The sequence below is a fragment of the Monodelphis domestica genome, chromosome 3 (genome assembly GCF_027887165.1).
Source record: "Monodelphis domestica isolate mMonDom1 chromosome 3, mMonDom1.pri, whole genome shotgun sequence".
Taxonomy (NCBI): domain Eukaryota; kingdom Metazoa; phylum Chordata; class Mammalia; order Didelphimorphia; family Didelphidae; genus Monodelphis; species Monodelphis domestica.
In genome coordinates, this window is record NC_077229.1 from 76,429,210 (window position 1) to 76,499,631 (window position 70,422).

General features: G+C 48.5%; 1 protein-coding gene and 1 long non-coding RNA gene across 2 annotated transcripts; one reads left to right on the top strand and one right to left on the bottom strand.

Moving 5' to 3' along the window:
• Nucleotides 1–1,456: 1,456 nt before the first annotated feature.
• Nucleotides 1,457–36,674, bottom strand: MKNK2 (MAPK interacting serine/threonine kinase 2). The gene is made up of 14 exons (XM_056820691.1): nucleotides 36,506–36,674; nucleotides 35,553–35,617; nucleotides 26,585–26,672; nucleotides 25,924–26,025; nucleotides 25,621–25,718; nucleotides 21,447–21,526; nucleotides 21,020–21,093; nucleotides 18,390–18,494; nucleotides 18,008–18,063; nucleotides 16,896–16,991; nucleotides 13,348–13,542; nucleotides 12,621–12,785; nucleotides 6,456–6,499; nucleotides 1,457–4,839 (listed from the first exon to the last, which is right to left on the bottom strand). Exons 2-14 carry the CDS (start codon nucleotides 35,601–35,603, stop codon nucleotides 4,584–4,586), a joined length of 1,410 nt encoding a protein of 469 aa, XP_056676669.1. The 5' UTR covers nucleotides 35,604–35,617; nucleotides 36,506–36,674; the 3' UTR covers nucleotides 1,457–4,583.
• Nucleotides 36,606–43,759, top strand: LOC103093315 (uncharacterized). The gene is made up of 3 exons (XR_001629342.2): nucleotides 36,606–37,975; nucleotides 41,248–41,375; nucleotides 41,737–43,759. It is a non-coding gene; the product is annotated as an uncharacterized LOC103093315 (long non-coding RNA).
• The last annotated feature ends 26,663 nt before the right edge of the window (nucleotides 43,760–70,422 follow it).

Consider the following 70,422-nt stretch of genomic DNA (forward strand, 5'->3'; position numbering starts at 1 on the left):
CAAGTGACTTGCCCAGGGTTACACAGCTGGGAAGTGTCTGAGGCCAGATTTGAACCCAGGACCTCCCCTCTCTAGGCCTGGCTCTCAATCCACTGAGCCACCCAGCTGTCCCCCTCTCTGTATTTTTTGACCCAGCAATACCACTACTACTTTGGGATATCCCAAAAATATAAGGGAAAAGGGCCAACTTGTATAAAAATATTTGCAGCTGCTCTTTCTGTAGTGGAAAAGAATTGGAAACTGAGTCTCTATCCATTGAGGAATGTCCGTACAAATTGTGGGTTGTAACAGAATATGGTGGTGCCATAAGAAATGACAAAAGGGGTTCAGAAAAACCTAGAAAGACAGAAACAGAGGCAAAGCGAGGGGAGCAGAACGAGCGCAAAGCATAAGTCACCAAACTATTGTACGATGATGCGCTGTGAAGGACTAAACCATTCACAGCAAAGCAAGTCTCTAAGAAAACCCAAAGGATTGTGGGTGAAAAATGCCATCTGCAGCCAAAAAAGGGACGGTGGGTCTGATTGCAGATCAAAGTGCGTCATGTTTCTCTACTTCCTTGAGGAGTTTTTTTAATTGTATACGTGATCGGTGTCTTCTTTCACATGAATATGAAAAAATATATGGCATAACCTATATCACATGATCACATTGGGGCGGTGGAAGAGGGAGGGAAGGAGGGACGGATCAAGAGAATCTGAACTCCATGATGTCAGGTAACAATTGTCAAAAATCGTTTCTACGAGGGGGCAGCTGGGTAGCTCAGTGGATGGAGAGTCAGGCCTAGAGAGGGGAGGTCCTACTCAGACATTTCCCCGCTGTGTGACCCTGGGCAAGTCACTTAACCCCCACGGCCTAGTCCTGAGCACTCTTCTGCCTTGGAGTCAATACATAGTACTGATTCCAAGATGGAAGGTGAGGATTAAAAAAAAAATCATTTCTACAAGTGAAAAAAATAACCAAAGTTCAAAAGAGGCCATTCAGCCTTCCCTTGAATTTCTCCTGTGATATGGAATCTGTCTAAACTTGCTCATTGATACATGTAAAACCCAGTGGAATTGACGGCTATGGGAGGGGAGGGGGAAGAATACGGATCATGTAAACAAGGAAAAGTATTCTAAATTAATTAAATACAATTTTTCAATCAAAAAAATAAATTTTTAAAATTCCCAGCAAATGAGGAATAAATACAAATAAACTCATTCATGGGAAGAAAACCCAAAAAAAGTCAGTCATTTCCATTTCCCTACAAATCCTCGATTGTGCGTGCATCCCCTTCCCCACAAGAGCGTCTGGAAGCCCTTCAAGACTGGGGACCTCCAGCCCCTCTGCCTTGTCCTAGGGTACCTGCCCCCAGCACCCCCAAGGCTCTGACCGCACAAGGCGTGCGAGGGTCCGAGCCCAACAGGCCCAGCCCACCGCCGAGGGGGAAGACCACACAATCTGGGACAGTCAATAGGTTGCAATGCTTTTATTAAATTCTTACAAAACAGAATACAAAATTCTGGCATTTGATCGTTGTTATAAAGGAAAACTCTCGAGCTGTATCAGTTTACCTGGTACCCCATAGTTAAAGTGCTTTTTTCCCCTCCTTTTCTTTCGGTCGGGTTGGCGTCTGTTGGTCGGTTTTACCCTTTTTCAGCAGTTTCTACTCTGACATGCCCTCTCTCGTGGGGGGCGGGGGGGCCAGTCTTGGATACCAGCAGTGCAGTGTGTGACATCATTGCGGCCACTTTCGAGAATGGCCTACCCCAGGTTGGGGGGAGGAGGGGGAGGGGGGCCTCTCTTATGAGCCTTGAAAAAGTCAGGTTCACAGTAACATTTCCAACCAGTTCCAAGTTGAATTAATTGGCTGAAGGGGGACTGGGGTGGGAAGAATCGGGCAGGGAGTGGACAGTGAACCTAAATTTCAGAGACAAAAACAAAGTCAGTCATCAGTATCCGATCCCTTCTGATTACTAGGGAAAATAGCCATTTGAGTCTCCGAGGTTTTCCGCTGTCTGTTTGGGGGTTTGGGGGGAGGGGGCTAAAAGAAAACCTCCCAGGAGACTCCCAGCTGGAAAGAGCCACTACTGATGTCCCTTTTAAACTTCAGATACTGCAGACAGTGTCTTTGGAAAGGAGTCGGAAGTGTGGCCCATGAAGGGGGCCGGAGGTCGGAGGTCGGAGGCCGCTGGCCGCCTCTCCATCTTCCTCCTCGGTCATGGCCCGCCCCACAACACTCAGGAGGTCCGTAGGGGAGGACACGTCCATCCTCCAGGCCCTGCCCTGGCCTGCCAGGTATGTCCAAAGAAGATTGGGGGAGGGGAGGGGTCAAGGCATCCGGAGGGGGGGTAACAGGAGGAGGGAGGCGTTTTCTGTAAAAGCTGTTCCCCCTCCTCCAGGTGTGACCAGGATTCCAGGTGTCGTGTGGGGATAGCCCGACCCCGACATACACCATTCAAGTATTCTTAATATAAGACAAATACCCGTTGGGTAGGGTTTGGGGGGAAGGGGGGAGCGCAGGGGGAGGAGGGGCAGGGCGAAATCTACAAGTGAGAATAAAAACAAAATTGCTCCAAAAATCCCTATAAAAACACAATGTACAATCAAAGCCCGTGGACTCTGAAGAAGCCCGACTACGGTTTCCCCCAAATCCCCGGCAGGCTGGGGGCGTTCTCTCCTCGAGGGAGCGGGGACCGGAAGGAGACTTCCAGAGCCCAGGAGGAGGCCGGAGAGGCCGAGAACAATGCTCTGGGAGGCTGCGGGGAACTGCCTAAAGAAAACCTGAGGACTTCTCTCCAAACGTGTCCCAGCGTCCTCCTCTCCCTGGCTGGGAAAGAAGAGGCTCTCTCTACGACACACGCAGGTATATGTATATCTGGACATACATAAGACGGCACCGGTATTGCATAGTAGATCGCTGCCAGGATCCAAGGGGGGTGTGGGGCTGGGAAGAAAGCCCCCCCCACTGGAGAGGATCCCGGGTGGAGTGTCGCGTCAGAGCCAACTAGAGCCTTCGTCCCCCCTTGGGTCCGCCGAACCCCAAGATCCCAGACGCTCCAAGCTTTCTTCCTGAACGCGGTTGGCGAAGGAAATGCCGCCCTGAGGGGCTGGAGGGGGAAGAGCAGGGACTTCTTTCCATTCTCTCCCCACCTCCGGGCACCGTCACTGCCCCACTCATCCTGAACCCCGAAAACGGCCATGGTTGGGCTCTGATGCGAGTAAGCATGAGGTACCTGAGCAGCCTGTTCCAGCCAGCGAAGGGGACATGGAGCCTCCCCTCGGTGCCCCGCACACTCTCTCCTGCCTGTCTCCCCCAAGGTTGGCACAAGTTTGACTGGGGCATGGGGGGGCACCCAGCTTTCCTTCCTCCCTGCCTGGGACACGGCAATCACCCGTATTTAATGACCAGACCAGCACCTTCCAGCAGTGTCTCGTCCCCATCACTAGGAGGCAGGTAGGTTTGCTTCCCCCGGGGAGGCCAATACCTCATAGGGCCCCAGGAGAAAAAAATAAAAATAAAAATAGAGGAAATTTAAAGAAGACCCAGATTGTCTGCCCCAGGAGCTGGGGGCGGGGGGAGAGGAGGGAGAGGAGGAAGAGGAAGGAGTTTTGCCTGTGGGGGCCGAGAAAGGAGGAAAGCCAGCCCCCACCCTGCTCTTCGATTACATTCTGGCCAGTCAGGGATGGGGAAGACGAGGGGAGAGGGGGAGCCCGGAGGAGCGGCCCGACCGGGTGTGGGTTCTACCTTCCCTGCACAGAATCGTCCTCTTGGGTCCTGCTGCCCCAACGGGGCCAGGCGTGCTCGTCTTCTCCTCCAAGCAAGCCCCCAACAGGAGAGCTTGGGGGTCAGGGAGGGAAGAACAGTACAAGAGAAGGAGAGCTCTTCTCTCTGGGGGGGCCCCCATGTGCCCCCGAGCCTAGAGAGAGAGACCGAGCGCTCCCTTCTCAGCACGGCACACAGGACAGGTGGGAAAAACCCCCCTTAAATACTGAGAACTTCCCACGGGCAGAGGAAGGCGAAATGAACTTCATGTATACGTATGGATGTAAAATCTATACGCATATATAAAATACGCCCATCCGTGGGGGGACGTCCCTCTCTGCGTCCCCCCCCACTTTGCCACCCCATCGCCGGATCTGGAAGACGTGAGATTGTTTACACTCCATCTGGGGGGGAATGAGGGCAAACTGAGAGCTGGGAGATGGGGTACGGGGTGCAGAGCCATGCGACTTTTCACACATCTGACTGGCCATCTTTCACAGTATGGGCTGAGCTGAGCTTACGGCGCATCCTTTGGTGTGGGAAGGGAGGAAACCCTCAACGACAAAAAGGACCCACAAATGTCAGTGTGCCGCACGCCCTTCGATGCGTGCCGCATTCTTCTTTGTTGGTAAATACCATTAGACCATTTAAAAAATGTTTATAAAAAAAACGACTCCCAAGATCAGCTGAACTCCCTGGAAACCAGCCAGAGGAGGGAGTGATCGCCGGCTGGCAACAGCTTAAAAAAAAAAAACAAAAAACCCACGACCCCCTCCCCCCAAACCTCGACGGGATGAATGCGCAGGAGGGGCTGGAGGGGGACCCGGTGGGGCTGTTACATGTGGTCGCTGACCAGGACCAAGGGGCTGACCAGGTGCTGGGGGGCCGGCGGGGCCTTGGACAGGCTGGCCTTCTGCCGCCGCTGGGCCAGCTTGGACTTGGATGGTGGCGACAGCTGCATGGAACGCGAGGTAGCTTTGATGACGATTGGTCGGTTCTCCTCCTCTTCATCTTCTTCACGCTGGGCCAGCTGGCGGTTCACGGCGATTGCCTCTGCCGCGAAGGAGGTGAGTTCTTTGGCACTGCTGTTTCTAGGAGATGAAAGGAAGAGGGGGGAAGAGTTGAGGCCGATTTGATAACCACTATTTTTCTTTATTTATTGAATTAATTCATTTAGAATATTTTTCCATGATTCCATGACTCGTGTTCTTCCCCTCCCCCTCCCTCCCTCCCCCCGTAGTCAATGCGCAATTCCACTGGGTTTTACGTGTGTCATTGATCAAATCTATTTCCATATTATTAATATTTGCAACTGCCTGCCATGTCTAACCCTCCTCACGACTCGCAGAGGTCGCACGTCCCCAAAACGATGAGAACTGGCGAGAGATGGGACGGCGGGAAGAACGTCAGAAACCACCTATACTTTCTCAAAACCCACAGAAGAAGGGGCAGCTGGGGGACAGCGGATGGAGAACCAGGCCCAGAGAGGGAAGGTTCTGGGTTCCAATCTGGCCTCGGACACTTCCTCGCTGTGTGACCCTGGGCAAGTCTCTTCACCCCCATTGCCTAGGCCTTCCCCCTCTTCTGCCTTAAATTGTATTATACATTATATATACAAGTGTATATTGTATATAACATCAGTGTATTGATTCTAAGAGGGAAGGGAAGGGTTTAAAAAAAGACCCATAGTCTTGATCAGTGATACACGTAAAGCCCAGTGGAACTGCTTGTTGGCTATGGGAGGGGGGAAGGGGAGGGGAAGTAAAGAACATGAATCATGGAATCATGAAAAAAAACCCTAAATTGATTAATTAAATAAAAAATGTAGAGGAGGAGGAGGACTGGAGGGGGAAAAAAGACCTACAGAACACATCAAAAAAGGAACTGGAGGGACGTCCGTCCATTGGGGAAGGGCTGAACAAACTGTGACGCTGATGGAATACTCTTGGGCTGTAAGGAATGATGAGGATTTCAGAAAGAGCTGGAGAGACCTCCAGGAACTGACGCGGAGCGAAATAAGCAGAACCCGGGGAGCATTCTCTGCAGTAACAGCAGTACTGTGGAATGAACAACTGGGACACACTCTATCACAGCAATACAAGGGTCTGGGACAGCTGTGAGGGACAAAGAAGAGCTGGGGGAGATGGAAGGCAGATTGAAGCGTGTGGTTTCTCACATCCGTTTATTGGCGTTGAGAAGATTACTGGAAATGCTCTGCATCATATTGCTTGCCAGCTCGGGGAGGGAGACTATGGATTGTGCAGCTTCAGAACATGTATGTAGAAAGGTGTTATCACATATAATTGGGAAATAAATCAATAAATTACAGAAATAAAAATAAAAGCTCAAAGGGTTATTAAGGGGGGGAAAAAGGAGCTGGGCCCTGGGGCCTAGATCTGTGTCCAAAAAACAAGGTGAACTCCACAATCCTAGGCAAGTGCCCTCCAAACTGTTACTTCAAGGCGCTGACCGCTGGGCTGAACTGGCAAAAAGGAGTTGCCGCCCCCAGACAAGTCAGAAGGCTCAAAACCTCAAGCCGAGGCCCGAGCGCCTCAATCCCAACCAGGACAGACTCCCGCTGGGTGACCAGGCATCATCTTTGGCCCCCAAACGGGTGGGGAGAGCCAGCCTTCCAGGACCGGCCTCGGGTCCTTGCCCGTGCCAGAACCATCAGCCCCTCTCCAGAGGGCGGTGGGCACCGACTCACCTCTGCAGGATGATTGGAGTGGGGAAAGTGTTATCCGGTGCACACTGCAATGAGAACAAAGGACCGTGGTTAGGTAGGTGCTGGGCTGCTTCTGCATCCTCGTGCCCTCCCTGGGTGGGTCGCCCCATATAATTTATGTGCATGTTTATATATGATTTATATTATATATAATATAAAAGGGGGGTCCAGGAATCCATGCATTGTAGAGTCAACAAACTTGAATGGAAAAATAAAACAATCTTTATGTCGATACCATTAGTTTCCTTGGCAATCCTACATATTTTATGTATTTAAGAACATTATTCGGAGAAGGGATTCATAGGTTTTTTCCCCTAGATTGCCCAAGGGCCCAGGACACAAAGAGTTAAGAGCCCCTGGTTTGGATAGCTTATAGACTAGTCTTTGATGGTTCTATATCTTCTTCCCCTCCCCCTGAAGTCTCGGTTTCTCCAAGGCTTTCTTTCTCAACCATTCCTTTAACCATGGGAGTAAAAATCCAGAAGGAAACATACCCTTTATTACTTGTTTATATGAGTATAGGATTGAGGGTTTTAGAATACTATTACAAAGATGAATAATGTGGAAATAGGATTTGAGTGATAACATATGTAAAACCCAGTGAAATGGCTTGTCACCTCCAGGAGGGGAGAGACAAGAAAAATCATGTAACCATAGGAAAAAATATTTCTTAATTAATTTAATTTAATTTAAATTTTAAAAAAAATTAACTATTCCTGAAGCAATTTCATTTTCTCTCACAGTTTTGATCATTACCTCTACAGAAATGACTCTCTGATCTCTCTTCTCCCCATTCCTCTTCCAAACTCTGACTTACATCTCCAGGGATGGAGAAGATGCGGTCATCATCCCCAAACTCAGCATATATCCCCCAAACAAACTCTTTCCCCTTAAGCCTGCTCTTCCTCCGCAGCGCTGCTGTCCGAGGCCCCATTCCCCTCTAGGAGGTTCTCCCGAATGTTCTCTGCTCTCCATTCCCACGCTAACACCCCGGTAGAAGCCTTCATTAACACTCACCTACACACGGCTGCAATAGCCTCCGAACAGGTCTTGCCACCTTTCCTCCCAACCCCGCTCCAATCCAGGCCTTCATTCTGCTGTTAAATCCTTGCTCTTGAGCTGTCCGAGTCATACTCCTCCCAGAAACCCTTCTGGGGTTCAGGGAAAGTTCAAAGTCCTCAAGCTGGCTTTCAATCTGGAGCCACCCTACCTTTCCAGCTCTATCTCCTATTTATTATTCCTCCTTCATGTCCTCTAAGCGCCATCCAAATTCAATTCTTCTCTGCCCATCCCTGCCTCTGCTGGCACTCTTCTGCCTAGACTGTAAGTTTCTAGACTGCTCAATAGACTTGTATTCCTCCTTTAAAGTCCAAGGACTCCGATCTGTGCTATTTAACATTTTTATCAGGCCTTCCAAAAGGAAAATAAAAGGTTTCTTTGTCAAATAAATAAATTTTAAAAAATTAATTAATTTTAAAATAAAAAAAAAATAAAAATAAAAGGTTCCCCTGTCTCTTCCCGTAGATGGGAGAGAAAAGCTACTGTACAGTCATGATATAGAATGAAGGGCAAGAATCGGGACCCAAAAAGGTCTCAACTGACCAGAACGCTGGGTCGAATGCTTAAATAGGAAATAAATGTTCCATTTTACACTTGGTTTAAAAAAAAATGACCTCACTACTACAAGAGGGAAGGGGAATCTAGATGGCTGTTCATCTGAAAAAATCTCTGGGGGTCTGCTGGTGTTGTAAATCGATGGGAGATCATCATGAGATGGGGGAGCCCCCAAATTCTGGCAATCTTTGATGGCGGGAGGGGGGAAGTGCGACAGATCTTTGCACTCTGCCTTGGTGAAACCAGGCCTTAGGTTCTAGGTGCCATCGCTGAGGAGCACAGCCATAAATTGGAGCGTCCAGAAGACAAGGATGAAGAGAACAGAAGGCACTGAGATAATTAATGCTCTAGGAAAAGAAACAAGAGACCAGCATGTAGGGAGCAGAGAACTAGGAGATCCTGGCTCAAATCTGGCCTCAGACACTTTCTGGTTCTGTGACCCTGGACAAGTCACTTAATCCTGTTTACCTAGATCTTTGGTCTTAGAGTTGTTCATAAGGCAGAAGGTAAGGCATTTTTTTCTTCTTTTCTTTTGTTTTTAAAAGAGAAACTGGTGGGGCCAGCTGGATGGCTCAGTGGATGGAGAACCAGGTCTAGAGACAGGAGCTCCTGGGTTCAAATATGGCCTTAGACACTTCCCAGCTGTGTGACCCTGGGCAAGTCACTTGACCCCCATGGCCTAGCCCTTACCTCTCTTCTACCTTAATCAATACACAACATTGATTCCAAGACAGAGAGAGAGAGAGAGAGAGAGAGAGAAACTGGAGACAGGGAGAAGGCAGGCTAAGAAGATGGGGGTGCCAGAGCTGCTTAGGGCAGCCATCTGCAAACTTTTGAAGGGTGCAGAAGAGGGATTCACCTGGTTCTGCTTAGACCCAGAAGGAAGCACTAGAAGCCACGGCGGTGGGGAGGATGCCAAGAGGCAGCCTGAAGCATAACAACTTCCAGATTATTGTGGTTACCCCAAAGTGGGAGGGCGTCCATGGGAAGTTTCATGAGCCAAGTCTGGAGGACTTTCCAGAGGGAATGCTTGACCAGGTATGGACCAGCCTACGCATCTTGGACACCATGAAACCCCCCCCAAGAAGCCTTCCCCACCCTGTCCTCTACGGGGACTTCGTGTCTGTGTCGGTCTTAAAAACACAACCATGACACGAGACAGTCTTTCGTGGCTCTGCTGTTTCTCTGCACCCTGAAACCCCCACAAAGGCTCAATTCAGTCCATCCACCAGCATTTCCTGAGTGCTTCCCATGTGCCAGGCACCGTGCTAAGCACTGGGAAATCAGAGGAAGGCAAAGCAACAATCCCTGCTCTCAAGAAGCCCAAGGTCTCAAGAGAAAAACAATGTACAAAAAACCATGGACAGATTCCATGAGAAGAGCCTCTGCGGAACCCCCAAATTCAAACCCCCAACAAAAAACCAAGCACTATCTGATGAATTAAACAGAGCAATCCCAAACTCTCTACTCCAGGAAAGACTTTGGTCAAGTCACCTCAATGGGCCTCAGTTTCCTAATCTGTAAAAATAAGGATATGGATGGCCTCTTTAAGGTCCCTTTCTCCTTTAAGAATTAGTACATGGAGCAGCTTGGTGGAACAGAGGATAGAGCATCAGGTCTATAGTCCTGGGTTCAAATCTGGCCTGACACCTCCTAACTGTGTGACACTGGACAAGTCACTTGACCCCCCACTGCTGAGCCCTTACTGCTCTTCTGCCTTAGAACCAATACACAGTATTTATTCCAAGACATAAGGTAAGAGTTAAAAAAAAAAAGTTGGCACTGAATAGTGGAAAAAACACTGGACCTGGGAGTCAGAAGACATGCACTGAGGTCTCAGCCTCACACTCAATGCTTTTTTGACCACAGGACAGGAGTCTCAAGTTTCCTCATCTGTAAAACAGGGACATTTATACTATCTACTTTACAGGGAATGCTATAGAAATGTGAAGAATTATCATTACTCATTCCCAAGTCTGACTAGTTTATGGTTCCCAATTATTCTGATTTTCCTAAGGTTTACCATCAGTCACCAAATCACAGTGAAACTCTGGTTCAGTCTTCACCTGAAAAGTTCCAACTCTTCTAGTTCTAATATTCCATAATCTGGTCCTGGAAAGTTCCAACTCTTCTAGTTCTAATATTCCATAATCTGGTCCTGGAAAGTTCCAACTGTTCTCGTTCTGATATTCCATAATTTGGTCCTGGAAAGTTCCAACTGTTCTCGTTCTGATATTCCATAATCTGGTCCTGGAAAGTTCTAACTCTTCTAGTTCTAATATTCCATAATCTGGTCCTGGAAAGTTCCAACTCTTCTAGTTCTAATAGTCCATAATTTGGTCCTGGAAAGTTCCAATTCTTCTAGTGCTAATAGTCCATAATTTGGTCCTGGAAAGTTCCAACTCTTCTAGTTCTAATATTCCATAATCTGGTCCTGGAAAGTTCCAACTGTTCTCGTTCTGATATTCCATAATCTGGTCCTGGAAAGTTCCAACTCTTCTAGTTCTAATATTCCATAATCTGGTCCTGGAAAGTTCCAACTCTTCTAGTTCTAATATTCCATAATCTGGTCCTGGAAAGTTCCAACTCTTCTAGTTCTAATATTCCATAATCTGGTCCTGGAAAGTTCCAACTGTTCTCGTTCTGATATTCCATAATTTGGTCCTGGAAAGTTCCAACTGTTCTCGTTCTGATATTCCATAATCTGGTCCTGGAAAGTTCTAACTCTTCTAGTTCTAATATTCCATAATCTGGTCCTGGAAAGTTCCAACTCTTCTAGTTCTAATAGTCCATAATTTGGTCCTGGAAAGTTCCAACTCTTCTAGTTCTAATATTCCATAATCTGGTCCTGGAAAGTTCTAACTCTTCAAGTTCTAATATTCCATAATTTGGTCCTGGAAAGTTCCAACTGTTCTCGTTCTGATATTCTATAATTTGGTCCTGGAAAGTTCCAACTCTTCTAGTTCTAATATTCCATAATTTGGTCCTGGAAAGTTCTAACTCTTCTAGTTCTAATATTCCATAATCTGGTCCTGGAAAGTTCCAACTCTTCTAGTTCTAATAGTCCATAATTTGGTCCTGGAAAGTTCTAACTCTTCAAGTTCTAATATTCCATAATCTGGTCCTGGAAAGTTCTAACTCTTCTAGTTCTAATATTCCATAATCTGGTCCTGGAAAGTTCCAACTCTTCTAGTTCTAATAGTCCATAATCTGGTCCTGGAAAGTTCTAACTCTTCAAGTTCTAATATTCCATAATCTGGTCCTGGAAAGTTCTAACTCTTCTAGTTCTAATATTCCATAATTTGGTTCTGGAAAGTTCCAACTCTTTTAGTTCTAATATTCCATAATCTGGTCCTGGAAAGTTCTAACTCTTCTAGTTCTAATATTCCATAATTTGGTCCTGGAAAGTTCCAACTCTTCTAGTTCTAATATTCCATAATTTGGTTCTGGAAAGTTCCAACTCTTCTAGTTCTAATATTCCATAATTTGGTCCTGGAAAGTTCTAACTCTTCTAGTTCTAATATTCCATAATTTGGTCCTGGAAAGTTCCAACTCTTCTAGTTCTAATATTCCATAATTTGGTTCTGGAAAGTTCCAACTCTTCTAGTTCTAATAGTCCATAATCTGGTCCTGGAAAGTTCTAACTCTTCAAGTTCTAATATTCCATAATCTGGTCCTGGAAAGTTCTAACTCTTCTAGTTCTAATATTCCATAATTTGGTTCTGGAAAGTTCCAACTCTTTTAGTTCTAATATTCCATAATCTGGTCCTGGAAAGTTCTAACTCTTCTAGTTCTAATATTCCATAATTTGGTCCTGGAAAGTTCCAACTCTTCTAGTTCTAATATTCCATAATTTGGTTCTGGAAAGTTCCAACTCTTTTAGTTCTAATATTCCATAATCTGGTCCTGGAAAGTTCTAACTCTCCTAGTTCTAATATTCCATAATTTGGTCCTGGAAAGTTCCAACTCTTCTAGTTCTAATATTCCATAATTTCGTTCTGGAAAGTTCCAACTCTTCTAGTTCTAATATTCCATAATTTGGTCCTGGAAAGTTCTAACTCTTCTAGTTCTAATATTCCATAATTTGGTCCTGGAAAGTTCCAACTGTTCTCGTTCTGATATTCCATAATTTGGTCCTAGAAAGTTCTAACTCTTTTAGTTCTAATATTCCATAATTTGGTCCTGGAAAGTTCCAACTCTTCTAGTTCTAATATTCCATAATCTGGTCCTGGAAAGTTCTAACTCTTCTAGTTCTAATATTCCATAATTTGGTCCTGGAAAGTTCCAACTCTTCTAGTTCTAATATTCCATAATTTGGTCCTGGAAAGTTCTAACTCTTCTAGTTCTAATATTCCATAATTTGGTGACACCTCTTAGAATACAAAGACACGGTGGGAACCTTGGGCAAAACTCACTGTTGGGAACTCACGGTGTCCCCTTTAGGATTACAAGGGTGGGAGACTCTTCCCTCTCCTTCCCCAAGCTCAAACACACCTGAAACCCAAAGAGCAGAAAGGGGCCCCAGTCACTCACCCCCTGCACCCAGGGGTGCTGCAGGACCTGAGCCGCACTCAGCCGCTTCTTGGCATCCCGGACGAGCAGCTTGGAGATGAGGTCTTTGGCTCCAAAGGAGATATGGGCCCAGTCCTTGTCAGGGAACTCGTACTTGCCTGCTTGGATACTCTCAAAAAGCATGTTCTGGGAGAGAGAGAAGATACCAAGATAAAAAGTTTTTTAAAAAAAGTAAACTTATTTTAATAAATTTCCACATAAGTTTTCCAAAGTTATAGAGTCCATATCAACTCCCTCCCTTCTCTTGATAAGGCTACTTGAGAAAGAACCTCCTGTGCCCCCCACGGCCGAGACCCCCAGGACTGGACACCGCGTGTCTCACTGGGAACAGCAAAGGGGGCTGGTGATGTTGAACCTGCAGAAGGGAAAACTTTGGGGAGGGAATGAGGGATACGATCCCTCTCTCTGCTGCCCCTTGTGTGTGTCCCTCCTGGTATTGACATTCTACTAGCTGGGGATTTGACAGGGACTAAAGAATCTATTTCTGCTTGGTCCAAAGGACCAAACTTGGACAAGAGGGACGGGAAAAGCAAAGTCCCTGAAAGTCAATTCTGGCTCCCCAATGGGTGAATTTCTCAAAGACCAAAATCCAGGACAATCAGAGGGGAGAAGCCATGACTGAGCAGTCGAGCCGCCTGGCAAGCGCCCGAGGAATGCCAGGAGGGCATCGTCAGCGCAGGACCCTCACCTGGCAGGTGTGACAAGCTTCGCCCCGGTCCCAGCCACAGTCGCTGCCACAGTGGCCTACAAAGGGTGGGTAGCCGCTGAGCAGAATGTAGAGGATGACCCCAAGGCTCCACAGGTCACAACGTTTGTCATAGATGGTGGCCTCCTCGTTGAAAGCTTCCACCACCTCGGGGGCCATGTACTCCGCCGAGCCACACTGGGAGGGGAAAGAGAAGGAGTGGGGTGAGAGGCACCGCCGGAAGGGACCACAAACACCTAATGCAGCTCCGTGGAGTGCAGGGCACTGTGCTAGGCACGGGGGACATGGACAGCATCGAAGAACTTGGAGCTAGAAGGAGATCAGTTCTTTGTTATTTGAGAGGACCGACTTGGGCCAATACTGACATCAGACAACAGAAACGAGGTTTGAACCCTCCTGCATGCTCCGATTTTGTATTTCCCAGGAAAAGAGTTAAATTAATAGTATAATAGTGTAAGAGTTAAATTAATATCCAATACTTCAAGTAGTCTTTTTATAGTTTATCATCTGACAAATTTAACTCTTACAATAGCTCTTGTCCCAGAAGGGTCCACGTTCTAGCTGGGAAGAAGAAAGGGTGAATGGGGAGAGAAGGGAGGACCCCCAGGCTCAGACTTTGGGGGCTAGAGGCACAGGGACTGGCATGGTCTGTGCTTTAGGAGGGCACCTAGAGCTGTAGAGGAGTCAGGGAAGACTTTTCCGAGGAGATGGTCATTAAAGATAATTAAAGAGAAACAGAGAGAAAAAGGGAGGAGGAGATGAAGAAGTACAAAGGCTGAGACAATTCACTGGAAGACTGATCTGGCTGCCCTGCAGGGTAAAGTCCAGGCTGGGCAAAGCTTCAAATGCCAAGCCAAGGGTGAGAGAAGTCTGAGTGTTCCCAGGGAAAGAGGACTTGGGGGACCACTGAGTCATTCTTCCCCCAACGCCTCAGTTTCCTCATCTGGGAAGACCTTAGACGTCCTCTCTAATCCAACTCCTTGGTTTTATGGTTATAATTATGATGACAGCTTCAAGGGCTACCCAACACTTTGCCCACACCATCTCCTTTTATTGCCCTAACATAATAGGGAGGTGCTGTTGTTATCCCTATTTACAGGAAACAAAGTAGCCAGAAGTTGAGTGGCGTGCCCACGGTCACACATCTACTAAGTATCTGAGACACAATTTGAACCCAAGTCTTTCAAATTAGTAAATGTTTTGTGGACTGACTCAATGATTAAGCCTCAATTTCCTCTTTTTTTTTTTAATAGCAAAAACTGTTTAATGATGAGGTTAAACAGAAGCAAGACAAAAAATACGAAACTCAAACATTAGGTACATCTGCTTTGAATGTCTTGACATTTTTCTAATTTAAAAAAAAATCAGTCCCACATTTACCATACACAAGCATAAAATGGCTTAAATTAAGGCCTAGACTAATTGGCTGACGCAGATTTCAACTCAGGTTTCTCCCTGGCATAGGAGCTCATGTCTATCAAATGGTCAAGAAGCTCAGCAGACAGAGAGCCAGGCCTAGAGACGGGAAGTTCTGGGTTCCAACCTAGCCTCAGATACTTCCTAGCTGTGTGATCCTGGGCAAGTCACTTAACCCCCATTCTTCTGTCTTGAAACCCACACATAGTACTGATTCTAAGACTAAGACTAAGACTAAGATTCTAAGGTAAGGGTTAAAAAAAAAAAGTGACGGTAACAGGATGGTTGTGAGCTCCAGAGTGCCTCAGTTTCCCACTCTGTCCAGTAGGAGGGACTGGATGCCATGGCCTCCAAGGTCCCTTCCAACTGTCCTGTGGTGGTGGCATCTCCCCTCTTCTCCATCCCACACCTGTCCAGGTCTTCAGAGTCAGGACTCTTGCCAGAGAAGGGTAGGATGTGGCCTCCTTCCAAAATGGAAGAGGAGGAGGAGGAGGAGGAGGAGGAGGAGGCGGCCAAGTTGGTTTCACGTGAGTTTGGCTACAGATCTGTAGCTCTAACTCCCAAATGTGAAGGCTATTTCACGTGATTATTAATAAACTTTATAAAATTAATACTTGGAGTTGCTGGGTATTAATTGAAGTCCTACAGGTAAATGGGCAACTTCTCCGTGCCGCTCATTAAAGATCTGACTGAGCCCATCCCATGTGGGTCAGCATGACTCTCCCACCAAGCTGTCTGTCCCTGGGGTACCAGTCCTTGCTGGGAGCCTGCTCATGGCCTCCTTCAGGGCCAGAAGAGGCTGTGTTGGCTAGACTTGGGAGACCCCAGATGTGGGATCACGTCTCCATTCTGCCCGCCCCCCCCCATGGCTTGAGACAACTACTATGGCCAGGAACTAATGTGCCAAGCCCTGGAGACCCTAAAAAGGGCAGCACCATCACTCTAACCATCCCACCATGGAGTGTTCCAACTTCCCCCTTGAAGCTTCTAGAGACCATTCCCAGTGTTGAGGATTGCAAAGGGCACAAGAGGAAGTCTGACTCCCACCTCTTCTTTCCTTCTTCTCCCCCTCCTCCTCCTCCGCCCTCCAAGGCTCCCTCTCTCCCCCTTCCCCTCCAAAGTGCCCAAGCTGGTCAGGGTGTTGAGAGCCTATAGGCTGGCTCCCAGCACTGTTCTATACATTGGAGGATGCCTCTGAACTCAGACCTTCCTGATTCCAGCCCTATCCACTGATCCATCTCCCCAGCTAGGCCCTTCCTGACAGATAAGAGGATTGTTCTGGGTAGCACAGAGCCAGAGCTGGAGGGAATTTTACAGACAAGAAACCTGGAGCCCAAAGAGGGGAGGGGCAGAAAGGGTTAAGGGTTAAGGGCCAAGAGGCAGCAGGGACTTTCCAGCTTCCCCAGAGAGGAGGCAGGAAAAGAAGGGGGCCGGGCAGCTCTCCCCTGCTTCTACCCCACCCCCCTCAGGCTGGTGGAGACAAAGCAGAACTTTGCGCCAGGAAGGGGGAGGCTGTGGCAGCATGGCAGCCCTCACTCCAGCTGGGAGCCTCACCTTCCTCACTCAGCCTGGCAGGATTGCATCAGCTCCTTCCCCGCCCTGCCTGGGCTTCCCTCCAAGGAGCCGGTATTGGGGAGGAGCTGGTGCGGGGAGATTAGCGGCCGACCCCCACAGGACCCAAGCCAGCCACTCCTCAGGGAAGGAATAAGCAGGGGCTTCCTTCCTCCCGTAGTCACCTCCTGCCTCGGCCTCAGTTTATCCTCCCCACAAGCACCCTGGGAGGGAGAACGTGTAGGCGGAACCCCAAGGCGCACCCCAGAAATCGGCTCACCCTGGGTGGGACAGCGACAAGAAGCTTTCTCCCAGTCATCACCCCGCCTGGGTTCCTCCCCTCCCTGGGAAGGCCAAAGCTTCCAGACTCTCCACCCCAAACACACAGGGACACCCCAGGCCCTCTTGCTCCGCCCAAACCTCGCCTGACCTATTTCTGGACACACCCTCCGACCAATCAGAAGCACTGTTGCTAAGGCGAGCCCAGAGCTTTCTCTCTCTGGCTCCTCCCCTATTGCATAAGTGTGTGGGAGGGCGTGCCCTGCAGCAGCTTCCCCACTCACCGGGGTGAGCAGCTCCGGGGTGGAGATGGGAGAGCAGTCCCCGTTGAGCTTGATGCCGCTGCCCAGGTCAAAGTCGCAGATCTTGACTGGAGATACCTGGCGGGAGGAGCGGAAGACGGGCGAGTGTGTGGCAGCTCTCCCTGCGGCCAGCGGCCCCCCTCCCCTCCGCAGCGCCCTGGGCCCACCCGCGGGCGGGAGCGCAGGCGTGATGACTAGGTTCAGGCTCAGGGATGTCAGACCGTGACACGGGTGGTTTCTGACCCCCAGCTCCCGAGTCTGGGCACTTTTTCCTACTGCACCTCCCTCCCGAGAGAGGCCAGGCCCAGGCAGCTGAGAAATAGGGGGCCTCCCCTCAACTTCCCAAGGCAGGGAAAGAGGCGGCAGCACGGACTCTTTTTCCCTAGGAGTCCCTGGCGGCATGCACCTGCTCTGCCTTACTCTCCTTTCCCCGGGCACCCCAAGTCAGCCCAGAATCCCCTGGGGTGGGAGAGCGCGTTTAGAGAGCATCCTCACACCGGGACAACAGAGGATCTCGCCCCGTTTTACAGACGAAGAAACCGAGACCCGGTGAAGAGTAGCGCCAGAATTCACACAGTGAGCCCACTAGATGAGCAGCGTGTTACCATGGAAAGAGCACAGAACGGGGAGTCCTCAGACCTAGGTTCAAGCCTCCTTGTGGCTGCTCTGAGCTCATTTTCTCCTCTGTCCTCCATCAGGGGCACTGGCGCTATGGCCCGCGGAACCACCCCCTCCTCCAAGGGGTCTGTCTGTCTAAGTGATTTCAGGGGGTCCCTACACTTGTGTTTCAATCATAATTTTAAATGAATTTAAATAATGCATTTCCATTAAGTCCATTGCAGGATTACAGGTTTCCTTTGTAATCTTCTGCTTTTCATTTTAAGCCTTTAAGAACGTGGTTCCCTGGCCCAAAGGGTGTCCCGACCCAAAGAAGGCCCCTGGGCTAAGGGGACCTCCAAGGGCCTCCCTGGCTGGGAGTCAGCTGAGGAGCTGGACTTGGGTCTCTGGACTGCCCTCTGGGGTCCGTGCCCCGAGTCTGCGCCCCAAGGGCCCGCTGCTCCCCTCACCGCCCCCCTCCAGGCGCCTCTCCTCACCTGGTCAGGATTTTCACAGAGGATGTTTTCAGGCTTAAGATCCCTGTGTGCAATCCCTGGGGGAAAGCCAGACAGCAGAGGCAACGTCAAGGGCAGGGTGGGGGGAAGGCACTGAAGAATACCGTAAGGGGCTCCGGGAGGTAGGGCAGAGCTGGGCAGACCCACAAGAGTTTCCCGAGGGGTTCTCAGAAGGCCCAAAGGTCAGGTTCTGAGGGGGTGGGCAGGGGATCCCGTGCCCAGTTTCCCAGCAGAAGGCTGGGGCAGGGAGGACAGGGTATAGGGTGGGAGACAGGGGAGGAGAGAGAGGGGGAGGGAGGTGCCCAGGCTTCTAGCCGCAGCTCCTCTCCCAAGCCCCCTCCCCCTGGACTTGGACATTGCCCACCTTTATTGTGCAAGAAGTCAAGGGCGCTGGCAATGTCCTGGACAACCATGCTGGCCTCAAACTCGTTGAAATGACGTCGCTGATGGATATGAGCGAGGATGGAGCCTGCCAGGGGGCAGAGGGGAAGAGGGGGGTAAGGCACAGGGCGAGGGGGGAGGCCAGCCTCACCCCCACCCCACACAGAACCCCGGAAAGGGGTGACCCCAGGAATGCCACCTTAGACAGACAGTTCTGTTGGAACAGAGCCAACACACTTCCACTGACTGTCCTCACAACCGACAGTCCGAGTGTGAGCGTCCCTATTTTACAGAGGAGGAAGCCAAGACTCAGAGAGCTGTTTCACACAGGAGTTCCACAGCTAATGACGGTCTTGAGATTCAAAAAACACATCCCCTCTGACACCCAATTCAGTGCTCTTTCCACAAAAACACACTGCATCTAGGAATGGTTCCGAGAAAGATGACCAAACCTGCCCTCCTGGATCTTTGGGGTTCTTGGAGAAGGAGGCATTACCACCATGGAGATCACGCCTCATTGCCATGGTGGTTTTTAAAAAAACTCTTCACTTTCTGTCTTAGAAGAGATACTGAGGATTAGTTCCAAGACAGAAGGGCAGGAGGCAATGGAAATTAAGTGACTTGCCCAGGGTCACGCCGCTAGGAAGAATCTGAGGCCATTTTTGAACCCAGGACCTCCTGTCTCTAAGCTGGTTCTTTAATCCAACTGAGTCACTTAGCTACCCCTCCATGGTACTTTACAGCTCACCACCTATTCACCTGCCTCCCAATCATGCCAGCACGGAGGAGGCATCTTTGTTCTCCCTCTTCTACAAGAAGGGAAAGCTCAAGCTCAGAGAAGTCAAGGTAGGGAAATGCATGGAAAAATATGTACTCTAAGTAAGTTGGATTTTTTTAATTTTTAATGTTTAAATTCCACTTGTCACAAAATTCACCAGCTGATTGGAGACTCAAATCTGGGTGTCTAATGCAAACTAGACACTTTCCCCACACCCATGATGCCTCTCATTTTGAGTAGACATCACAATATTCCCCAACATGCAACAAAAAAAGGGGGGGCAAGAGGAAAATTTAGATTTCATGTTAGGAAGAACGTCCTAAAGATTAGAAGTCAGTGAGTGAAACCAGCTGGCTCCCCCATCCCCGGAGGTCTTCAAGCCAGGGCTCAGTAGCCACTTCTTAGGTAGGCTGAAGAGGAAATTTTCAGAGAATCCCGGGCCAGGGACTAAGTGGGTCTATTTCCTTCAAGACTTAGTTCAAATCTCCTCCACTTCAGAAGCCTTTCCTGGCCCATTCCTCCCAGTCTCCCCCTTTCACTCTGTTCCCTGTATATATTTTGTATCTGTCAATCATTTACGTGTAGTCTTTTCCATCAGGAAAATACTAAGGTGTTTTAATTTACAATGCAGTGAATAGAAACAAAAGCTAGGGCTGGGGGCGGTGCTTGATAATCTTTTAAGAGTGTAAAAGGGCTCCTGAGATGGAAAAGCTTGAGAACCACTGCCTAATGAAATCCCAGGTTCAGGCCCAAGCCCTGGTTTGCACACTCTCTCTCAATCACTCTCCCTCCCCCCTTTCTCTTTCTATCTCCTCCCCCTTTCTTTCTCTTCTCTCTCTTCTCCCCATCTTTCTCTTCTCCCCATCTTTCTCTCCTCCCTCTTTCTTTCTCTTCTCTCCATCTCTCTCTCCTCCCTTTCTTTCTCTTCTCTCTTCTCCCCATCTCTCTCCTCCCCCTCTTTCTCTTCTCTTCTCCCCATCTCTCCTCCTTTCTTTCTCTTCTCTCTTCTCTCCATCTTTTTCTCCTCCCCCTTTCTTTCTCTCCTCTCTTCTCCCCATCTTTCTCTCCTCCCCCTTTCTTTCTCTCCTCTCTTCTCCCCATCTCTCTCCTCCCCCTCTTTCTCTTCTCTCTTCTCCCCATCTCTCCTCCCCCTCTTTCTCTTCTCTTCTCCCCATCTCTCCTCCTTTCTTTCTCTTCTCTCTTCTCTCCATCTCTCTCTCCTCCCTCTTTCTTTCTCTTCTCTCTTCTCCCCATCTTTCTCTCCTCCCCCTTTCTTTCTCTTCTCTCCATCTCTCTCTCCTCCCTCTTTCTTTCTCTTCTCTCTTCTCCCCATCTCTCCTCCCCCTCTTTCTCTTCTCTCTTCTCCCCATCTTTCTCTCTCCCCCCTTTCCTTCTCCCTCTTTTCCTTTCTCACTTTCACTCTCTCTCTCTCTTTCTAAAAACCTTTACCTTCTGTCTTAGAATCAATACTAAGAATTATCATTTCAAAGGCAAAAGAGCCTTCAAGGCTAGGCAAGTGGGGTTAAGAGACTTGCCCAGGGTCTTCGGACATGAACCCAGGACCTTCCATTTCCAGGTCTGACTAAATAATCCACTTAACTGCCTCATCCCCAATCTCTTTCTTAAAATTCTTCCTTCTGCCTATCCAAGGAGGATCCATTCCTAGTCTAATATAGAAGGGAATCCTCTCCAGAATCTTATGTTCACCTTGAAGAGTTCATGAATTTTAAGTGTTTTGTTGTTTTTTTAACCTAAGTCTTTCACAGCAGGAATGGGGGGGGGGGGAGGCACGGGGACATGCACCCAGTCTCAACTGGCGGTCCTCCAATACTCACCACCCCGCATCTTCTCAAACACCAAGTAGAATCTGTCTTCTTCCTCAAAGAACTCTATCAGTTCAAGGACATTTCTGTGGGGCAAAGAGGAAGGGAGGGGGCAGGAGAAGGTGCTTCAGGGGCCAGTCCTCCCATCCTGGCCTCTGCGGGTAGCCCTTGGCCCTGAAGAGAGTCTGAATTCCCTCCCATCTTAGGGGGAAAGGCTGGCTGAACACCAGGAACTAGCATGGGGCTGGTGGCAGAGGAGGGAGGAGGCCTGGGCCTTGCCGGAGATGCTCCGGCCCATTAAAATGACCTCCACTAGAAAATGTAAGGCCTTTATCCACAGGCCAGCTGGGAAATACAAACGTGGACATGGGACAGGAAGGGAGGAGGAGGGCAGGAACGGAGACGCCCAAGGGTGCAGGAAGAGGGGGGGATTCGTTACCGATGTCCCTGGCACTGGTATAGCATCTCCACCTCCCGAAACACCCGGCTCCGTATGTGGCCCAGGCGCTTCTCGATGATCTGAAAAAGAGAAAGGCTGGTGGGGTCCCTAAGAAAAGAGGAGCTGAGGCCTCTCCTGAAAGTCCTCCAAAAAAAGTGACTGGAAGCGCCCCAGGACCAGCCACTCATTACCAGGCATGAAATGCAAACAATTCTTTATTCCTTTGTACCAACATTTTTGGAGTTCCCTATTAAAATGTAAATCTCCTAGGAAAGGCGACTAGGGATCTCCCTTCCTCTCTCCTTAGGATGGGTTGGGCTTCTTGACCAGAAGACACTTGAATAAAGGGGGAATGGAAACAGCCCCCAGAGTGGTTGTGAGATAATATGTGTAAAGCACAACTACGCATGGCATCAGGCCCATAGCAGGTGAGATATCTATTGTCAGCTATTATTAATAGGCCCCAATCCCAGCTCAGACACCAATCAGGTGACTTTGGGCAAATTATTTCAATGGACTGTAAACCCCTCGAGGGCACAGACTGTTTTGTTTGGGGCTTTCAATCCCCAGAGCCTAACTGTGCCAGACCCAACAGCAAATAACCTGTTGAATTGAATTTCACCTCTGAGGTTTCGTTGCCTCATCTGTAAAATGAGCTCATTTCCCTACTTCACCCAGGCTTCTAGGAGGAAAATGCTTCCAAGAGAGGAGTTTTTACTAGGACCGAACAAATGGGAGCATTCACTTCAGGCTTACATATCGCTTTGAAGGTTTAGAAAATGATCCCGTGAATGAAGGACCAGGTGACGATGCCCGATTCTGCGGCCCTTCCAAAGTATAAATGCTGTTACTGACGAGGAAACGGGGGCATTAAAAGACCCAACAGCTATGGAGAGTCTAGGGGAAAGGACGTCCAGGTGGCACCATGGATAGAGTACCAGGTCTGGAATCAGAAGGATCTGAGTTCAAAATTGATCTCACACATTCCCTCCGTGGGATCCTGGACAAGTCACAACCCTGTTTGCCTAGCCCTCGGACCTTAGAATTCTTATAGAAAGTAAGGCTTTTGTTGTTGTGTTTTTATTAAAAAAAAAAAAAGAGAGACACTAGGGAAGAGGGGGTTATCAGTTAACAAAAGTTATCATGAGGTCTTAAAACTTTAGAATTCTTACACAAAGTAAGGACTGTTGCTTTTTAGTTTTTTTTTAAAGACACACTAGGGAAGGGGGGGATATCAGTTAGCAAATGTCATCATGGGGTCTCAAAACAGAATTCCTACAGAAAGTGGGGTTTGTTTGTTTTTAAAGAAGAGAGACACTAGGGAAGAGGGGGAGTTAACAAATGCCGTCATGGGATCTCAGAGTTAAGCGCTGGCCTCTTTTCTGCCCCCTAAGTTCCCTGCAAAACAGAGATTCCCCACCGGCACCGGCCCCCAACACACACCTCCTAGAGAGCCATGAAAATGCCTTGTTAAGTATAAAGTACTGGGCAGCCGGGCTCGTGGAACAAAACCCTCATCACAAGCGTTCGGTGCCTGAGTCCGTCTCCCAAAGTCGCACAGGATGCTTTTCTCCTCTAATCTCTTCAGAGGTTAATCAGTCCCAGAACCCAGAACCCGGGCTGACCTCTCCTCTCCCTGCTCTACCATTCCCTAAAGCAAGGGCAAAGGGGGGAGGGGCCCGGGAGACAGCTATTAGTCAGCAGCACCCGGGAACTCCAATCCTCATCCTTACCACGGAGAGTCCCTATGGGGAAATGTGAGAATGTGGGCTGTTCTAGGCCACTCATCCCATCCCAGCCTCCTATTCCGCAGGAACCTCTTTCCCCCCTCCCCCAACACTCGAAACAGATTAAGGGGGAGGGTGTTGGGAAACTGACAAGAGAGAAACCTAGCCCCGAAAGGGGGCTTGGCAAAGGGAAGCATTGTTCCTTTCATAGCAGTGACTGCTGGGTAAAGAAAGCTCCCTGGGGAGCGCTAACCCTCCAGCTGTCCCATTCCACTCCTCATCCATTCCCTCCTCCCGGAGCAACAGAGAAGAGGTGGGGGTGGGCAGTTCCTAGGAGGAAAGCCACTTAAAGGGGCAGTGCCCGCCCCCCCAAAACAATCGACCTGCAGCCTCCAGAAACACGCCGGGCAATAGAAGAAACCCTGGCTAGAACCTCGGGAAAGTGGGCCAGCGGCTTAACTCAGCCTCAGTTTTCACAGTAACAAAAATGGGACGCTAGCATCTATTTTCTCTCCTTTTGAGGATAGCCTAAGGGAAGACGCTTTCCCATACCTAGCCCAGAAGAGACACAGGTTTTCTCTGGACCACCATTACCTGTGCTTTTGTGGAAGAAGGGAGGCGGGCAGAGAAGCCCCCCAACTCCCGACAAGGGACAAAGGATGGTGGCTAGCATGCCCAGGCTTGGTGAGGGAAGATTCCAAATAAGGCTCTTTAAGGTTTAAAGACTCTGCCAACTATTTTCCAGTCATCCCATATGGTTTCCTAGCTGGAGATGGAGGGTGTTTTGGTTGTTTTAAACACAGCTCAGAAGAGTTTAAAAAGGTTTTTTTTTTAAGAGTTTAAAAGTGTTTAAAAGATCAGAAGAGGCTTCAGAGGTGGCTAAGGATGGAGAGAAGGCCAGGCAGAGGCTGATCAGAATTCCTGTCCCCAAGAATCCTCCCACCCTGAACCCAGGTCGATCCATGAGCATTCATGGGGTGCCAGCCATGCACCAGGCACTGTCCTTTCTTCAGGGCTACTCCTAGTACCTGGAGGGCTGATCTAGGGAGGTCCAATTCCCGAGTGTGGGACTACACTGGTTTTAAGATCAGTTTCCATTGTTCAGTTAGGGTCAATCCCCTTAAAGGGCTACCATATTGGTTATTCAGGAAACAATGAAGGATCGCTTATTCACCTCTATCTACCTGTCCTCTCAGGTTTGGGAAGGGAGCATCCAGAAGTCTCCTCAGAGCTTCTCGCACTCAGAGCTCCCCATGGCACTCGTGACCCATCCAATTTTTTTTTAAACCCTTACTTTCCATTTTAGAATCAATAGTGTATTATAAGTCCTAAGGCAGAAGAGCACTAAAGTCTAGGCAATGGGGGTTAAGGGACGCACACAGCTGGGAAGTGTCCAAGGCCAAATTTGAACCCAGGACCTCCCATCTTTAGGCCTGGCTCTCCATCCACTGAGCTACCCAGCTGTCCCCTGATGCAGTTCTTACTATGTGCCAGGCACTGTTAAGTGATTTGCAATTATAATCTCAGATCCTCTCAACAAACTTTCAAAGTAGATGCTATTACTATCCCCATTTTACAGTTGAGACTGAGATTTAGTGATCTGACCAGGATTTGAACTCAGGACTTCCCAAGTCCAGGTCCGGTACTCTACTTCCTGTAATACCTAGTTTCCCCTTATGGTCCCCGGATGGGGTGGCCTATTTGCCTGCTGCAGACCATAGTTCTCTCCTCCAGCCAGAGGCCTCACTGTCGAGGAGGGAGATGGGGAAGGAAAAGGGGAAGAGAGGAGGGATCAGAAGAGCAGGGAGAGAAGAGGAAGGGTGAGGATGAGTAAGGAGACAGAGGAGAGGAGAAAGGAGGAAGAGAGAGAAGGAAGGGCGAGCTGGGCAGCAGAGGCCTGGCTGGGGCTGCCCAGAGCCCCAATCAGACGCTGGTCAGTTATTATTAGAGCAGGGCCTGAGCAGTTCAGTAAATAGCCCTGAGTAATGAAGGCCTGTGCGGTGACCTGGATTCCCAGAAGAGGGGTCTGAGCCAAGGAGGCCTAGTCATGGGACAGACGGACGGACAGAGGGACGGGAGAGACGCCTCCCTGCCGCGTTCAGCCACTGGCTTTCCCCCCTCTCTCTCCCTCCCTGTTTTTACTTGACTTTTGTCCTTCTTGGATCCCATCTGGGCCTCCCCCAACCACTCCTCTCCGGATCCCTGGATCGGACGGAGAAACCGCCTCAGCAGCGACTAGGAATCAAGCTCGTTCCACCAAAGCGAGATCCAGCCAGATCGAGGCCGACCTCCCCACTTCAAAAATGGCAAACCGAGGCCCAGGAGACGACGTCATCCTCCCGGACGAGAGACGGCGTCCCGCCTCCCCTGGGCCTGGACCTCAGCCGCCTCCTCGCACCCTCCCCTCCGGCCCGGGCCGAGCCTGCCCCTCCTGGGCCGCAGCTCACCTTCACGGCGTATTCTTTGTTGGTGATGAGGTTGATGCAGGTCTGGACGCGGGCGTGGGCTCCCTCCCCCAGCACTTCGTCCTGCAGCTGGTAAACATCTGGAGGGGGGAGAAAAAGGACTTTGGCCCCGGGCCGGGCTCGATCCGGCCGGGCGGACGCCCTGAAAGTTCTCGCCTCTGCCTTTCTCCCCAGCTCCTGGCCCGAGTCCCTCCCCCCTCTCACTCCCCTCCCAGCACCGGCTCAGAATTCTTGGCCCCAACAGACGTCCATCCCCCTTGCCCTGCCGGCCTCGACTCCGCTCACCTTCGAACCTTCCGGAGAAGCTGTCGGTGGCCCTGCAACGTTTCTTCTTCTTGCTCCTTTTCTTGGCGTCAGGGATGTCGATGGGCTGGCTCGAGGGCATGTCTGGGGCACACGACACCCCCCAACCGCAGGAGGTGGGGGAGCACCAAAGTAAAGGGGGGCTCCTCTTGGCAGGGCTCCCACCCCAGACCTGCCCCTCTAGCCTCGGGCTCCGGGCCCTATTTAAAGGACTCCATCCCGAGCAGAACCTCCTTGGATCTGGAGGTGGCCCCGGGGACTCGGCACGGGCGCGGGGCCACGGGAGAGCTCGGACCTGGGACTCACCGGCTATTTTTAGGAGAGGGTGAGGCAAGGCGGGAACGGAGTCAAAGGAAGGGTCTCCCGAGAGGCCGAGGTCGGGAAAGGTAGGGAGGGACCAGCCTCCGCTCTCATAGCGAAGCTTCAGAGCTAAGAATCCTTTTCTCCAGGGCTCTCCCCTGTGACTCCCCAATCAGAACGTGCTAAAGCGGCGAGGCACGGGGGACAGCCGCTCGTCCGGGCACGCCGGCCTCCCCCCCTTCATCCCGCACTGATCTATCTCAGCCCCGATATTCCCCACCTCCCCCTCCCCCTGCCACCAAAGGTCTCCCCGCCACGTGCCCATGGGGCACTTAGGGCTTACCAGGGCGGGCCGGGCACTCGAAATTGAAGACAGATTCTAGGTGGTTGGATTGGTTGACGGCGAAGGCCAGCTCGAAAGGATTCTGTCCCTAGGAGGTGAGGAAGGGGGAGGAGTCGGGGTCAGGAGCAGAGTCTCCTAGAACTTCCCTTTTCTCTTGTTTTTTTTGGGAAAGGGTCCCCCTCCCCCTGCCCACCTGCCCCTTCCTCCCTGGGGCTTTCTCATCTCCATCTGGAGCAGCGGCGAAGCCATGACTCGGACTTCTGCTTTTCCCTTTATCTTAATGACTCTCACCATGATGTGGCAGGCCCTGACGGACAGGACTTGACCCCAGAGGGAAGAACCTCAGAGACCATTCGCTTCCGTGTCCACCGATCCCCAAAGGAGAGAATGGAGGCCCCCCAACGAAGGAACTCGCCCAGGGCCACACAGTGACTTAGGCTAGAATGTGGCCAGGCTGGCTGCTCCGCTCAAGACACTCCCCCCCACTTAAGCCTAGAGGCTGGGGGGCTGGCGGGGTGCAGCTGTCTAAAGCAGGCTCCGCGGGCCTAGGAAATGGGATAGGGAAGAGGCCGGACACCCGACAAGCCCTTGACCGGAGGATACTGCCCTTTGCCTCCCAGACAGCTGACCCTGCCCGCCCGCCCCGCACAAAGATGTCCATCATCACAGGAACGAACAAAGGTGACGTCTCAGCCTTCCTGTCTGTGGCCACATGGCACAGGCTATATCCCAAGCAGTGGGGGAGGGGATGCACGGAGCCATCCCCACTCTCTTGCCAGGTCTCCTGGGTAACCAACATGGCCTAGATTAGGGGTGCTGTCTACGGCCAAGGTACGGAGCAGAACTAACAGGCACCTGTGGGGAAAGGCACTGACGTGATCGATATCATAAGAAGGGCACGGGATTGGGATTAAGAGGACCTCGGTTCATGTTCCAGTTTTGCTGCTCCCTGGACGTAGACCCTGAGTTAGTCACCTCCCCCTTCCTCCAATTTGTCTCTTCCTCTGTAAACTGAAGAAGTTATACTTGATGACTTCCAGAGTTCCCTCCAGTTCTAGCTTCTAAAACCCATTCTGGGCCCTGAATGGAAAGGAAGTCCAAAGTCCTGGATTCTTTTTCCAGCAATGTCAGACTTGGCAGTTCCTGCACCCTCCTTCAGCCTTAGCTTCCCCATCTGCAAGAGGAGGAGGCTGAACTAAATCTGTGAGGTCCTGTGCCCAGCTCTAAATTCTATAATCCAACAGAGTCCTTCCTTCTCTCTCTCTCTCTCTCTCTCTCTCTCTCTCTCTCTCTCTCTCTCTCTCTCTCTCTCTCTCTCTCTCTCTCTCTCTCTCCCTCCTTCCCTCCTTTCTTCTCTTTCCCTTTCTTCCTCTCCCCCCCTCTCCCCCTCCCCCTTCCTCTATGTCTCTGTCTCTCTCTCTCTCTCACCATCCTTCTCTCCCCCAGAAGCAAGAAAGAGAAAAAATGGTATACTCCAACCCCACACCCTGACAACCTGGCTCTCCATCCTGATCCCTCAGAAGCTCACCTAGCATCCTACCAAGTTCCTCTTTCTTACTGTGACCTGTGTCAGAAGTAAAGGTTCGAACCCCTCTTTAAGCCCCAATTTTCTCATCTGAAATAACATTAATTTGTATTTCTATAGCACTTCAAGGTTTGTATAGCATAAAAACAGGATCTCATTTGATTTTCACAACAACCCTGGGAGGGAGAGCAGGTGCTATTATTATATCTGTTTTATAGATGAGGAAATGACAAAGCTAAGTGCCTGAAGCTGGATCTGACATCAGGTCTTCCTGACCCCAGGCTGGGCACTCTATCCACTGTATGATGTACTAGGTGACTTCTGAGGTCCGTGGCTAGCTCTAAATCCAATAAAAGGTAGGCTGATTTGGGCTTCCACAACCTCCAAATATCTCAAAAGGAAAATCCTTGATTCTCACTCCCCTGTCCCCTTTCTCACCCATTAGGTGTCAAGAAGCTGAGGGAATCGGGGTCCAAAAACCTCATTAACTCAAAAACTCTCAATAAGAGCTGGGTAAACTACCAGCCCGTCCTGGGACCATTCTTGGTCTTCTCTCCCTCCAACAGGATTTTTATACCGAATCTGTTTGTCAAATTCAGAAATCAGGAAAAATAATTGTTCCTATTTCTCCAGCCCTTTATCCATCTGTAAAGCCCCTTCCTCCCTATTTGTGCAGTATTTTACAAACTTTGAAGTGCTATAGAAATACAAATTATTGTTATTTCAGATGAGAAAACTGAGGCTTAAAGAGGAAGAGGGGGAGTCCTTACTTCTGACACAGGTCGTAGTAAGAAACAGAGGATGCTAGATGAGCTTCTGGGGGATCAGGATGGAGATTCCTTTGCTGGTGCCATGAGACCAGGCCACAACCATTCTCTGAAGGCAATGATATTCAAGTATTATCCATTTCATTTTGCACATCTGCATTTTCAGATTTGTTTTTCCATGTCTAACACATCTCCCAAACTCCAGGTTTGCATTTCTAACTGCCTACTAGATATCTCAGATCTTAAGTTCAACATGTCTAAATTAAACTCATCACCTTCCCCCCCCTATACTCTCCTCTCTTCTAATCACCCTAGTCACCCAGGCTCAAAAACCAAGAATCTTCCCCAATTTTTCACTGTTCCCACATCCAATCAGAGATCTAGTCCAGTTGTTTCTACCTCTGAAACATCTCTTATTTCCTCCCCCTTCTCTCGTCTCACAGTGCCACCCCTGGGAGAGCCCCTCACCTAGTCATGCCTGCATCATTCCAACACTCTGGGGGTTCTCCCCCCCCTCTAAGCTGTCCTCCAGTAGGCTGTGAAGCCAGTCTCCCTGAATCATAGCTCTGACCATGCCTGTCCTCCTCCCTTCCAACTTAATCAACATCAGTGGTCCCCTAGGACCTCCAGGATCAAATATAAAAGTCAAAGGTCTCCACATCCTGGCTCCTTCCTCCCTCCTTTCCAGTCTTCTTAACACCTTCCTCTTCTCCAAGTTCTCTTCAATGCAGTGCTCTTAGCCTCCCTTCTGTACCTTGAACCAAACACTCCTGATTCTAAGCATCCCCCCACCCTACAAGGTCTTCCCCCGAGTCTCAGCTAACATTCCACCTTTTACAGGAAGCAACCCTCTCTTGCCTTTCCTTTGACCTCCAATGCTTGGCATCATGCCTGGCACACAGCAGGCACTTAAATGCTAGCAGACTGACCGGCTGACAAAGTTCGCCAATTTAGAGTGGGTCCTTCAAAGCCAGAGTCCAACCTCCTCTTTTACCAGTGAAGAAACAGAGGCCCAGAGAGAGAGAAAAATAAGGGATTCAAAATCAGGCTCGACTTCCAATCTAGTGCCCTTTCCATCACCCTCAAGGAAACAGAAGCTTGGTGTCAAGTGCTTGGCCTCTGGTCATGCAGCTAATAGCTAAGAGTCCAGGCTCCAATCTAGACCCTCGTGCTTCAGAGGAATGATTAAGTGTTCTGTGGTGATAGGCTTGAGTTTACTTTCTCCTCACTGACCTCGTGGGTTCCTGCAAGGCATGACACACAGGAATTAAGACAGCAGGGGACCAGGCAGGCTGGGAAGGGTGCTGAGCTCAGCAGAGACAGGCCAGAGCCCTGGCTTTGACCCTCTTCTAAGGCAGGGACCCTGTAATATTTATTATTATATTATCTCTCTCTTCAACCCCTCCATTCCCTGTTACAAAACCTTCCATATCCCCTGTTCTTCAATCCCCTACATTTCCCTATAAATATTGCAATTTTCCTTTCCACACCCAGAGAGCCGATTTCTCAGACTGCAAAATGGAGTACCGATTTGCAACTGGAGAGAACCTTTAAGTCCATTCCATTCAATTCCCTTATTTTATAGATAAGGAAACTGAAGCCCGGGGAGAAGAAATTTTCCCATGATTCCCAAAGGAAGCAGAGTGGGTTTGCACACTCCAAACCCACTGCTCTTTTCAGAACATCATACTCTGCTAACTCTCCCCCCCTTCCTCCCTGGCACAGTTTGAGGTACAGTATAGGAAGGAGAGCTATAAAAACGAGCCATATGCTTTAGAGTCAGTCTCCAATCCAGTCTTCTCTCAACTCCATCAATTGGGGCGAAGCATGAGAGTCAAGTGAGGCCCTGAGAGCCAGGCCTGGTCTAGTCTTTCTGAACCTCCCTGGATCTAGTTCCCCTCCTTCTACAAAATGGGAGTGCGGCTCATCACCTGCCCTATTTTATTTTATTTTTAAACCCTTAAACTTCCATCATAGAATAAATACTGTGCATTGGTTCCAAGACAGGAGAGCAGTAAGGGCTAGGCCATGGGGGCCAAGTGACTTACCCAGGATCACACAGCTGGGAAGTGTCTGAGGCCACATTTGAACCCAGGACCTCCCATCTCTAGGACTGGCTCTCCATCCACTGAGCCACCCAGTGCTCCCTCCCTCACCTGCCCTATTTTAAAGGAGGTAGGGAGACATTTTTGGAGAATGCCTAGAAGAGGTTTAATTTTTTTTTAACTTAAGTATTTTCCCCTTTTTATTTATAAACCAACCATAAAGGGAGAAAAGTGAGGTTCACATCATTATCCCTTTCCAAACTTAATTCACCAACCCCCTTTCCCCTGCTGGAAGAGGATTTAATTTTAATTATTACACTCCCAAGGAGGGGGATCGAGCCAGATGTTGACAGCTGCCCATCTCCCAGGGCTCACAGGTTCCTTGGCCAGGGAATCAGGCCGATGGGTCAAACCCTGGGATTGCTCAAGACCTTTCTCTGCCCCCTCCCAGCCAAAGGAGCAGAGATTGTTGCTAGGAGCCAGAGAGTGGCCAGGGCCTGGGAGTAGCGGGGGAGGAGAAGAAAGGGAGGAGGTTCCAGACTAAACCAGCTTGGGGGTGGGGTCAGGAGCTGGATTCTTCCTTTCCCCCCAAACCACAAACACCCCTTTCTCTGCCTCTCCTAGAACCACTGGGTTAGGTGGCTGAAGGAAGTGGGCAGGTCGGAGAAAGAGCTCAAGCGAAAGCTAAGGTTTCTCGGTTTCTCCGTCTGATCTTTCTCAGACACACACACACACACACACACACACACACACACACACACACACACACACACACACACACGGTTCTTCCTATGCAAGACAAAGAACAGAGCAGAAGTCAGCAGGCCTTCCTCTAGCAAGTCATTGAAACCTCTCTGATCTTGGTTTTCTCATCTACAAAATGGGGATGACACCATTCTCCAAGGCTTGCCAGCCAGCAAGTATTTAGGAAATGTTTCCTATGTCAGGATGCCGTGCTAAACACGGGAGCTACAGCATCACCTTCTCAACTTATCTTCATATTATCCCAAAGGGCAAAATGGCCCATCGGGGGTAACTAGAACCAAGAGGTCTCCCAATTCCTGAACCAGTGAGCTGCTCCCCATCACCCTAAGCAGACCGTCGTCCTCTCTGACAATGGCCAACCAGGCCACTACCCCAACCCCCAACTTATCTGAGAGACCCACGATTGATTTCAACACTTATTTACCCCTCCTAAATTCACACCCCTGAGCTTCAAAAAGGTCTCCGAAAAACAGGAGGGGAGCTCGAAGTCGCTGAGTGGTCCCTCCCTCCCCCCAAAGCTAACCCTGGAGGGGGGCCGAGCAATTGCTCCCCCCCCCTTGTGTGGTCTGGCCTGAAAGGCCAACACCCTCAGACTTCAGTTTGGCAGGAAAACAGGGTCAGCAGGCCTTGGCAAGAGGCTGGAACCATCGAGAAATTTGTGTTTACTCTGGCTAGGGCTGAGGTGGGGCTCATCCTGCTAAGCTGGCCCAGGCAACCCTCCCTGCTCCCTGCAGGAGAGCAGCAGAATTGGGGTAGGGGTGCCATCCCCCCCCCAAAAAAAGTCTACCAAGGAATCTCTTCTGTTCAAAAATGGTCTGTAAATATCAAATGAGGCTCTAGTGTTCAAAGCGGGAAATAGGCTTAGACAGAAGCAGGAGGGGAAAAGCTTCCTTGGGAAACAGGACACCCATCTAGCAGGAGTTCTACCAGCCCATTTCACAGGAACAGATGGTGAAGTGTGAGGATGAACAATTGTTTACAAAGGGCTTTTCTCACAGGAACCCTGGGAGGCAGGGGGACAGCCCTTTCCATCTAACAGATGAGAAATCTGGCAGAGGTAAGTGTCTTGCTCAAGGTCACAAAACTAGAAAGTGGCTGAGCAGTCTTTCAAAATCCTGTTTCCCAAGGCTCCTCTTGCTAGATACTACATATAGCAGGAACAGCATAGAAATTTCATAGAAAACCACATTTGATGGGGCAAACTAGCTCCAAGACAGGAGGTCCAGGATTCAAATATGACCTCAGACACTTCCTAGCTATGTGACCCTGGGCAAGTCATTTACTCCCCCCCCACTACTCTTCTGCCTTGGAACAATACACAGTATCTCTTCTAAGACAAAAGGCAAGAGTTAAAAAAAATAAAACATTTGTATACGTATCCTAATTCTGCAAAGCATTCCTCAAAGCCACTTCCCCAACACTTTGCAGAACTAAGAATGGAGACCCCCAGCTTCCAGGCCTCTGGAGGAGTGCTGGGAAAGCCCCTAAAACTTCTTGTGGCCTCTACCTGGTCCCAACTGGAAGATGGCAAGAAGGCAGGTAGCCACCTTTAACCAGAGGCAGCCCAGGGCATTCTGGGATGAATACAAAGAAATTAACACTCTGGGATGAATCAAAGGAAATTAACATTTGCCTGTGACATTGGTAGGGCGGAAAAGCAGCTACCAAGAAAGAGGGCCCACAAAAAGGCTGAGGGAGGCTGCATGGGAACTCCTCCTGTAACTCTCTCCATTTACCCCTCCCACCTAGATCAACCAGTCACCCAACCTACAAGGTTTGCAGCAGCACTTCTAACGCGCGCACACACACATATACACACAGTGCATCTCTGCCTATCTTACCCAGCAACAGGTTATTTCCAAATGAGGCCATTACATAAGCCCAAATGCTGACATCATTCTGTCCTGGGAAAAAGGAGGTAGAGAGGGATGGGGACAGAAGCCTGCCTCCTCTTCTCACAACAGGCCTTTCTCACTCCCCAGCCTCTCTATCTCTCTCTTCCCCGCTCCTCAACCCCCCAAAATCCCAACATTAATTTAAGATATTGTACCAGAGCCCCAAAGCTTCCTGGTAAGACAGGAAATGTGGTGTTTTGTTTTGTTTTTTTTAAACTATAAACCCTGGGGGCAGCTGGGTGGGTCAGTGGATGGAGAGCCAGGCCCAGAGACAGGAGGTCCTGGGTTCAAATATGACCTCAGACCCTTCCTAGCTGCATGACCCTGGGCAAATCACTTAACCCCCCATTGCCTAGCTTTTAGTGCTCTTCTGCCCTGGAACAGTGTTGATTCTAAGACAGAAAGTAAGAGTTTAAAAAACAAAAAACTATAAATCAAATGACATTAAAAAAAGAAACAACCTTCTGTCCTGTATTGTTTCTAAGGCAGAAGAGCAGTAAGGGCTAGGCAAGGAGGGTTAAATGACTTGCTCAGGGTCATACAGGTAGAAAGAGTCTGAGGCAGGATTTGAATCCCAAATCTCTAGGGCTGGCTCTCAATCCACTGAGCTGCCTCGATGCCTCTGCCCCCCATATGGTTTTTAAACTGAGGATATAACAGATAATAATGGTTATTGCGAGCATTTATATAGTATTTTAAGAATTATAAGGCATTTTACCGACATATTTACTTAAACTGATCTTCATAAACCTAGAAGGTAGGCGCAAGTATTATGCCCGTCTTACACAGGAGAAACCTGAAACACAGAGACACTGAGCCACTAGCCCAGAGCTCCACAGCTGTAAGTGTCTGAGGCAGTGTCTTAACAACTAAACTCATCTGGAAGCTGGAGGATTGTAAGGTTCTGGTCAGGTGAGGGCCAAGCTCTGAATTCAGAGCCTCCAGATAACATTCCTCCAAACACACATTAGAGCAGAGCCCCGAGTCTACACCTATGATTTCCTGGGTGACTTCCCACAACTCTTTTAACCCTGGGGGAGCCTCAGTTTCCTCATCTATAAAATGAGGAAAGGGGTTGGACTAATTTATCTCCAAGATGTCCCTTCAACTTTATGATTTCATGATCTCCCCAGAAGGAATAAACTGAGGCTGTGAGTTCTAAGAGTCCAGGGGAAGATCGGACTGTCCAGAGCAAGTTCTAAATCCATTCCCCCATCTATACTGGCTCTTCTTTATTCCTCCCCACCATCCACCTGCTGCTAAGTTCAGTTCTTCCCAGAGCAGTAGAAAGGGCTCTTTTAATCAGCCCCTAGAAAACAGTGTGTCCTAGAGCAAGAAATTCCTGAAGAGGAAGAGGGGCAAGAAGGAATGTCAGGAGGGAAGAGAGAAAAGCAATCAGTCTGGTGGAAGAATCATCATCCAAATACACACTCTCTCTTACTAGCAAAGGCAGCCAAGGAGGGCTGTAATCAGGGGCTTACTCTTTCTAGGGAAAAGCTCTCTTCTCCAAGCAACTGAGGAAGAAGCCTCACTGGGACACCGGGAAGAGAGAATGGGGGTGTCCTTAGTCAGCACAACTGATGGGGGGGCAGATCAATCTCCTCTCCCTGCCAGACCAAACTCTTCCAGTTGGATTTGGCCAAGCTTCTAGGATTGATCCCCATGTCTTGCCCCCTTCCTCAAAGAAAAAACAACCCTCCAGAAGAACTTAGAGACCAAGTAGATGGAGGACACTGGGCAAGCCCCAACCCCTTTGTGAGTCTTTTTTTTTTCCCCAAAAAGAGGGGAGTTAAGTCTAGATGATTTCTAAAAAGCCTCCCAGCTCTTACATTCCAGGAAAACTGTCATTTCCCAATGCAACAGACCCATCCCGACATGAAGGAGGGCCCAGGAGCCAGATGGACAGGCTCTGTCCCGCTCCCCACCATCCCAGGAAGAATTAAAGAGGCCCATGCAAGCAGACCCTGGTACCTTGAACGAACGATGGAAACCCTGAAGTTCAGCTGCTTTCTTCTGCACCATTTTTTGTCCGGGATCTTGCCAGAGGAGCCAGAAATCCAAGTAGAAAAAAAAAGAATACTTGTGTAAGGGGGAGCAGGAGAAAGAGAGGAAAGGGCTGAGAACACAATCGCTAGTTCTAGTCTGCTGGATGGAGACGGACAAAGAAAAGGGATGCCTGGCGAGAGCTGCTGCTATCGGGTGTTTCTCTCCCCCTCCAGGGTGTAGGTGTGGGTATCTCCCTCCCTCCCTCCCTCCCTCCCTCCCCTGGGTCCTCGGTGCCTCCTCCTCTCTCCGGGTCTCCCTCTCCAGGAGTCCTGACCCCCATGCCCCGCCCCCTGTGTCTCTCCACCAGTGTCACAAGGAACATCTGGGACCCCACCCCCTCTCACTCACATACAGTCCCAGGGTTAAAGCAGAAGCAACTTCTTCCCTCCCCCTCCGCCAGCTGGGCCCCAAACAAAAGCCGCCGCCGCCGCCGCTGCTGCTGCTGCCGCCGCGACTATTGCAGCAGCAGCAGCAGCCGCCGCCGCCGCCGCCGCCGCCCCAGCCCGGGGACGGGGACCAGGACCGGCTCCGGGTTCTGGGCAGCCCAGAAGGGCCCTGCCGCCTGGTCTCCCCACGAGCTGGAACCCCCTCCCCGGCCCCTCCAGACGGAGGTGGAGGTGTGCACTGGGGCGCCGGCAAAGTCGCGCGCGCTCGCGCGTGCACACACACACACACACACACACAAACAAACACAGACACACACGCCCCCCTCCTCCCCAGTAAGGCAGCGGTGACCGCGGTGCAGACCATCCGCAATAAGCAGTAACAGCACCAGCGGCCGTGGCGGCGGCACCGACGTCGGCCCGTTCACTCGCTCGGCCCGGCTCAGGGCCCAGGGAAGAAAGGGATGGGGAGCTCGACCCGCCTCAGGCACTCACCAGGACCGAGGCCGGGGGCTCCCCAGTGCTACTGCAGCTGCTGCCGATGGAATCACAGCCCGGACCTGAGGGCGCAGCGCCGCCGCCGCCGCCGCCGAGAGGAGCCTGGCGGTCCTCGCGGCCGCAGCCTTTATAGGCTCCCCGGCCCCGCCCTGAGCCACCCCCCTCCCTCCCTAGCCCCGCCCCGAGCCCAGCGACTGACCGCTGGCGAAAGGGGGGGTGGCGCGCGTCTGTGTGGTTGTGGGGGGAGGTGTGCGTGGGCCTGTAAACGAGCGGTGTTTGCCACTGTCGGCTCGAAGAGCGTCTGCACTTTTTTGTAAAGAGAAAGAGACGCGGGTCGGCCTTATGTGAAAGAGGACCGTGCCTGAGTCTGCTGGCTGAGGAAAGGAAGGCGTGTGCGTGCGTGCGCGCGTGCGTGGGAGCATGTTTTGTATAGGGGAAGTGTGGGGCTAGGCGCAGTGTCGGGGGTGGGGGGATAGGGCTTGTGCCCAAGGGTGTGGGGAGTGTACGCGAGCGAGCAAGCGAGTCAGCAAGCCAGCAAGCAAGCAAGCCATCGAGCTCCCCGCCGGCCGCAGTATGCAGACGGAGGAGGGGAGAGAGCTGTGCCTGCACGGAGAGACAGAGTGTGTGTGTGTGAGTGCGTGTGTGAGTGTGAGCTGCTCCCGAGAACAGGGATCCGTGAGTTGGTGTTTGGAGGAAAGAGAGCTGAGTGTGAGGGAGAAAGGGCGGTACGTCTATGGGTAGGAGATTGTGGACGGGCACGGGCAGGCGGGGTTCCGAGGCCAAACCAGTTTGTACCACCCCCGGCTGCAGCCGCTGGAGGTCCCCTCCAGTCTGACCTCGGCTGCAGGGAAAGCCCCGCCCTGTCCCTGGGGAGGCCCCTTCCACCCGCAGCCAGATGCCTGGGGTGGGCCCTACCGAGCCCCGCCTTCTCGGCCTGGCCAGACAGCTGTCCCTCTGCTGGGAGAGGCTACGGCCGGACCGACCCTTTCCCGGGAAGCCCCGAGAGAGAGCCGGGGCCCTCCCAATGGCTCCCGTTCACCACGCGCCCCTCCCCACTCTACAAAAGATCTGTTAGGTGATGTATGCCAAGTCCCCCAGCGGACCGGCACTCTCCATTAAACAGACACACACACACACACACACACACACACACACACACACACACACGCAGATCGGGCTGGGTGGTACAATAGGAAGAGCCCCATAGCCCATCTCTAGGGTTGACTCGGGCAAGTTTCTGCACGTCCCCGTGCCTCAGTTTCCCCATCTGCAAAATGAAGGATTGAGCTAGATGGCCTCTTAGAGCCCTTTCAGTTCTAGGGTCTAGAAGAAACATTCCCGCCTGCAGAAGGACAAGGTTGACCCAAAGGATCTCCAGCCGCTGAACCCCACGTTCCCCACTTTACAGAGGAGGACGCCTCTGCAGCTGCGGAGAGGCTGTGTGGGTGATGCATGGCCGCAGAGCTGGTAAGTTTAGGAGGCTCCAAGCCTGGTATGTGGTGCAGCCACCCCGACCCAAGGGGCCCAGCGCGTGCACACCCCACATCCTCTCCCCCCCCCCCAATGCCAGAGATGCCCAACACAGACACAGCTGAGTGCTAACAAGGGACCTCGGAGCTCCTCTGGCCATCGACCCTTCCACTGTGCAGATAAGGACACCAGGCCTGGGGAGGGAATTATCTTGGTCCACCCTCGCACAACCTGTAAATAGCAGAGCTGGAATTTGAACCCTGGTCTAACTCCCAGGTCAGGTGATCTCAGCTCTACCACTTCCTCTTACAGACAAAAAAATACTGCTCAGAAGAAACCACGACTGTAGACATGCAAAAGACCTACAGGGTCCACAAATCCCCTCCTTCCCCCTTCTTAAACTCTCACCTTCTGCCTTAGAATTAATACTTTGTATTGGTTCCAAGGCAGAAAAGCCATAATGGAGCTGAAGTGACTTGCCCAGGGTCAGGAAGTGTCTGAGGACAAATTTGAACCCAGGACCTCCTGTCTCTAGGCCTGACTCTCAATCCTTTGAACCACCTAGCTGCTCCCAAGCCTCATTCTAATTACCATAATAGCACCAACATCCCATGATTGTGGTGAGAATTAAATGAAATAATATTTGTAAATTGCTTTGCAAACCTTATTTATAAATGCTAACTAGCTGTAGTCATAGTGATAGCAGTAGTAATAGGAATAGGAATAGTAGTAGTTCATGTAATAATAATGATAGTAGTAATAGTAATAGTTATAGTACTAGTAGTAGTTGTAATTGTAATAATAGTAGGAACAGTAATAGTAGTTAATGTAATAGTAATATTAGTAATAGTAGAAAGAGTAACAGTTAATATAATAATAGTAATAGTTGTAGTAGTAACAGTAATAGTAGTAATAATAGTGGCAGTAATTACAGTACTAGTAGTAGTTATAGTAATTGTAATAATAGTTGGAACAGTAATAGTAGTAGTTAATGTAATAGTAGTAATAGTACTAGTAATAGTAGGAAGAGTAATAGTAATAGTTACTATCATAGGAATAGTTGTAGGAATAGGAACAGTAATAGTAGTAGTTAATGTAATAGTAACAATATTAGTAGTAATAGTAGGAAGAGTAATGGTAATAGTTACTATCATAATAATAGTGGTAATAATTGTAGTAGGAATAGGAATAGGAACAATAATAATAGTAGTTAGTACAGTAGTAATAACAATAGTAGTAGTAGCAGTTAATGTGATAGTAATAATATTAGTAGTAATAGTACTAGTAATAGGAAGAGTAAAAGTAAAAAAAAGAGTAAAAAAAATAATAATAGTGGTAATAGTTGTAGTAGTTGTAGTAGGAATAGGAATAGTAGTAAGAATACTTATAGGAACAGGAAGAGTAATAGTAGTAAGTATAGCAGCAATAACAATAGTAGGAACAGTAATGGTAGTAGTTAATATAACAGTAATAGTAGTAATGATAGCAGTAGTAATAGTAATAATAGAATTATAATAGTAGTAGTAATAGTAGTAATGTAGTAAGAATAATAGCAATAGTAATAATAGTAGTTATAGTCATTGTAATAACAATAGTAGTAGTAATAGTAGTTATGGTCGTAAGAATAGTAATAGAAGTAGTTATAGTAGTAGAAATTATGATAATGGTAATAATAGTAGTACTAATAGTTGAAGATGACAAAGTCTATAAATGTAAGCTCATAGATTGGGGTCCCCACAGCCCAGAGACAAACACCCACACACAGGTACCCCCTGGGAATCATTGTACCCCCCTTCTGCTTGACCTTCCCAGGAAAGCCTGAGGTGCTCTCACCCTGTCTCTGCAGGCTCTGGCCTCCCCCTTCAGGCCCCCATGGGCTGAGGCCGAATTTATAAAGCACTCAGCTGTCTGGTAAATCAGAAGTGTTCTACAAAGGTTGATTCCCTTTCCTTCCCCCTTGTCCCCCCTCCCTCCATCCTTCTCTCGCCTGCCATCGCTCTCTGTTACACTAGCTTCCCCCTCTTTTGAGCACTTTCCTCCTGGTGTTCTCGTCTTCCTGCACACCATTCCCTTATTAGATTTCCGCCTCTATGAGGCTGGTTAAGTCAATCTGCATTTATGATGCACTGAGGATGTGCAGGGAGGGCCCTTTGCTAAACCGGGAGGATTCCAAGAGAGGCAAAAAGAACATTAAGGATAGACCTCAGTTTCCTTAAACCTCTTCCACCCTACCCTAGGGGGCACAGCAGGTGCTCAGTATCAGTTTGGAGACTTGAAGGGACTCAAACTCCATCCCCGCTCCCAAAGGAAATGGCAGAGGAACCAAGTCAGAAATGCTGCATCCCACCTTGCCCTGTGTGTATAATATATATAAAATATCCACAGGAATTCCTCAAACAGCTGCATTCGATGAGATTGTTTGTGAGTTCCTAGCTTGGAGCAGGAGACAAGATCAGATGAGGAAAGAACAGGAGGGTGGGTAGAGAAGGGTCCTAGACTCCCCAGGGTCCGCCTCAATCCCCCTGAGTTTTTGAGAGCTTACGGATAAATAGGAAACCCCATGAGGCTTTGAGTGATCAAATGCAGGCCAATGGATGGCAATAGGAGTAACAGACGACCTCCTGCCCGGCCCCATCCAAAGCTAGACAAGCTCGGCCGGGGGTGTCCAGGAGATGGTACCACTTTAATAATAACAGATGCCACTTATAGAGGCTGCCCCAAAGTCTGCCAAGTGTATTCCGGTGTATTTTTTCCAATCCTCACAATCAACTCTTGAGGTACATGCTATCGTGATCCTTACTTAACACATAGAGAAACTAAGGCAATAGGGCAGGTAAGTGACTTCCCCACAGTCACACAGGAGTAAGGGTTAGAATGTTGAATTTGTTGTGATAGACTTTGCTACTAATAGCAATCCATGCAATGATCCAGGACAATGCTGAGGCTCTCCACATCCAGAGAAAGAACTGTGGGAGCAGAAACACAGACGGAAAACATGATTGATCACTTGTTTATATGGGGATAGGATTTGGGGTTTTGTTTTTTTAAAGGTTACTCTGACAAAAATGAGTCATATAGAAATAGGATTTGAGTGATGACACATGGATAACCCAGTGGTTGTTGGCTCCAGGAGGGGAGAGGGAGACAGCATGAATCATGGAACCATGGAAAAATATTTAAAACTAAATTAAAAATTAAAAAAAAAAAAAGAATGCTGAATTTGAACCTAGATCTGTCCTAACTGCAAGTCTTCTGCCTTTTTCTTCCAGGCACTTTCCAAATGCAGAAACTTGCTTTGAAGGACCTATTGCATCACCTCCTGCAGGCATTCAAGGTCCTCACCATAAGAGCCCATTTCTAGAGTAATTGTAGGTTTTCCTCACAAGCACCTTATGAGGTAAGGAATGCATTTTTTTTTATCCCAGTTTTATAAAAGGAAAACTAGAGTCAGAGAAACTAAGGGACTTGCTCCGGGCCACAAAGGGATGCATATTGAAGCTTTGAATTCTGATAACAACTTATTTCCTGGTTGTCTCCCCAATTCGTTCCCACACAGGTGTTGTGGGGGGCTTGAGGGGAACCCCTTGGGTTCGGGATGGGTGCCCTTTGCAAGAATGCAAGACTCCGTAGCTTAGCTTGGACATAAAAAGAGAAATTTATTCATTTGGAGTTCATGTTGAATTTGGCTGGAAGAACAGCCTAGATGGAAAGCTGCCTCCCAGAAGAGATCAATTCTGAGATTTTTATACTCTTTACAGCAGAAGCAAAGCAACATCAAAAAAGGAATATGGTTTTATCAGAAGAAATTCCATGGAAGAAGATGAATGGGGAGGTAGGTGGCTCAGGGGATAGAGTAGCAGGCCCGGATGTGATCCTTCCCTTCCAATTCAAAACCAGCTTTTGGGGGGCAACTGGGTGGTTCGATGGATTGAGGGCCAGGCCCAGAGACGGGAGGTACTGGGTTCAAATGTGACCTCAGACACTTCCTAGCTGTGTGACCCTGGGCAAGTCACTGAACCCCCATTACCTAGCCCTTACTGCCCTTCTGTTTTGGACCTGATACTCAGTATAGATTCTAAGAGAGAAGGTATGAGTTAAAAAAAAAGAAAAAGGAGGAGATGTATTATCATCTGCTTTGCTTCTGCACCCATCTCACTTGCAGCTGGTTCCTTCCCTATGTGTTGTCTCTCCCATTAGTGTAGAAGCTCCTTAAGAGCTTTTTTTTCTCTATGTTCCTAGAGCATAGCACAATGTTTTGCACAGAGTAAGAGCTGAATAAATGCTTATTTAGTTATTATTTTATCCTTTCCAAATCTTCTCTGTCAGCTCAAATCCTACCTCCTGGCAGAAATCTCCATGGTTTTCACAGCTACACTAGCACCCTGCTTTGCAGCAGCAGCTCATGCCTATCTCTAGCCTATCTCCCTCCTGAGCAGGGGGGCCCCATAGTCTAGTTCCATCCATCTTGTCCCCCAGATGCAAAACTTCCTATTTACAGCTATGGTGGTCTCCTCCCTCTCTGAATTGCTACTCACAGTCAACGCCAAACAGTTTGGAACTTAATTGCTAACTAAATGTTTCAGGTGTGTGAGTCTTAGAGTTTCCACCCTTCCCTCCCTCCCCGACTTTGATTTCCTGTAGGCCAAGTCCCAAGATGCTCCCTCTTCCTAGATCCAATTCAGTCCCTAGCACAGGGATTCTGTGACCATTCACAAAAGAGCTGTTCTACCACCTCCTCAGCTTCCACTCCACCCACCATCGACATCTTGGGTCCCAAATAGCCACAGGGCGTTACTAATGCACCCCTCTTCACCCTATTGTTTGTAGGTTTGAGGGTCACAAACATTTCTAACAAAGAATCCTTACCTTACCTCTCACAATAATTTATCCTCTTGCAAAAGACTTCAGAAACAAGCAACAAATGACCACTGTGCCAAAGGAATTTTCCAGAAAGGGATGGATGGATGGATGCAAGAGGGAACAAAAATCTAGGCTTCCCAGAAGTCCATGGCTGAATGAGAAAGGAGGGGAAATGAGGGAAGATTAGGAAAGAGTTGTGGAAGGGAAGAAAGAGGAGGAAAGAGGGGGAGAGAGATCAAGAGGAGAAGAAGGGATTGGAGGACGTGGGGAAAAGAGGAAGAAGAGAAAAGGGAAGGATTAAAGGAAGGACAAAAGGAGAGGAAGGGAAGAAAGGAGAGGGAGGAAAGGGAAGGAATCAAAGGGGAAAACAAGGGGAAGGACAGACAGGGAAAGGAAAGGAGGAGAGGAGGGGGGAAAGGGGGAAGAGAATAGAGTAGTAAGGGAAAAGAAGGAATGAGGAAACCGGGAGAAGAGATTCTAGCATTTTAGAATTTGTTCTGGAAAGGAACTTGGAGAATTTCTAGACTAGGGGACTTTTTGTGCCATGAACCCATTTGGCACTCTGGTGAAGAAGCCTGCAGAAAAATGATTCGTTAAGAAATTCTTAAACATGGTTCCATATGGAGACAATTAGGGTTTTGATGTTAAAAAATGACTACTACAAATAGGAATAACATGGAAATAGGTTTTGAACTATGTTACATGGATAACCCAGTGGAACTGCTGTCAGCTTCAAGAGTGAGGAGGGAAGGGGGGAATCATGTAACCATGGGAAAAGACTCGAAATTATTTATTAAATTATATAAATTATTATTATATATTGTTTTATTAATTAATTCCTATAAATTGTTATAGATTATACAGGAGATCAAAGTAGGGAAGGGTGGAAAACCTAAGAGATATATAAATTAGATATACTATAATTCTATATAAATAATAAATTGTTATATAAATAAAAAATTCTAAGTCAAAAAGAAATATTCTTAATCAAAGAAGATACTAAATTCATGTCTAAATTTTAAAAAATGTTAAACCTTAAATGTAATAACAAATTTCATTTCTCTCCCTTCTCCCTCCCCTTCTGGAAAAGCTCCGTTTAGTTAAAGGTTATTGAAAATAACGATGCAGTGTTTTGTTTTTTTTCTCATCCAAGTTCCTGCTCTACCCCTCATTTTACAGAAGGGGAAACGGAGAGGGGAAGAAAGGGAAAAGGAGGGGGTACAAGAAAGGAGAGAGTAGCCGAGGTAGGGAAAGAGGAGGGAAGAAGGCACGAGGAGCCCAGAAGCTGCCCCCTCGGCGAGGTTATGGGGGTGGAAGCCAGGAATGCTCGGAAAGAGGCTAAGTATGGAAAGGCGGGGTGGACGCTGCGCACAGTGGTGCCAGGAAACAGATGGAGCGCTGGGTAAGCTGCTCGGGAGGGCTCCGAACGGCGCCTGTGCCAGGGAGAAGACCCGAGCCGAGGGCAGGCCGGGGAGAACTGGGGCGGGGGCGGAACCTCGGAGGCGGAGCCCTTCCCTCCTCTCCCCGGGGTGCTGGCGGAGCGGCTCCCACTAGGAGCTTCTTAATGATGAGTTCCAGAGGCAACTCCCCAGTCGGAGGCCAGACACATCGCAGATACAAACTAACAAGCCGAGAACATTTACGAAGCTAAGGACGCTTGGGTATTCCCGTGGGTAAAAGGGGGTGGGGGAGGGGAGAAAGCTTTAGAAAGCGTTGAATTTGCCCGATCGAATCTTAGGCCGGGACTAGGAGGGGGAAGGGAAGGAAGGAAGGAGAGGGGTTCGATCCTAGAACTTGGGAAAAACCTACGTGGAAATTTGTCACTACATATGATGGGTAAAAAAAAAAGAATAAAATATATATATATATATATTTTTTTTTTGTCATTGAAAATCTTTATTAAATGTCAACTTCATAAATTCTCTATAATAACAAAACAGATGACAAAATACCAATTAAAATATATTTTTTAAAGAAATCGTTGAATGGAAATGGGCATCAGGTGATAACATTTGTACAACCCAGCGGAATTGCTTGTCGGATCCAGGAAGGGGGAGGGGGGGGAATAATATGACTCGAGGAACCATGGGAAAATATTTTTTAATTAATTAATTGAAAAAAACAATATAAACTTTTTGAAAATAAAAAATTAAAGAAATTATTGAATTTGACTTTATTCTAGAAAAGGAAACTCAGGACTAGAGAGAGAGATCAAAGGGTTTGAAATCCAGGGACAGGGTAATGGAACCTCCAGATCAGTTGTAAGAACCTTGAATCAACCTCAGACACTTCGTAACTGTGTGACCCTGGGCAAGTCACTTAACCCCAACTGCCTAGCCCTTACCACCCTTAGAACCAATTTACACAGTATTTTGATTTTAAGAGGGAAGGGAAGGGTTTAAAAAGAAAAAAAAAAAGAGGGGGCAGCTGGGTGGCTCTGAACTGAGAATGAGGCCCAGAGGGGGAGGTCCAGGGTTCAAATGTGAGCGCAGAGACTTCCCAGCTGTGTGACTCTGAGCAAGTCACTTAACCCCCACTGCCTACCCCTGACCATTCTTCTGCCTTAGTATTGAGTCTAAGATGGAAGGTGAGGGTTTAAAAATTTTTTTTAAATCTCAGTAATCACAGGAGACAAATTTGGAACTTACCATTTTGGAAAATATTTGAAAATTATTATTACATGTAACTGGGGAAATAAAATCTATTCAAATGAATAATAATAACAGGAGAGGCAAGTGGAGAAATAAAGCATCTTCCTGGATAATGTGCACTTTGAGGTAGGCTAAAGAGGTGATTTGCAAGAATGAGTTGAGAAGAGAATTCATTACTTGGTAAAAATTGTTGGGAAAACTAGGTATAGATCAAAATGTTATACCATTTACCAACCTCAGGGCAAAATAGATACATGAGTAAACTGGGAGAACATGGAACATATCACCTATCGGATTTGTGGATAGGAGAAGAATTCATGAATAAATAAGAGCATTGTGAGATGTAAAATGTATAATTGTAATTATATTAAATTTAAAAGGGTGTGTACTAATAAAACCAATGTAGCCAACATAGAAAGAAAGCAGGGAAATTTTATAGACAGTTCCTTCGATAAAGGTCTCATTTCTCAAATATCTAGAAAATTGTCAAATTTATAAAAATATGAGTCATTCTCCAATTGATAAATGGCCAAAGGATATGAACCTGCAGTTTTTGGAAGAAGAAAATCTAAGCTATTATAGTTTTATGAAAAAATGCACCAAATCATTAGATTAGAAAAATGCAAATTAAAACAACTTTGAGTTACCATCTCACACCCATCAGATTGGCTAAAATGATAGAGGGGGTAGTAGGGGAGCAACTGGGTGGCTCAGTAGATGGAAAGCCAGGCTCAGAGACAGGAGGTCCTGGGTTCAAATTTGACCTCAAACACTTTCTAGCTGTGTGACCCTGGGCAAGTCACTTCACCCCCATGGCCTAGCCCTTACTGTTCTTCTGCCTTGGAACCAATACATAGTATTGATTCTAAGGCAGAAGGTGAGAGTTTTTTTTTAAAAATACAGAAAATAAAATGATAGAAGGGGAAATGGCAAATGTTGGATGAGGTATGGAAAAATTGGGATGCATGCACTGTTGGTGAAAGTGTGAACAGCCACTTTGAAGAGCAATCTGGAATGGTACCCAAAGAGTTATAAAATTGAGTACGCCCTTTGACCCAGCAATACCACAATGAGATCTGTTTCCCAAAGCGGTCAGGGAAAAAGGAAAAGAACCTATAGTTCTAAAATATTTATAGCAGCCCTCTTTGTGGTAGCAAAAAAATGGTAACTGAGGGGATGCCCATCAATTAGGCAGTGGCTAAATAGGTTGTGGTACGTGATTTTGATGGACTATTAGTATGCTGTAAGAAATGATAAGTAAGTTGGTTTTAGAAAAACATGGAAAGATGTGGATGAAATAATGAAGAATGAAATGAGCAGAATCAACAGAACACTGTCTATTCCATAACAGTGATATTATTCAAAAAGTAAATGAGAATGACTAAGATTCTGAATAATATGAATATTCAAATGAGCCACAAAGAACCGATGAAGGAATATGCTATCCATCTCCAAAGAAAGAACTGACATATGGAAGCATATATATTGTATGGTTTCACATATGTATCTGTGGCCAGCAGTGGCCTTCTCTAGTGAGGGTTAGAAGGGAAAAAGGAAAAAAGGAAATAGCTTGGAACTCAAAATGTCACAAAAATGAAATAAATATTTTTTAGGAAAAAAAAATTTAATTGGTGCAGACGAGTGGGAAAAACTCAAAGCTGAAGGTCCAGGGCGGCTGTGGGACACCTAAGCAGATGGGTTCGACAAGAGAGAAATATAAATGTTAATAGGATGGATCTTGAGAATAGGCATAGTCAAATTCAATATGCATTTATTCAACCGCTATATGATAAAAGTAAGTCAGGCCTTGCCCTCGGGGAGCTTCCGTTGTACAGTTCCGAAGCTATAAGTGGGTTCTACCAAAGGGACTCTGGACTCCGGTAATTGCTATCCCCGCTTCCTTCTTTTCTCCAGCTTTCTTGAGAAAGTATATCCGCCACCACCATGGCCACCCTACACACCTTCTAAACACTGAAGAAGAATTCTTAGGAATTGACAAAGGTAGGTAGAGGAGGCAGGAAGGCAACTGCAACCTGCCCCCCTTTTGTAATCATCAGGTCTCCCCTCCATTTTTCCCATCCCACCAGCACCCCTATCTGTGTATCTCTTCAATCAGTCAGGCACATCAAAATGCCTCGGTTTTATACTTTGCTGACACACGTAGGAATTCAAACTGGTGGGAGATCTAGATCAGTTGTTGTTTTTAATTAAATTTATTTATTTCTTAGAATATTTTCCCATGGTTCCATGATTCTTGTTGTCTCCCTCCCCACTCCTGGGGCCAATGATCAATTCCTTTGGGTTATGCATGTATCATTGTTCAAAACCTATTTCCATGTTATTCATATTTATGATAGAGGAAGATCAGTTCTTTTAAAAGGAAAAATCCGATGCATCCAAATATAACCACCATCTCTCCTGAGTGGGGGGACCAAACACTACACTAAATCTTCAGCCCCTGAGGGGTACACACGTCAGTCACAAGAATTCCAGTCACTGAAGTTGGAATTGGGGGCTCCCAGCCTTCCTTTTATCCTGGTCCCTGACACAAAGCTGGTTGCTCTCCTTGCTTGCCATTGGCCAGTGACTTGAAAGTCAGGATCAGCTAATGAGGATAAGTAATTTTTAATCCCAACGATCCTAATTATTCAAGCGGGGTTTAACCCATCAAAACAAGGACTGTTTCAATCCTATGTATTTGAAATCCTATAGCCTTTTAACCAATCAAAGGAGGAGGTTATATACTGCTCTTTTGGGGAAAACAAAACTTGGCTTGCTTATCTCATCAGCCCAGAGAGGAGTCCATGCTATCTCTGTTCCCCACATCTCCCTTCGCAGTTCCCATAAAAGATAGAACATGTATTTTAAAAAATGCATTAAAAACTTTTTTTTTTCATCTGAACCATGGAGGGCCTGGATTCATTCACTTCCTGACTTCAGACAAATCACATCTCAGTCAGTTTCAAGGTTCTCCAAACTCTGGTGTTCCACATTCTAGGATCTTCTGTATTCTAAGGTTCTTCGGACATTTTCTCTTCCATATCTCTGATATTCCATCATAGAGGAAGAGCCTGACCCCTGTCAACTGGTTTTGGAACCCCCAAGTTTTCTCCTGCCCCCTTGGGAACTTATCTTAAGGGAAATCCCAAACTGACTTAGTCTCCAACAGAACAATAAACCCTTAAAGGACCCAATGATCTAAGCTTAGGTAGAATTAGGAGACATAATAAAATCTTAAGTACTCTTTTGTGTTAAAAGTTTCTTCCATTTTATCCCTGGTACCCCAGCCTCTGGCTACAGCCTCTTTCCCAAGGCTGCTTATAAACAGGCTGTGTATGTTCTCTGTCCTATATTCCCCCAAAAGGTATAGAAGACCCCCTATTGCTCCCAGAAAATCATCTTTGGCGGTGTGTTCTCCCAGAGATGCTGTTCCAGAGCCCAGAACTTTGGCTCTGTGTGGTATTAAGCGCTTGATTCTGTGTGGTGGAAAGTGAGCACTGTCTCTTGTCCTGATCAAAGACTTGTTCTTTCTGACTACTTTAGTGGTTCTGTGTTTTTCAAAGTTGACACCCCTAGCCAACAAGGAATTCAGAGAGTTGTATGGAGAGGCGAAGTCTGGGAAAAAGGATTGAGTGGATTCCAGTCTGTAGCCCTGACTAGAGTGAATTAGTAGCTCCTCTGCTACTGCCCCAGCCCAGTGTTCCCCTGAACTTTAGGAATGGTTGTTCAGGAATCTAGTCTTCCACACCAACAAGACTTTTCTATCATTATCAGCCCTTCAGAAGCAAGGGAATTAAGCTCTTTGTGCTCTGCCACCCCCTTCGCAAGCCCATATATAGTTACAGACATTTCAGGGGACCAGTTATTCCCTCAATGGTTCTTAGTTTTCCCATGTGTAAATTTGGTTCATCACAAAGGTCCTCTGAGGGAAGCTATTCATGACCTAAGCTCCCTCCCAGCTCTGACATCCTCTGCTCTCAGGGTTCTCCCAGCTCTGACATTCTCTGTTCTAAGCTCCCTCCCAGCTCTGACATTCTCTGTTCTAAGGACTCTCCCAGCTCTGACATTCTCTGTTCTAAGGTCTCTCCCAGCTCTGACACTCTCTGTTCTAAGCTCCCTCCCAGCTCTGACATTCTCTGTTCTAAGCTCCCTCCCAGCTCTGACATTCTCTGTTCTAAGGACTCTCCCAGCTCTGAGATTCTCTGTTCTAAGGACTCTCCCAGCTCTGACATTCTCTGTCCTAAGCTCCCTCCCAGCTCTGACATTCTCTGTTCTAAGCTCCCTTCCAGCTCTGACATTCTCTGTTCTAAGGTCTCTCCCAGCTCTGCCATCCTCTGTTCTAAGGACTCTCCCAGTTCTGACATTCTCTGACATTCTCTGTTCTAAGTTCCCTCCCAGCTCTGACATTCTCTGTTCTAAGGACCTTCCCAGCTCTGACATCCTCTGTTCTAAGCTCCCTCCCAGCTTGGACAACCCATGGTCTATATCCCAAAGTCTTTTGCAGTTCTGGCGGGTTATGACTAGATCATTTTCCTCCTCGGAGGATGTGTTTGGGACTACGCTGCTCTGTGTTCCCTCCCACATCTGTGCATAAATCCATAGGCATGTGCTTGACTCTTTGTGTGGCTGAATATATATATATATATATATATATATATATACACATACACAGAACATGTAAATGTGTGAGCGTGAATAATGAGCATTTAAATAGTTCTCACCATGTGCCAGGCATTGGGCTAAGCACTTCACAATGATTATCCCATCTGATCCTTGTAACAACCCTGGGAGGTAGATGCTATTATTATCCCCATTTTGCAGATGAGAAGACGGAGGCAGAGATGCCCATTTAGGTGCATGAGTCCATGTGCAAAGCGGGAGTTCATTCTCGTTAAGGCAGCCCCCGGAGCATTTAAAACCCAGCAGTTGTAGTCCCCCCCCCCCCCCCCCCCAGCCCAGCCCAGCCAGCACTTCTGGGGCTGGTTATTTTGAAACATTTAAATATAGCTCCTTCTGTGCTGCGCTTGCCCAGCCCCCTCCCTGCCCCCACCTGCCTTCGTGGGCGCCCGCGGAGTGGGGAAGTGAGGAGTGGGTCTCCCTCTATAGCCAGAAATGCAAACGGGCACAAGCACACGTGTGTGAGTGTCATCCATAGAGTTATAAAGGTCCCAAGACTCGGAGGAGCGTGGCCCGCCGCTTTGGCAGGAATGCCGTGCCCGCGGACCTCCCGGCACCTCCGGGGAGCGTCCCGTGTGCGCTTAGCTACCGCTTCTCTGGCCCCGTGGCAGCCTCGGGAAGGCACCTGTGTGGGGATTCTGGGTGCCACCAGCCCAACGGGGGGAACGGCCGGGATGCCAGCCAGCCAAGCCACGGCGCGTCCCTGACTTCAGGGATCTGCCTGTTTGGAGCGTGTGCTTCAGCGACGGAGGATCCGCGGCCGGCGGCCTCTGTGCCCACTTCCCTGGGGCCTGTCTGCGCGGCCCGGTGGTGCCACCCTGGGGAGGTGGGGCGGGGCACGGCGGCCTGTGTGTTTTGGGGGAGGGGAGGGGACGGGTCACCCCGCAGAACCTCGAGTGCGTCTCCGCTTCGCTCCGTCCCCCAGCTGGCCGGCGGCCAAGCCCGAGACAGATTCCTGTAATTTTCCTTTTGGATCTTGTTTACCAGCGTGATCCTGGGAGCGTCTGGGAGCCGCTGCCAAGGGGAGGACCTACAAATGGTTCCGGGGGGGGGGGATCCCCCGCAGCCTCTACCCGGACACCCAAAAGGGGTCGTGTTCGGGCCCGGGCCTGAGCTGCAAGAAAGGGAAGGCAGGGCCGCCGTCCTCCCGCCCAATTCCAGAATGTTCCTGGGGACTCCAGCCGAGGCTAAGGGCCCCCTGGGGCAGATTCTGGGGAAAGAGGCCCCTTGCAGGGTCACTCGGGGACTGGCAAAGAGGACGAGAGCTCAGTCCCAGCCCTCTGGGACTGGCGGAGGCTGCTGGGAAGAGCTAGGCTAAAAGCCCCGGGCGAAGAGGAGCCGCGAGTTAGGAAACGAGGCCCGGCTTCTGGGGAAAAGCCCTTTGGAGTATCCTATTCCTCCGCTCTGGGCTCTTCTTCCTGACTCATGGAAAAGAGGGGGCAGACCCAGGAGGCACCTCCGGGAAGGAGACCTCAGGCCCAGCTCCTCGCTCCCGACTCAGCCCTTTTGTGCAGAGGGACCCCAGGCTCTAGAATAAAGGGCCGACGAGAGGCAAGGCCGCCCCCTCCCTTTAGAGAGGCCCCGAGCTCTGGGGGGGGCCTCCTGCCCGGCCCAGGAAGGCCAAGTGCAGGAAGTCCGGTAGGCACCCACAGAACAGGGTCAGGTGGGTGCCTCCGAGGCCCAGACCGCCAAACCAGGTGCGTCCCCGAGAGTCGAGCCTGTGGGGTCCTCCGATCTGCCGCGAGAACTAGCTAGAAAGTTCTAGGAAGCAGCTTCGGAGACTTCCCTACACCCGGATGGCCATGGGTGGGGCAGACTTGCAGGTTTGTGACTGCAGCCAGAAGGAATCCAGGGAGTCATGTGCCGCCTTCTGAATTGGAAGGGCCAGAGCGCCTGGCAGGCCTTCTCGAACACCCTCAGCCTTCCCTTCCCGAGAGCTGCCCGGCCTCCCGGGAAACTAGAAGCTAAGCGAGCCCACGGCCAGCGCAAGCTCCTCTCCCTGTTTACACAGCCTTCTTCTTCCCCAACCTGGGAAATAAGTAGAGGCCCCCTCGTTATTCATGGAAAGCCAGTCATTTGTCCCGGGATGGACTGCGGACTCGGAGGTCCCGACAGCCCAAGGCAGGGCCCTTCTGTCCTGGCATGAGACATCGCGGCATGCCAGCCCGGGGCCTCGAGCCAGAGACACAGGAGCAAGTGCCCTTGTCACCTCCCCTGGCAGCCTGCCTTGCTCACAGCTTTCCACCTCCCTTATTTTTCCTGTGGAAGCCAGGGCTCTGAGGCTCCTAGCAGCCGCCTCCGGGAATCAGTGGTCTAAGGAGGGAAATTTCAAGCCTCCCTTCCAGGTTAGTTAGGGAGGCATTTTCCTGACAGTCTGGGAAAACATCATGAAAGTCTCATCGTTTTGTTATTAAAATAAACAAACATTTAAAAAGGTCTCACGTGTCAGTAGTGGTTTATGATGTACAAAGCTACTGTTTTGTTTCCATTTTCAAATGTGGAAACTGAGGCCCAGAGATGTAAAGTCCCCTGTCTAAGAGCACACAAACTGTTAAGTAGCAGACCTGGTAGGCCAAACAGGTTTTCTTTTCTTTTCTTCTTTATTCTTTTTCTTCTTCTCTCCCTCTCCCCCTTTCTTCCTCTTTCCCTCCCTCCTTCCCTCCCTCCGTCCCTTCCTTCCTCCTCTCTCTTCTTTTTCCTTCCTTCCTTCCTTCTTTCTTTCTCTTCTTTTTCTTTCCTTCCCTCTCTTCTCTTTTTCCTTCTTTCTTCTCTCTTTCTCTTTCTTTTCTCTCCTTTCTTCTCTTCTTTCTTTCCTTCTTCCTTCCTTCTTTCTCTCTCTTCTTTTTCTTCCTACCTTTTCCTTTCTTTCTCTTTTCTTTCCTTCCTTTTTCTTCTTTCTTTTCTCTCTTCCTTCTTTCTTTCTCTCTTTTCTTTTCCTTCCTTCCCTTTCTTTTCTCCATCTTCTTTTTCTTCTTTCTTTCTTCTCTTCCTTTCCTTTCTTCTCTCTCTCCTTTCCTCTTTCCTCTTTCTTTCCTTCTTCGCTCCTCCTTCCCTTTTTTCTTTCCATCCTTTCTTTTTCTTCCTTCTTTCTTTTCTTTTTACTTTCTTCCTTCTTTATTTATTTTCTTCTTTTCTCTCTTCTTTCTTTTCTCTCTTTTATCTTTCCTTTCTTTCTTTCTCGATCTCTTTCATCCTTTCTTCTCTCTTCTTTTTCCTCTTTTTTTCTTTCTTTCCTTCTTCCCTCCCTCCCTCCCTCCCTCCCTCCCTTCCTTCCTTCCTTCCTTCCTTCCTTCCTTCCTTCCTTCCTTCCTTCCTTCCTTCCTTCCTTCCTTCCTCCCTCCTTCCCTTCCTTCCTTCCTCCTATTCTCCTTACTCCTTACTTACTTAGAGTAACAACACTAAGACAGAAAGACATGGGCTAGGTAAGTGGAGTTAAGTGACTTGCCCAAGATCATACAGCTAGGAAGTATCTAGGGTTAAATTTGAACCCAGGTTCTCCCAGCTTCAGGCCTGGCTCTCAATCCATTAAACTACCTTCTCCCTAAACAGGTTTTTTAGAAGGGACTTTAGATATCCAGGGATCTTAACATCTTTTGTATCACGGACCCCTTTGTCAAGTTTGGCAACACTTCTGGCCCTTCTCAGAGGTGTGTTTGTAATCAAATAAACCACATAATGAAATCTATCCCTGGACCCCTGATGGAATCCAACTTATTCAGAATCCCAGACTTTCTGGGTTCCCCAGAGCTCCCTGGCAGGGGTATGGGGAGGCAGAGGGAGGGATGGGGAACTCTTAAGGTTGAGTCTGGGAAGTGAGAAGAGCAGCTGGGCTTTTCTGGCCTCGGCCTCTCCCCCATCTCGCCTCCACGGTCAGGCTCCATCTTGGAAACTGTCGAAAATCCGTGGGAATGGAAGACGGCTTTAGAGTATGAGGGAGGCTAACCACCTGGCCACATTGCAAGAGCTCAAGTGTCCAGGCTCTCCCCACGTGGGGGAGGGACGGATCGGGGCCCGTGGGAGTTCAGCGGCTCTCTGGGGATCCAGACTTGGGAGGAAAATGAGGAAAAAACAGGAAAAGAGCCCGAGTCCCATAAGCAGGCAGAGCTGGGCTATTGTTCCCAGAATCCCAGGGTTACAAGCACAGCCTTCGTGCCAAACGCTTTTCTACATACACTCAGACGCATCACCCCACAAGCCCCCCAGTTAGATCCACACTCACTGGGTGCACCTATGTGCTCAGACAGACAGACAGCCAGGGAAGACAGACATAAATGGCGGGTGGGATCATGGGAAAAGAACAGGGTTAGAATCACCAGGTTTGAAACCCAGCTCTGTTCTTTATTTGCTGTAGGACCCTGGGCAAGTCAAGGCTCGGGGTACTTAGAAAATCATTTGGGGGGCTTTGTCGGAATCCCCTGCCTCCCAGCCCCCCAGCCCACCCCAGGGCTTGCTACTGCGGCTGCTGTGCCCCCCAAAAGGAGGAGACACGGATTCCTTTGCCTATCCACTTCAGAGAACCCAGGCAGGTCTGCAGCGCCCATGGGAAATGCGCTTGGAGATCCTCAATTCCGGGGGAATTCCAGCCCTGAGAAGTGGATGAACTGGCCTGAGGAATCCCAAGTTAATCACCCCGGCTAGGGCTGGGCCTTTCTGGGACGGCCAGGTGTGTCCTGCTGGGAAGCGCCGGGCAGAGCTGAGGGAGTCCGGGCGAGACCAGATCTGAGTCCTGGGCTCCTATGATGATGGACTCCATCCTCCCAGCTTGTCACTTCCGAGTCTTTATGACCCCATTTGGGGTTTTCCTGGCAAGGATACTGGACGGCTTTGCCAAGCCCTTCTCCAGCTCATTCTAACAGAAGAGGAAACGGAGGCAGACAAGGTTAAGGGACTTGCCCAGGGTCACGCAGCTAGTTTGCCATGTCCTTCTCCAGCTCATTTTTACAGAAGAGGAAACAGAGGCAGACAAGGTTAAGGGACTTGCCCAGGGTCATGCAGCTAGGAAAGGTCTGAGGCTGGATGGGACCTCCATCCTCTTTGCCAGCCAGCCACCCCCAACCTAACATCTGGAGCTGAGCCCCAGATGTCCGTGGTTTGGCCCATCTCTGTCTGGCTCAGGCTGGGGAATCGGAGAGATTCCTAGGATTTAGATCGGGAAGTCTTTAGAGATTATCTGGTCCGCCGCCTCGGTCCCCATTTTATAGTTGGGGAAACTGAGGTCTAAAGGAGTTACGTATGCCGGCACTAAGGACAGAAGCACCGAAACGGAGCCCAACAGCCCAGCTTGGACTTCTCCCTGGCCTTCCTTTTACCGACTAGACACCCCAGTGAGGGGATGCCCGGGGAGGGCCACTCACTGGGGCCTCCAAGCGTGAGGGAGGCCGCCGGGGCTTTCCCTCCTTCGGGGAGACCCGCGTCAGGAATGCCATCTTGGAAACGGAGAGGCCGGGCAGCGCGGCGGTCAGGAGCAAAGAGAGGGTGCCAGATCCTTTCGCCGAGCTCAAGGGCCCGGCCAGGGAGAATCGATCTGATGCAACCCGGCTGTAAGTTTCCCTTCTCAGCTGACTCCAAGCGGTTCCCTCATGTCCTGCTACCGCTGGGCATGGCGCCGGCCACCCCCACCCCGGCCTCCCGGCCCCTGGCTGCGCACCCGGGGCAGGGGAAGGACCAGGAGCGTTACAAGGGCAGGGGGGTGGGGGGCCGGGCTTTGGGCAGTGGCCAGCTCTGGGTAATGGAGAAGGCCTGGCCCCGTGGTGACCCCAGCGGCTTGGGCAAGAGGCCCAGAAAGGCTGCCCGGCTGCTCTGTTTCTGGACTGGGAGGCGATTTCCTTCCCTGGGCGCACTGCTCCTTCCCCTCCGCTTCCCAGCCTCCAGGGAGGAGCCGGGGGCCTATTTCCTAGATGGTATCTGCGCCTTGATCCGAGAAGGAGCCAGATGGGAAATTCGGGGGGGGGAGGGGAGGGGCTGCCCGTCTGGAGAAAGAGGTTCTAGGCTTTTAGTTTTTATTTCATTTATTTGTTTATTTATTTACTTTGAAAAACATTTATTTAATTCATTACTTTAGAACACTTTTCCATGGTTACATGATTCATAGGTTCTAGGGGTTTAATCTAAGTCTGCTCCTTACTCCCTATAAGATCTCAGACAAGCAGTATTTCTCCTTCCTTCGTTCGTTTGTTCGTTCCTTCGTTCGTTTGTTCGTTCCTTCGTTCCTTCGTTCCTTCGTTCCTTCCTTCGTTCCTTCCTTCCTTCGTTCGTTCGTTCGTTCGTTCGTTCCTTCGTTCCTTCGTTCCTTCCTTCCTTCCTTCCTTTCTTCCTTCCTTCCTGCCTGCCTTCCTTCCTTCCTGCCTTCCTTCCTTCCTGCCTGCCTTCCTTCCTTCCTTCCTTCCTTCCTTCCTTCCTTCCTTCTTCTCTTCCTTCCTTCCTTCCTTCCTTCCTTCCTTCCTTCCTTCCTTGATTCTTTTCCTTCTTCTCTTCCTTCGTTTCTTCGTTCCTTCCTTCCTTCCTTCCTTCCTTCCTTCCTTCCTTGATTCTTTTCCTTCTTCTCTTCCTTCGTTTCTTCGTTCGTTCGTTCCTTCCTTCCTTCCTTCCTTTCTTTTCCTTCCTTCCTTCCTTCCTTCTTCTCTTCCTTCCTTCTTCTCTTCCTTCCTTCTTCTCTTCCTTCCTTCTTCTCTTCCTTCCTTCGTTCCTTCCTTCCTTCCTTCCAAGTCTCAGGATAGTGTGTTGGTCCTGGACTTGGATCTGCCACTCTCTTGCTGTGTGACCTTGGCCAAGTGACTTCCCCTCTCCGGGCCTTAGTTTTATCAAGTCTCATATGTTAAAGAGAGATTAAAACAAGTCTTGCTTAACTTTTCCTGCAGGGTTGCTCCTTGGGCCTGTGGATGGGCGGGTGGTTGTTTATTGGATCTCTTTAAGGGTGAGCCATGCGGAAGGTTTGGGAACTGGTTGGCAACAAAGCCCGCTTGCCTCCCCTCCCTTCAAAGGGTCCGTCCATGGAAGGTAGAGACGTCCTTCCTCCCTCTTTCCTTCCCTTTCTTGTTCCCTCCCTCCCTGGGCTCCAGGACGGATCCCTCTGCAGCAGAATGAGACTCTCAAGTTAGAGCATTTCAGTTTCTCTTACCCTGGAGGGAAGGTCGAGGGGTGCTTAAGAAGCCCAGAAGAGACTAAGGCGGAGAGAAGGGCCCCAGAAGAACGGCCAAGCTTCCCCTGGCTCTCCTTCCAGTCTCCCCAAGGCCTCCAGAACTTGGGGGTCCCCTTTCCCCAGCTGGTCTTATTCCTCCATGTAGTAGAGTGGAAGGAGTGCTGGATTTGGAGTCAGGAGACCCGGATTCAAAATCTATTTCTAACCACTAGTTATGAGGGGGCACGGCTACAGCTCCAGGCCTGGCCTCTGGAGGACCGAGGACCTGCGTTCAAACTGGACCTCCGATGCTCCCTTAGCTGTGTGATCCTGAGCAAGTCCCTTACCCCGGCCCTTGCCATTCTTTCATCTTAGAACTACTACTAAGACAGAAGGAAGGCTTTAAAAAATGTATTTGCACAGTTCCCTCCTGAGGCTGTTTGGCAGAAAAGCACTTTATGTACCTTGGCTTTTTCTGAGGGAGATCTGGCCCAGAGCCATGAGTGTGCAGAATTTCTGGGGCAGGAATTCCTCTTACTGATGGAGAGGCTTTAGGGGGGCAAAGAGATTGGGGAAGTTTGCCATTTTCTTCTCCAGCTTATTTTCTAGACAAGGAATCTGAGGCAAAGAGGGTTCAGTGACTCGTCCAGGGTCATCCAACTAGTGTCTAAGGCTGGATTTGAACTCATAATGTTGAGTTCCACTAGCTGCCCCCAGAAGGAATTGGGTGGTGTGACTCCATTTTTCTTGAGCAAGAAACTGAGGCCCAGAGAGAGGGGGGAGGAGAGAGAGAGGGAGGGGGGAAGAGACAGAGATAGAGACAGACAGACAAAGAGAGAGATAGACAAACAGACAGAGACAGAGAAAGAGAGAGAGAGAGAGACAGAGAGACACACACAGACACAGAGAGACAGAGACAGACACACAGAGAGAGACAGAGAGACAGAGAAAGAGAGAGACAGAGAGACACAGAGAGAGACAGAGATAGACACAGACAGTGAGAGAGAGACAGAGACAGAGAGAAAGGACAGTGAAATAGTGACAAGTCCAGGACTCAGTCCCAGCTGTTCAGATCTCCTCCTGCCCCAAACTGCCTCTGTCAAACTAACATAAACGATACATGTAAAACCCAGTGGAATTGCTCATTGGCTATGGGAGGAGGAAGGAAAGAACATGAATTATGGAATCACAGGAAAATTCTCTTAATCAATTAAATAAACTAAAATAAAAAACTCAGTCACTAAACTCAGAGCCCATAACCCTGGCAGAGGAGACAAGGCTAAACTGTGTGATCAAACAGTTAGAGGGCAATTAGCTCAATGGTGGCTCTCCCTGCTTTACTAGTGGTATGACCCTGGTCAAGTCATTTATCCTCTCCATCTTGGATGCAGGCTACCTTCCCACTCTCCATCTTTGGCTCCCAGGGAGTTCGGGGTCAGATGGCGCTGCTCCCACGTACTGGAGGCCAAGCTCAGCGAAAGAAAGGGCAACAGGAGGGAGAATGTGGGGGAGAAAAGAGCCTTGGGTAAAGGGAGGTCCTTGGTGTGAGGCTGCCCAGAATATCACAGTCAGCCCTCATTCCTTTGTTCAGAAGCCTTCTTCGGCTTGGCTTCTCAGTATCTAAGTCCAAGGTAGATATGGGGGTGAGACTCTAAGCCCACAGAGAGGACCAGAGGGCGACCCAGGGAAGACAGGACGGGAGGAGAGCCCAGAACACTTCTCCAGGGGGGCAGAGGCTAGCAGCAGCCTCGACATCAGAGCCGGGGTGACCTCCAGATTCCTAGAAAGGTGCCTGGCTAAGCCCATCTGTCTGCCACCCCTCCAATATCTCTAGCCTGGGGTCAGAAGGAAGAGCAGCCTCCTTGCTTGTTCTCCAGGGAGCCTGGAGAGCCCCCAGCTGAGTCTCTTCCCACCTAACACTGGTTACACAAAAGACCCTCATGAATAGTCACCAGCCTCTTTTTTCAAAGGAAGCAACAAATAGAAACCAGAGACATTATCCAGATTAGACTACACCAGCGAATACACCAGAATAAAGGAGCTCTCTCTCTCTGTGTCTGTCTCTCTCTCTGTCAATGTCTCTGTCTCTCTGTCTCTCCCCCCTCCCTCCCTTCTCTCTCTGTCTGTCTCTGTCTCTGTCTCTCTGTTTGTCTCTGTCTTTCTCTCTCTGCCTTTCTCTCTCTCTCTCTCTCTCTCTCTCTCTCTCTCTCTCTCTCTCTCTCTCTCTGTCCCTGTCTCTGTCTCTCTCTCTCTGTCTCTCTGTCTCTGTCTGTCTCATTTCTGTCTCTGTCTCTCTGTTGAGGGGAAGCATTCTAAATTTAAAGAGAATTCTCTGGTAATAACAGTATGGTGTGTTGCTCCCATGCCTTCAGAGAACACAGGGAATTTCACTGGTTATCACGACTAACCCTTCCTGTCCCTCATAGCATCTTGTCTCAGCAGTGACTTTGGAGGGAATGACCTGGTGGGATGGTTGATGGTGATGGGCTGTAAAGGGCAGGGACTGAGAATGCTGGGATGCTTTTGAAATGAAAAATGTAAAAAATTCCTACAGAGAGGAGGGGGGAAAGAAAGAAAGAAAGAAAGAAAGAAAGAAAGAAAGAAAGAAAGAAAGAAAGAAAGAAAGAAAGAAAGAAAGAAAGAAAGAAAGAAAGAAAGAAAGAAAGAAAGAAAGAAAGAAAGAAAGAAAGAAAGAAAGAAAGAAAGAAAGAAAGAAAGAAAGGAAGGAAGGAAGAAAGAAAGGAAGAAAGAAAGGAAGAAAGAAAGGAAGAAAGAAAGGAAGAAAGAAAGAAAGAAAGAAAGAAAGAAAGAAAGAAAGAAAAGAAAAGAAAAGAAAAGAAAAGAAAAGAAAAGAAAAGAAAAGAAAAGAAAAGAAAAGAAGGAAGAGCTTGTCTAGGGCTAGTCTGACAAAAACAGGGATAAAAAGGTCCCTGGGACCAGAAAAGAAAGCTTTGAAATCCTGTCTTTGGGGGGGGTAGTTTGTTTTGAAGCACCACCCAGTGTTCCCAATACAAAAGATTTTGGATATTTAAGTGTTGGTTTACAAAAAAACAGGTGGGTGAGGGAAGGGAAGAAAAGCAGCTGATTAGCTCCTCCAAAATGTAACTGACATCTCCAGAATTGTTCCTCCTTGGAGTAGCATACTTGAATTCCTATGAATGGGGCTATACATAGAATTTTTATGACATTGATTTGAATTTTTAATTAGATTTTTTTTAAAGGATTGAGGCCCCCGCAGGAAGTTAAATGTTTCTGAAGTCTACACAAGGCCTGGGCTTAGGGTTATTTTTTCCCTTTCTTGACAGAGAAATAACACGAATGTGGCTTTATTTTTTTTTTAATGTAAAATGTCCATTTTCTAGGCATTTAATCGTTGCTTCTTCCTTCACTACTGTTCTTAAGTTAGGCATGTTATTTTTGGAGAGAATCTGTCTTCAAGAGCACACTGTCTGTAACTGCATTTGGAAGAGGGTCATTATTTAAAATTCAGGTTTCAGAAACCTGTATCATAGGGGATGAAGTCTGCTTTCAGAGATTCATCAGCTCCTGAAGCTATGAAGATGGAAGCTATGTCAATATAATGATGAAATCCCCACTTAGGACTTTAAAAATATACTTGAATTAAAGACCTTTAAAAGCTGAAATTTGGTCAAATGATTTTTAAAAAATAGAATAAATGAATTATTTCTTTCATTCTTTTTTTTAAACCCTTACCTTCTGTCTTAGAATCAATCCCATGTATTGGTTCTAAGGCAGAAGCGTGGTAAAGGCTAGGCAATGGGGGTCAAGTGACTTGCCCAGGGTCACACAGCTGGGAAGTGTCTGAGGCCACATTTGAACCCAGGACCTCCTGTCTCTGGACCTGTCTCTCAATCCACTGAGCCACCCAGCTGACCCCAGAATAAATGAATTCTTAAGCTGAAAGCTAAAATTCCTCAGCTCAGCCAAGAAGAGAGGGTATGAACTCCCCCAGAGCACCACAAGGAGGCCAGTTTTCCTCACCTCTTGAGGTCTCTATCCTGGTCTCACCAGGTTCTCCCTTAAGGTGGGTGTCCAACACCTGCCATAGGCCACAGGGTTAGCTGTCTCTCAGCCAATCTGGAGTCCCATCTTCCTTCCAAGATGGGAAGGGCCCTGGGCTGGGAGGGAGCCAGGTTGCATTTGGTCTCTCCTGTGAAGGAATGGAGGGGATTAGGCCAGCAAGTGGTTCATTGTGGGGAATGAGGGAACCTCATTGACTCTGTCTTGTGACTCGATTCTGGAGCAACTATGGGTCTAGTCCAGCTTCTGTCCTGTAAGAAAAATTTATTCAATTGTGGGAACTGGGAGAAAACCAACCCTGTGTGGTTGGGCAATTGGACCTGCTGGGTAGAGACCCTAAGCCAAGGACCCGGGCCCTGTTGACCAGAAACGCGGGGGGATCCCAAGATTGATGTAAGTTTTCTCATATCCTATATCTCAAGCCAACCCATTTCTTATCGGAAAACTGGCCCCATATTGATCAGTCCCTGATCGGTCCACCCTCCTGTTTACAGACACTTGGGGAGGAGTGGGACGGACGCCTCCTTTTCCTGAATTCGGGAATTGTTCCTTCTTCCTGCTTCCACTTGGATAGTGCCTAATCTTTCATCCAATTAGAAGTCAGGTTATCCTCATGTTATATTGTTTCTTTTTAACTAACTGGCCTTACTTGGTTGTTTCTAATGTATAAAAAAATGTCTTCCTCTGCATTCGGTGACCATTGGGTGACGTTCGCCCATCTTCCATTGTAGCCTCGTGAGGCAGGCTCAATCGACACCTTTCCATTGCTGAGGGCACACTGCTTCCTGTACCCTCTCCAAAGCTTCCCCAAAGCTTTAATAACCAAATTTGAGTCCTGTCTCCTGAGTTAGATGTTGACTTTGGGACACATGATCTCTCAGAATGTCAGTTTCCTTTTCTTTCCCCCTCCCCAGAATCCTTACCTTCTCTCTTAGAACTGATCCTATGTATTGGTTCAAAGGCAGAAGAATGGTAAGGGCTAGGCAATGGAGGTGAAGTGACCTGTCCAGGGTCTCACACAACTAGGAAGTATCTAAAACTATATTTGAACCCAGGATCTCCCATCTCCAGGCCTATTCTCTATCCACTAAGCCACCAGGGTGTTCCCAGTTTCCTTTTTTTTTTTAATCATGGGTGGTATGAGGTGATCTCTAAAGCTCATGATTCTGAGCCCCTGACCCACAGTCTCTGACTCCTCTAGATTATTGTACTGTCCGTACCATTCACTGGGCCTGGGATTACAAACTGTCTGCTCATTCTAGCTTCCTGTGCCCATATCCTTCCTCCTGTAAATCACAGATCATACCTTCTGTAGTAGTAAGGAAATGTGGGATTAGATAATAGTCACAAGAATTGGGTCCAAATCTGGACTCAAACAATTCCTAGCTGTGGGACCCTGGGCAAGTCACGTCACTGAATTCCAGTTGCCTATCGCTTGTCCTGTCTTAGAATTGACACCAAGACAGAAGGTAAATATCTATCTATCTATCTATCTATATATATATATGTAGTTTATGAGGGTCAAATGAAGTATACATCAAATACTCTATAACCTGACTATATAAATGTGAATTATATTATTATTAATTCTTTATCCCTTATAGTATCCAACATTTTGGGGTGGCTTCTGCACTTTCTTTGGAAATAGCCTGAGAAAGGTACTTGAAGCCCCATTCAGGATCCCACTTGTTGGCTAATAACTTCACAGAATACAGACTGTCAGAACAGGAAGGGGCCTTAGAAATTATCTAGTTGGAAAAGGAAGCATAAGACTGACTTCATCTTGGAGCAATCTTGGCCATTGGCACTGCTATGCCATACACATTTTTATGAAATTACAAGGATGCATAAGAGGCAAAATGTTTTAGAATATAAAACATGGATAGTATTGTTTGAGAACATAAAAATAGAAACCACAGAACGTTAGGACATCCCTGGTATTTTCTCACTATTACTTAATCCATTCCCCCTTTATAAAACCAGGTAGTGGTGTCATGTAGAATTGGAGGAGTGTTCAGAGCCATCTCACTGTCTCCTCTTGTCTAAAGAAGTAAAATTGTTTGGCTTATATACTTGGTGCCTGGTTTTTGGTAAGTTCAGTTCCCTCATTTTATAAATGAGGAAGCTGAGACCCCAGTTTACACAGGGAATTAGTAGCAGAGCCAGAACTAAGATCTGAGTTCATAATTGTCAATAATTTGCTGTGTAACCCTTGGGCAAGCATCTATTCTCTTCTCTGGGTGCCTGTAATGGGAATTCTCATTTTGGCAGGGCATTAAGATTTATTTTAGGTAATCATGAGACACAGGGAATAGAAGGTGGGACTTAGAGTCAGAAGTACTTGAGTTTGAATCCTGATTCAGACACTAGCTGTGCCACCTTAGGGAAGTCATTTAACCTTTCTCAGCCTCAGTTTCCTTATCTGTAAAATAAAATTAAAAAATAATAGCATCTACCTCACAAAGTTGTTTCAAGGATCAAATGATTATATATATGTTACATATATGTATATAAAATATATATAATATATAACATATACATATAAAGTTCTTTGCAAACCATAAAGCATTTATGTAAATACTGACTATTATTATCATTATAAAGCACTTTCCTCACAACAACCCTGAATGTATTATTTATTTCCATTTTCCAGAAGAGTTTAGGCTCAGAGGCATTAAGGGACATGCCCATGATCATGCAGTTAGGAAAGGGACAGTTAATGCATCAGATAACAATAAAGTCAGGCTCCAAAAAGATTTTGTCACTAGAACATTGAGCTTCATCTAAAAAGATGGTATTCAATAGGGTTAAATACTGAAGACTTATACTTGCGTTCAGAAGTATACACAGGCACTGTTCTTCCTATTTTACAGAGGGGTTTTGGAGGACTGACTGTGGGCAGCAGTGTTATGTAGTAGCCAAAAGAGCCAGCGGGCTCTAGGGGTGCCTCGAGGCAGGCCAGAGGCCCAGGAAGAGGTGAAAGCCCTAGTCAGACCATATCTAGAATGTGGTGTCCAGTTCTGGATGCCACAGGTTAAGAAGACCATTGGGAAGTTGCAGTCTCCATAGGAGGGCAACCAGGAGGGTCCTGAGATCATCTCATGGAATGAGTTGAAGAAAACTCACAATGGGATGACAGTTGTCTTCAAGTATGCGAAGGGCTGCCCAGGAGGAGGGATTAGATTTGAAGTCAGGAGCAGTGAGTTGAAGTTGCAAAGAGGCAAATTTAAGATTAATGTCAGGGAGGATAAAATTAGGTGGCTCAGTTCCAAGGCAGAAGAGTAGTAAGGGTTAGGCAATAGGGGTTAAGTGACTTGTCCACGCACATACAGCTAGGAAGTGTCTGAGGTCATATTTAAACCCAGGACCTCTGGTCTCTACGCCCATCTCTCTAGCTGTCCTGGCATCCTTCCCTTGCAGGTGAGCCTTAAGGGGCTTCCATCCCATGGTTTTCTGTCGAAGGAACCTCTCCAGGCAGGTGTATGAAATTAACAAGGTAGGCGTCACGGATCCTAGGAGCTCACCGGAAGAAACAAACCTCGGGTCCTCCCAGGCCCCGCCTCCTCCTTGGGATCCCTGGCCTATTGCTAATACTTCACTTCTAATCAGTCCTTAGACCCAGGACCCCCGGTGATGTGTCCCAGACAGGTAACTGCTGCTTCTGCCCCACGGCTCCACAAACGGGCTAATGAGGAGGAGGGGTTGGTGGCCTTGCTCTTTCCGGTCCCTTTCTGACCCCTCCTCAACGACTCAAACTCTACTCTTAGAAAGTCGGCTCCGGTCAGTGCGGATTCTGGCCACGGGTCCTTCCCAATCAGTTCACTCTCTGACTGCTCAGTCCGCGTCTGCAAACCAAACCCATTTCTCTACTGCATGCACAGGAGCGGGTTAAGACCTAAGATACCCTGTTTCACTCAACCGAATTTTCCCTGGATGCCAGAATCCCTAGATAAAAGTGTGCCCGGGCTCCAAGTTCAGCACCCGCTTCACTCCGCAGTGCTACTCTATGGTCAGTGGCAAGTAAATTAATGGAAGGCTTGGTTCAGTTTCTTCCTCTGCAAAATGGGAAGAACAAGTCCCTGTGCTCAGCCTCAGCCCCTTGGCAGAAGGAAGTCTGTCCTTCGGAACGTGGGTACTCAAGCCCTGCACATTGCAGATCTCTAAGACTGAGCTAGGGTGGGGGGGGAGTCAGGGAAGAGAAAGGGGAGGGGGCTTTGTGAGGGGCGGGGCTGGCGCATCTCTTCCTGGCAAGTCTGGCACCTCTCTTCCTAGAAGGCTGCAGGACAGTGTTTTTTTCCTAGGAACTGTTCTCCGAAGGGGCGGAGAGTGGTTGCTACAGCAACAGGGTTGCGTCACCCCTCGGGGGAGGAGGCGGAGGCCCGCGGTGAGTTCGGGCTCTGTGGGCCAGAAGGCCGCTCCCCCCTCCGCGTTCCAGCCCCCAGCCTGCCGCAGGGCCCAGAGGGCGGAGGCGGGGTCTCTAAATCAGCCAATCCCCGCCGCTGACTGCGAGAAAAACACTGGGAGGCAGGAGAGGCGAGGGAGGATGGTGGTGGCTCCACCCCCGCCCGCCTTCTGCTCAGGTGACGTCACCGGCTCTTTAGCGGCTCCTGGCGGTGGGTGGGCAGGCAGAGCTCACTCACCTCGGTTACTGCGTGGGCTGCTAAACGTTTTCTTTATTTTACACCTGGCCCCCGGGGCTGGGCGGTTTGGGGAACCGAGACCGGAAGACCGTGTCAGGCCCTCTAAGGAGCTCTTTTCAGGCATTTAGCAAACGACTTCTTAAGTGCCTAGCTAGTGCAGGAAACCCTTAGGTCTAAGGTCTGTGATTAGAAGAGAAGGTCCACAACCCGGGAGACCTGGAAGATCTCGCATCTTGAGGATAGAGGGAGCCAGGAAGGCTTCCTGAAAGAGGCAGCATTTGTAATGGATTTCAAAGACCGACAGTTTTCACCAGCTCCGAGGGACAGAAGGAAGCTTCTGCTCTTTTTAACTCATCTACTTAGAACCCCGCAGGTGTCCACTGAAGCCTTACATCACGACCAAGGGGGGTGATGTCCGAGAAACCTGGGAAGTGGAGTGAGCAGAACCAGGAGACCATGCTACCCGATAACAGCAATATCCCAAGGACAAGATCGACTGTGAAAGACAATACAGTGACTCGCCACAATTCCAAAGGACCCATGATGAAAAATGCAACCCCCTCCAGGGACAGAACTGAAGAACCCCTGACTGCAGACTGAAGCATTATTATTTTTTTTACTATTTAAATTTGTCTTGCTAAAATGCAAATATGTTTTGCATGACTTCACATGTATACTGGGTACCATCTTGTTTGTCTTCTCAATTAGTGGGAAGGGACTGAAGGGAGGGAGAGAATGTGGAACTGAAAATAAACATTTAAAAAATCATAAATCAGTCATGACTTAAGGTTGTTGGAGTCAGAAGAAATTTTAAAGTATAGAATTAAAATCAACCAATATTTATTATTTCTACTAATTCCTAGGCACTGAAGCTATACACATTTGAAAAATAAAATAATGCTGTTCTGCCCTCAAAGATCAAAGTCATCCATTACCAGTTCAGCCTCTGTTGCAGAGACCCTCAGCTGGAAAATGCCCAGCCACATTTCCCTTCCTCTAGGACATGTTTTCTATCCTATATCCCTGGAAACCCCTGAAGGCAACTGTATCCCTAACAGAAGTCTTCTGTTTCATGTAACCCCCAATCTTCTAATTCCTGAACAACAGTTAGACTACAAATATGGCAGGTTGCATTGAATCTCTCAGAGCTCTCTGTTAAACACCAAGTCTGCCCTTCATTATTATCCATCACCTTTTTCTCTTTATCTGGTACTCTTGATCCCATACCATCCCTCTCACTCTCCTTCAGTTTAGGTCATGTTTCCTTCTATCCCTCCTCTGAATACTCTCTCTTTCCTAGGATCTTATGACACTGCTCTGAGGTCTTGGTTCTCTTCTCTATTAGATTAATCCTTGCTCCTTTGGCTGTACCATCAGGTATCTCCTGCACTTCCATGGAGCTCTGTCCTGGGTCCTGTTCTCTTTCTGCCTCTTGATGATCTCCACTATTATCTCTATGCTCAAGACTCTCAATGAGCTATATGTCCAGCCCTCATTTCCAGCTCCAGTCCCTCATCTCCACTGCAAACTGGTCATTTCCACCTACATGTCCTATAGTTGTCTCAAGACTCAAGAGGACAAAACTAGTCTAATTGATCTTTTCCCCTAAATTTGCCTGGTCCCATGTTCCTAATTCTGGAAAGGTGACTGTTTCTTCCAGTTGCTCTGGCTAGGAAGCTTGGAGTTTATCTTCAACTCTACTCCCACCATCCCAGTATTCAGGCTGTTGCTAAATCTCTATTGGGTCCATCTCCTCAGCATCTCCAATATCTGTTCCCTTCTTGGTTTACACACATGCTCAGGCTCCCATTACCTCTCACGCAGATTACTGCAAGTTAGCTAGTCTCCTCCAATTGAGTTCCTCTCTCCTCCATTCCATCCTCCACACAACAGCCAAACCATATTATTTAGACACAGACTAGCTCCTAGCACTCCCCTAGTCAATAAACTTCAGTAGTTTCCTGTTGCCTCTAGTGTCAAATATGAGGTCCTGGAGTTTTTAGAGCCTTTCCCCTTCTGACCCCAGCCTAACTCCAGACTCTGCATTCTCAGTCTACAGGTCAAGCAAACTGCCCTTCTTGCTATTATCTAGACGCAGCATTACCGTACTTGTGCAGGCTATATTCTCCCATACCAAGAATGCACTCTCTCCTTACCTCTACCTCTTGGAGCTCCCTTTCAAGGCTTTGCTCAAGGGTTGTCTCTTTCAAGAGGTTTTGATTCTCCCAACAGATGTTCCCCAGTCATATCACTCATCACATATTTTTTTAATCCTACCCTTCCGTCTTAGAATCAATACTGTATATTGGTTCTAAGACAGAAGAGTGGTAAGGGCTAGGCAATGGGGGTTAAGTGACTTGCCCAGGGTCACTCAGCTGGGAAGTGTCTGAGGTCAGATTTGAACCCAGGTCCTCCCATCTCACTCATCTTATTTAAAAATTTTTATTTAGTTATTTATTCATTCATTTACTTCTTATAAAACCCGTACCTTCTTAGATTCACTACTGTGTATTAGTTGTTGTTTTTTTTAAACCCTTACCTTCCATCTTGGAATCAATACTGTGCATTGGTTCCAAGGCAGAAGAATGGTAAGGGCTAGGCAATGGGGGTTAAGTGACTTACCCAGGGTCACATAGCTGGGAAGTGTCTGAGGTCACATTTGAACTCAGGACCTCTCATCTCGCTCATCTTATTTAAAAATGTATTTATTTATTATAAAACCCTTACCTTCTGTCTTGGAATCAATACTGTGTATTGGTTCTAAGGCAGAAGAGAGATAAGGGCTAGACAATGGGGGTTAAGTGACTTGCCCAGGGTCACATAGCTAGGAAGGTCTGAGGTCTGAGGTCATATTTGAACCCAGGTTCTTCCATCTCTAGGCCTACTTATTTTTAATTTTTGTGTGTCCTGAATTTGTAAACATGTTATAACCTTCCTATCAAATGTAAGCTCTTTGGGGACAGGATACAGTATTTGTAACTCATCCATTGGCAGATTGGAGGCACCCTTAAGCATGCCTGTTGATGGATGATATGTTTGGACACAAATATGTACTTAAGGCGATAAGGGCCTACATTGCGGTGTTGGCAGTGGGAGTAGAGAGAAAGGGGCCAAGTAGAGATGCTGTGAGGGCACAATCCATAAGGCTGGCTGCCCAATCATGGAGAGTAAAGTCGCTGTAAGAGAACTCAGAGGTTGTCAAGCTTGGCTCCTTGGCTCTTCCGGAAGCAGAATTCCTTTTACAGTGTTGTTGTTTTCATCCTGACTTTCTGCCTTAGGATCAGTACTGAGTACTGGTTCCAAGGCGGTAGGGCAGTAAGGGCTGGGCGATTGAGGCTAGATTTGAACCCAGGCCCTCTTTCTGCCCCTGCCGGTGTGGCACATCCCAGGCCCATGTTTGCACAGCCCTGTTTGGAGCAGCTTTCCCCTCTCTCCAGCCTCCCTCTGCCCCTTGTGACTTCTGCCCAGTGCTCCTATTTTTGCCCAGAAGTCTGGGGCCAAGCACAACAAGATGATTCTGAGAACTGCGGTGCTGGAAGGGACTTCAAATACCCCCATTTTAGATATGGGAAACGAGCCCAGATTGGGAAAGAGACTGGCCAAATCCCCCGGCTCGTAGTAAGCTGTCACGGAGCCAGGCCCAAGCCTTCCCGTCCCCATTCTGGGGCTGCTCTTCCCCAACCTTTAACCGAAGCCCGCCAGCAAAATAAAGCTCCCTTTCCTTCGGGAACTCCCCATCCGCTGGGGGAAGCAGTAGAAAAACCAGTTGCTCACCTTTGGATAGCCCTGGAAGAGGAGAGATAGCTAGAGCTTTGTTACTCCCATTTAACAGACCAAGAAAGTGAAGCAGAGGGAGATAAGAGGACTTGGCCAAGGTCCCACCCGCGGCGTCTGAGCCACTCAAGCCTTCCCCAAATCCTCAATCCCGTCCCAATCCAACAGTTCCTCTCCTTCTCTCCCTCGGTCTTAATCTCTTAGCATAAAGGCGGAAAGCTAATAAAACGCCTCAGATCCCTCTTTTCCTTTCATCTTCACCATACCCTGCAGCACACGTATTATTGTCCCTATTTTACAGATGAGAAAACTGACGCTTAGAGAAAGGGAAGACAACTTTCCCCAGGGTCAGCGGCGCCCAGTCTGGAAGTGCCTTCTCCGTGCAGGGCCCCCGTCTAGGTGGGAGGGATACAGAGATGGGTGGCCAAAGATGCCCTGGAAGAGGCCCCTGTCCTCCAGCACACGGGAGAGTCACCATAACAAACACAGGCGACTCCGCGTTGACCGCCCTCTGACGACCTCGTGTCCTGTTTCTCTCGCGAGATTACAGGGCCATGTGATACGCCGACTTTAATAGCGCCTGAGCTTTGGCTTAGATCTGGAACCTACAAGCTATTTTGGTGGAGGTGGCTGTAGTTATTCCATCTCGCCTGACCCTTTGGGACCCCATTTGGGATTTTCTTG

Bases quoted from the DNA above. Each gene is read 5' to 3' on its own strand.
- MKNK2 (XM_056820691.1), bottom strand. From the start codon at position 35,603: ATGGTGCAGAAGAAAGCAGCTGAACTTCAGGGTTTCCATCGTTCGTTC. The intron at 21,527-25,620 runs GTGAGCTGCGGC...TCTCTTTTTCAG, and splicing joins ACAAAGAATACGCCGTGAAG to ATCATCGAGAAGCGCCTGGG. The intron at 18,064-18,389 runs GTGGGCAATGTC...GCTTTCCCCCAG, and splicing joins TGACTTCTTGCACAATAAAG to GGATTGCACACAGGGATCTT.